The sequence below is a fragment of the Alosa alosa genome, chromosome 19 (genome assembly GCF_017589495.1).
Source record: "Alosa alosa isolate M-15738 ecotype Scorff River chromosome 19, AALO_Geno_1.1, whole genome shotgun sequence".
NCBI classification, from domain to species: domain Eukaryota; kingdom Metazoa; phylum Chordata; class Actinopteri; order Clupeiformes; family Clupeidae; genus Alosa; species Alosa alosa.
In genome coordinates this window covers 18619202-18690882 of record NC_063207.1, presented here as the reverse complement: position 1 = coordinate 18690882, position 71681 = coordinate 18619202, and the positions used below count along the sequence as shown (strand labels likewise).

Genomic DNA, 71681 nt, shown 5'->3' with positions numbered 1-71681 from the left:
GTGCCTGAGTGGACAGAAGAGGGGCATCGGATGAACGAACGCCACAGGAAGGGAGGTTGGCACAAAATAGATGGAATGATGGAATCAGAAATGATTGGAGGGAGAATAAGGAGACCGAGACAGAGGGAAGATAGAGAGAATATTATGAGAATGAGGAGAGGAGAGCAGAGAAAGGCTTGTTTCTACAAGATTGAGACTCGTTTGAAGTAACGTCTCTCATGTTGCTCATATTTCTAACAATCTGGAATTTCAGCCCACATACTTGATTCTGCTCAACAAAACGGAGAAAGAATAAGAGAGCCAGGGAGGAGGAAGAGTAAGAGAGAGAGGAGAAAAGCAAAGAGAGACCGAGAGAGAGAGAGAGAGAGAGAGAGAGGAGAAAAGCAAAGAGAGACCGAGAGAGAGAGAGAGAGAGAGAGAGAGAGAGAGAGGAGAGGAGAAAAGCAAAGAGAGACCGAGAGAGAGAGAGAGAGAGAGAGAGAGGAGAGAGGAAAAGCAAAGAGAGACCGAGAGAGAGAGAGAGAGAGAGAGGAGAAAAGCAAAGAGAGAGACCGAGAGAGAGAGAGAGAGAGAGAGGAGAGAGGAGAGGGGAGAGAGGAAAAGCAGAGACCGAGAGAGAGAGAGAGAGAGAGAGAGAGAGAGAGAGAGAGAGAGGGAGAGAGGAAAAAGCAAAGAGAGACCGAGAGAGAGAGAGAGAGAGAGAGAGAGAGAGGGAGAGAGGAAAAAGCAAAGAGAGACCGAGAGAGAGAGAGAGAGGAGAGAGAGAGAGAGAGAGGAGAAAAGCAAAGAGAGACCGAGAGAGAGAGAGAGAGGAGAGAGAGGAAAAGCAAAGAGACCGAGAGAGAGAGAGAAAGCAAAAGAGAGAGAGAGAGAGAGAGAGAGAGAGAGAGAGGAGAAAAGCAAAGAGAGACCGAGAGAGAGGGGGGGGGAGAAGGAAAGATCCTTCCCCCCTGTGAAAGAGATTACATGGAAAATTCATTTCATCTGGTGGCCTCTCAATGGCCAATGTTTGCTTTCAGAGGGAAAGGGAGAAGGAAGGAAAAGAGGTCTGACATAAGAAAACAAAAAGGGAAAGGAAAGTGAGGGAGAGATTTGAGGGAGAGGAGAGAGAGAGAGAGAGAGAGAGAGAGTAGAGAGAGAGAGAGAGAGTAGAAAACAGAGAGTAAAAGAAATGGATGAAACAATAGAAACAGAGAGAATGAGGCTGACATGGACCCAAATGGAGAGATGGGCGAAAGAAAGAAGAAGTAAAAGAGAGAGGGAGAAAGAGAGAGAGAGAGATTGGAATTCATAGAATCCATAATGGGAAAAGCAACACAACACCAAAATGGGAGAGCCAAGCAAAGCAGAGCAGAGGGGAGCTGAGCGGAGGAAAAAAAGAGGAGAAGAAAAGAGGGGAGGAAAAGAGGGGAGGAAAAGAGGGGAGGAAGCAACAGAAGAGAGGATCAGATATGCAGAGAAGGAAAAGAGAAAGAGGAGAGATAGGAAAGACAGAGTGAGTCAGGAGGGGGAGGAGGAGAAAGGGAGAAAGGGAGGGGGAGAGAGAGGGCTAGAAAGAGAGGGAGAGAGAGAGGGGGGCAGAAGAGTGCAGACAGAGAAAAGAAACAGACTCAGTCAAGCAGGCTGCCGAGTCGTCAGCGCATCCATGACCTAGATTCCTGCCTGCGCCCGAATCCCTCATGAATGTTTGATTGCGCCTTTCCACAATAGCTGTATTTATGCCAAACGCTGTTTTTACATTACAGCCGTCACCACTCACCACTGATGGGGGGGGGGGTCCAATTCTGATGAGGCTCCATCGAGGGTCTGAAATTGATTTAAGACTTCACAACTCCTGATGGGAATTAGAGGAGTTCTGTTTCTATCAAGGGAGGGAGGGAGAGAAGGGGAGACAGACAGGAAAGGAGAGAGAGAAATGGATGGTATGCTACATCTGTGAGAAAGAGTGGACAAATGAATGAGTGAAAGAATGAAAGAGAAACACTGAAAGCAAACAAAGCAGGATGCAGAACCAGAGAGCAAAGAGAAAAGAGAGGGCAGAAGTGAGAGAGAGAGAGAGAGAGAGAGAGAGGAAATGTTAAGTACCACATACGTGTCCCTGGAGCCTGCTGCTGCAACAACTGCAGGTCGACCTACTCGACTCTCTCTCTCTCTCTCTCTCTCTCTCAAACACACACTGTAAAACCAGGTCCCTTCCACATCCACCCTCACTCCCTCACTGAGACTGGAGATGCCTACTCCAGCTGGCCAACCTCTCCCCCTGGCCCTGCCAATCTGCCTCGGCCCTCCGCGCCACCCTCCCCCACCACCACCACCACCACCACTCCTGGAGATGTGCCCGCTCCAGCTCAGCCTGTGCTGGGCCAGCGGACCGACCTCTCTCCCCCCCGTCCTCCACACTCGCCGGTCCCGCCGCAGCAGGCAGATTAACACGTGCGGAGTGAGAGTCACACGATGGACTCCACTCCACTCCTCCAGTCCTCCACAGACCACGAGTGCACTCTTTCTTTTTTCAGTTCTCATTTAGCTCTAGGAAAAACTGATGCCGTGTCCGAAACGACAAAGAGCAGATGGTTCTGAGTGGGAGCCCTCTGAGCAGTGGAAATAGAATTGGATCGAAATACACACACACACACACACACACACACACACACACATACTATATAGGAGTGTTAGCCATTCACCTGACACAAGTTCTCTAGATAGATAGATAGATAGATACTTTATTGATCCCCAAGGGAAATTCAAGAAACACTGAGAATGGGAATTAAATGTGTGATTAGAAAGTGGAGGGGGTGGGGTGGATGAATTGTGGCAATAATGACAATAAATGAATGTTAATGATAATCTCTTGGCTTTCCTTACTCAACTCAGGCCGGTACAGATTGACAGGGCAGAGGGCAGTGCCACGATTGAGGTTAAACCCCAATGGTGACACACACACATACACACACACATACAGAGACACACACACACAGAGACAGAGAGAGAGAGAGAGAGAGAGAGTGAGAGAGAGAGAGAGAGAGAGAGAGAGGCACAAACACACTCACAGATTTAGCTGCTGCTGTGATGTTATGTGTGAGTTGCGTTTCTGTGAGACCAGCAAATTCCTGTCAGTGTCCCTTCCCTGGCTGCCCCTCACCCTACCCCCAACACACACACACACACACACACACACACACACACACACACACACACACACACACACACACACACACTCACACACAAACACACACAGATAAAGCCAAACCATGGCACGGCAGATCTTTGTGCATCAGCAGCCGTCGTCATGGGCGGGGATAAAGCCCTTTGGCTGGCGTTGCCATGGCGACGGGCTCCCCTCAGACAGGGGAGAGAAAATGGCGGCAGGATTACAAAGAACGAGGAGACGACTGCAGGCCATTCATCTAGTGGGGACAACAAAAGAGCCTCCACAAGCACAAACAAAGTGGCTCTCCTTCTTTCATTCTCTCTCTCTCTCTCTCTTTCTGACACACACACACACACACACACACACACACACACACAGCTGCTAATCCCATTCCAGTAACCAGAGTGAACTGGTTCCGAGTGGGTAATCTCCAAAAAGCCTGGCTTTTGGCGTCTGAAGGACAGCTGGCCCCCATGCAAAACGATTCCAGTGGCCAAAACACACGGAGAAGCACACGCAAACACTCACACACTCTCACACACACACACAAAGAAACACAAACACACACACACACACACAAACAGACACAAACAGACACAAACACACAAATCAGCAGCCCAGTGGGCATGCATACAACTCTTTACACAAGCAGCAGGAGAAGTGTGTCAGCACAGGCACCCACAGAGCCAGGGAGACCAAAGGGAGAGGAGAGGAGGATCGGAGGAGAGGAGAGAGTGAGGAGCCATCTTTAAAAAGATGAGTAGATGAGTGGTGGTACTCGGGAGGGGAGGGGTGTGGTTGGGTGGGGTTGGGTGGATGGGGAGGGGGCACACACGGCTCCTGGAGCTCTCCAGCCAGCGCTGGGCTAAGCTGCCTTTTGTGAGCCATAAGGCCTTTGTTGTCGCCAATCCTCCCAACTCACTGTCGCTTTCCACCGGCCCTACATGGCTCAGGCATTTTGGTTATGGCAATGGCGCTGGTTATCGTTTATTACTCTCCTCTCTTTTTCCTCCTCTTCTTCTTCTTCTCTTCCTCCATGCCACTTCTCTCATTCTCTCATTCTCTCTCTCTCCCACACCCACCCTTGGGGGTCTGACTCCCCAACACTCCATGGCTCGCTCAATAGACCAAATCATTCCGTCTACCCCCTGCCCCCCGGTTGCCAGGGTAACGGCCTGTGCCGAGCTGCTGGGGGATTGGTTGCTGGGGCGACACGCTTTCCAATCAAACCTGTTACCAGAGAAAACTGGGGAGCCCCCTCCCCACAAAATACACATGCGCGCACACATACATACACAGATGTGCAACCGTATACAGATCAAATACATACATGCACGCATGCACACACACACACACACACACACACACACACACACACACACATTCTCCCTCGATACAAACACACAAAAATACAGTGAAGGAGAGTGAAGGATATGACTAGAGTGATCAAGAGAGAGAGTGAAGGTGCAGGAGTGAATGAGTGATTTAGTGACTGAGTGACTGAGTGAGTGAGTGCTGTCTGGTTTGAGAGAGAGAGAAGAGATGAGGCTTAGCATGTTGGCAGTAAGAGCTGCCCTCCCTCTCTCTCTCCCTCCCTCTCTCTTTCCCTCCCTCCTCTCTCCCTCTCTCTCTCCCTCCCCCTCCCCCTCCCTCTCTCCAGGCAGGCAGAGACATGGAGCTGTAGCGCCACCTATGCTGACTACAGGGAAGTGTCGTGCGCACGGGGGCTTCTCTCTCCATGGCTCCACACTCCCAGACTGTGCTAATGAGCCCCACCATTAAAGTCCTCGTGCTGAAGCCCATTAGCCTGTCAGACACAAGCAGCACTTCACATGCAGCCCATCCCAGACCCCAAAGGGTTAATCTCAAGTGGGATACATCAGAATATATCCCTCTCTTGATTTCTCTCTCTATCCCCCCTTTCCTTCTCTTCCCCTAAATCTTCAGTTTTTCTCTTCTTCGATCTTGAACATAACAGTCTATCTATCTCTTTATATTTCTCATGTAGCATTTTTTAATTGGATATTCTCTCTATCCTATTTCACCTAGTCTCCACTTATCTTCCATCTCCTCTCTCTCTATCTCTCTCTCTCTCTGTCTATCTCCTCTATCTCTCTGCTCCTTCCTCCCTGTCTTGACAGAAGATCTGGTATTGGACGTGAGCCGAATATTAGTGGGATGGGGCCAAACTGTCTCTCACCTCCTCATGCCAAACACGACAGACACATAAACACACAAACGGAGCAGCACACAAAAATACCAACACACACACACAAGGACAAGCTTTAGGTCACTCATGTGCCCCGTCTGATGGAATAGACTACTTGGGCCTCTAAATTAATTCCTTATCGTATCAATCCCACAAGTCAGTGCAGGAAAACTGGAGTGGAAAACTCTTAAAGAATACGCTGTTCTTCCCTACACATGGAGTCAGGCAGAGGGCAAGCACTCCAAACCCCAACAGTCTCTCCACTGCTCCCAGCTACCCCTTAGTCCACACACAGACACCGACACACCGACACACACACACACACACACACACACACACACACACACACACACGCACGCACACGCACACGCACACACACACACACACACACACTTACACTGTCTCTGACCTCTCTGTCTGCTCCGTCTGCCAGTGAGAATAAAGAGTGCGTGTATGAGCCATCAGAGCCTGTTTAGCAACGATGGGATGAAGAATGAGAGAGGAGAGATGGAGGGGGGGGCAGTGAATAGGAATGGCTTTGTGCGCCCAGTGTCTGCTGGCTATCAGGCACCCCCAGGCAGTCCCATCTGCAACCACGAGAGCTACGGCAATGCCAGCACACCCAAAACTCCAGACGGACACATAGACAAACACAGGCAGACACACAGACACAAACAGAAATGCAGACAAAGTCCAGAGAATATAGCGTGATAAAAAAAACTGGCTGGATGTAGTTGAAGAGAGGAGAGTGCGGGGGGTGGGGGAGGGGAGATGTGAGTGTAGGGGATAGGAGAGATTTCTTTGGATGCTCCCAAACACTTCCATTACATACAATGGGGGGTCCTCCATTGGTGCTGTAGGGATTTGCAATGGGTAACTTGTATTGATAATGGCTAAAGAGCCTGGAGACAGGAGGATATAAAGACCTGAAGACATCGAAATGCTAAATGTGACCACAGTCTCGTCTGGAAAATTACTTCCAAACAGGGATAAGAAAACATTTTGTCCTTTAAACAGACGTTTTTGAAAGGTATCCATTACCATGCATATTTGCCTGCATATTTACTCTATTGTAGGATATGCACAAACAAACCAGACAGACAACTAAACACTGACTCCCACACTAACTCACTCACATACACAAACACACACACACAAACAATGCCATTGCCAATACACAGACACGTAAATCATCCTCCAAAGACCCCTCATGATATCTTTGAACATTCACATTATTACAGGGCGAGCTGGAAAAATTAAGCTTCACTAAGGCCAATCACATAGTGTATAAAGTCGGCACACTATGCAGTTTTTTTAGCTTAATATGCAAGTTTTTTAGCTTAATTTACCTTCATTTACCAGCTTCAGAGTCATTGGAATGGTTATATGACTTTTTTCGGGTTGAATGGTGGCCGTCTCGCTTCCCCCTAGCGCCTGTGAGCGGAAAAACCACCCTTGCAACTGTGGGCCGGCGGGCCGACGGCCTCAGCGTCAGGAAGTATAACGAGTGTAACAAATTGCTTTACTGCATTCAAATACACATACACGCCAGGCACCGGCTTGAAAAAGGTAGCGATGGAGTTTCTCAGCCATTCGTCATGACAGAGCAAGCGAAAAATAAGCAAAAACCGAAAAAAAAGTAAGGAAATTGCCAATACTGCATAGTTTACCTTTAACATAATGATTGATTGATACAGAGTTGCAATGGTTCAGTGTGAATTCCCTGCTACTTGAATACAAAGAAGATGGATGTTGCTGTTGGCAAACAGCGTGATACGAGTTAAGCTTTTTTTCAAGTTGCCAAAAGTTTGAACTAGCCAACTAGCTCCGCTGGTGGGAAACGCATGGGACTCATGAGTTGTAGTGCTATCCTATTGCGTGCAGAGGGAATTTGAAAGACAACCGATTATCCTGCCCCTCTGACTGAGCACTGCGAACGGTGAGTCCCCAGACCCTACATCTTGATGTGGGTCTGGCTCGTCAGGCTAGGAGACGGTTAAAGGACGACGCTTCTTGTTAAGGGGCTGGGGTGAAGCTGATGGGAGGGGTTCTCTGGAGGTGGTGGCTGTTGTTTGGGATCTGATTTGAGTGAGCCCTTCCAGTCTGTGCCATTCCTCTGAAATCTCTAGATGTCATGGGCCCACACACACACGCACACACTCATATCCATCCATCCTCATATCCATCCATCCATACACAAACACACACACACACACACACACACACACACACACACACACACATTTATGACATGAGGCTCTATCTCTCCAATATAAACTAACTAAGGCCTAATCCACACGTACCAAACCGATCTTTTTTTCCTCCGTCTTCCCTGGAACCGTATCAAGAATATTTGCATCCAAACGGATCCATCTCAACACAACTCTACATGTTACTTCACACCCCAGGCCTATAGGTGGCACTGTGTCTTTACAGAAATTCACCAAAACTTGCAAAACTTGCGCTTTAAAAACAGACAGAATAGCCTACGGCGAAATGGCTAGTGCAAGGAAACCAGAATTGTTTGTGTGGACTGATGGTGAACTGTCAACTGTAGCCAACTGTAAAACTAATAAACTTTATTTTACGGTTTGTGAAGGGTGCAGTCCGTCCTTTATTTGGCTAACATGAGGTAGGCCTACTAATCACCTTTTACTTTCTTTGGTTGTAGGATAGTCCGTGATTCACATTAGTTTTGGCTATCACCGCAATTCGGCTACTAAACGCAAGGCTTCCCCAAGTTCTAGGATATTCTGTCGCCACATTTATAATATTGCTATAAAACCTTCGTTAGTAACAGTCAATACTTTTGCCTGCATCAAATCGTGCATTCGCATTCAGTGTGCTACCATCGGCTTAACGTGAGTTCTAAGCATCTTTGTATGCTTATATCTGATTTTACTCGACTGTGAATGCATGTATATATGTTGTAAGACATGTAAAATAAATGAATGACACTGGCACTACGCACAAATTAATGTAGCCTAAACTTACACCGCACTTTCCTAATAACTTAAGTTCTCTCGCGTCACTGACAGTAGCTAGAATGCATAAAAAAACACCAGGAAAAACAGTGTTCAGTCCACCAAGTCATAAGCTATCGGCGCTGCACAGCATCAGTTGGGATATTTATCTTAACGGAGTGTAATCGTAGGTAATGTCATGTATGAAAACTAGTATTGTTAGGCAATTGTTAGGCAATACTAAGTGCAAGTCCAGGGCAGCTGAGGTGTGGCGATGACATCATCAATACGCAAGCAGGATGTGCGGTTTCGCTGTCTAAACGAATTCAAACTAGCTACGGTTTCAGATTTCTCCACTCTGGGACCAGGTTTCAGAAAAGTGCGGTTTCGGGCAGTGCGTTTACAGGATTCGTTTGGACGCTCGGCCAAGACGAAGCAAAACCTCTGCGTTTAACCTAAAAAGCGTCTCCGTGTGGACAGGCCCTAAATGCATCAGGGAGCAAGCCCCTCTCCCATTTCTCTCTCTCTCTCTCTCTCTCTCTCTTTCTCTCGAACTGGAGGTCACTTTGAACCTGTTCCACAGAGATTTCTTTAAAAAACATCCTCTTTCATCATGTGAATCCCAGCACAGTGCATGTGTGTGTGCCTGCAGACTCAGAAGAGCCACTGCCACATCCACGCTTGTTTCTTTTCTATCATTTCATTTCACTTGCATCTTCATTCCCCAAACTGCTGTTGCTGCCGCTGCATTGGGGAGAGGGAGACTCTGGGTGGACCACCGCCACGGCCGAGGACAGCTTGAATTCATCATATCAGTGTGAAGGCCATAAACATAACAATCACTCCTCTGGGTCAGGATCAGCCTCATCAGGGCCCTATGTCCACCCTCCTCCCTGATGACCCTAAAACACACAAGCGCGCCCCAAAATCCTGAGGCATGACTTCATCCACAGCGCTGTCTGTCTGCTGCCGCTGGCGGACTGGGCAGGGAGCTGCGTGGGCCCTGTTGCCTTGCTGAACATCTTTTTTTGATGGGGACCACTGCTGTGGTCGAATTCCTGACGCCTCACTGGTGATCCGCATGCACACACACACACACACACACACACACACACACACACACACACACACACACACACACACACACACACACACACACACACACACACACACACACACACAACACACACACACACACACACACACACAGACATGTATATACACACCCAGGGAACTTTGGTTTCTAAATCTCCATAAAACTCCAGACCTGTCAATGGTGCATTTTTTAAGAGACTTGAGACCAGGGGGAATGCTTCACCATGGTGTGAAGGACATATATGGATGTGGTGTGGGGTGTGTGAAAATATTGCATGTGGTCATGTGACACAGCTCTTCCCAAACTCACATTAGCAGCTGATTTTAGGTGATAACTGTGATAATTTTGTGATAATGTCTTGCCATCTACAGACTCATATTTAAATCTAATTTCCACAGGCTGAGAATATTGACTTTGTGTAAAAGTCTTGCATGACATGTCTGGATTATTTCAACAACAAATTGCTTTAGCCTCTGTTCTGTCAAGACCCTTTACTTCATTGGACTGTAAACAAAGAACAGAGCAAGAATAAAAACTAGGAATGGGTGTCCGATACTTCTGACTACTGGCCACCTCAGGGATGGCCTCATCTGTAAAGGCACTAACACAAACTCGGCATCGAGATTAGTCATTTCCAAAAACAGTGCCACCTACAGGAACGCCACAGCATGGCATGACACGTTCACCTCTGCACATCATATCCCAGCCCGATTCCACATTCCAGCGCAAGCTGATCCCCACAGACTCTGCGCATGGGTGGAGGGACCCCCAAAGCTCTGCCGCAGTAGCAACAGCCTCGTGTGTGTGTCTGTGTGTGTGTGTGTGTGTGTGTGTGTGTGTGTGTGTGTGTGTGTGTGTGTGTGTGTGTGTGTGACTGTGTATGTGTGTGTGTGTGTGTGTGTGTGTGTGACCATGTGTGTGTGTGCCCACACTGCTTGATCAGATGATCAATGACGGGGGTCGAGAGCAAAGACAAAGACATGGCGCATCGACTCCCCAGGCTTGGGGGATGAGTGCAAACTCCAGCTGCTGGAGCGAAGGATAGAGAGAGCAGAGGAGGATGAGAAGGTGGAGAAGGGGTGGTGGTGGTTGTGGTGGGGGGAAGGGAGGAGGGAACTTTGATGTACTTGAGAGGAGCGAGAGTCAAAGGGATCTTGGGCATAAATAGCTGAGACTGTCTTCTGCGCTGCTGCATTGAAGAGATGGGCGTGTGCACAGGCATGGCAGAGATGCGAAGAATGTGATCGAACTAACGCTAATCGCTAACGCTGGTATTGATGAAGTTGGAGTGGCACAAAAAGGCATGTTGACTTTAAGATGGGTCGATGCTGAAAAATGAGGCCATTAAGTGAACTTGGGATATGCTGAAATATGACCAAGGAACTGATGAAATGGAAAAGAACCACATCAGGAAGAAAGGGATGGATTTAAAGCAGGAGGGAAGGTACAGAGGGAAAGAGAGATGAAAGAGAGACAGAGAGGAAGAGAGAGAGACAGAGAGATGAAAGCAAGTATGACCTCGGCAACACTTTCTTTTGGCCACGGTCTTCCATAAAAGCATTTGCCAGTCCTGTCTGATCCTGTTCATGTCTATGAGCTTCTTCATCTCACATTAGTGTCTATGCTAACACCTTGTTGCTGCCCAGCATGAGGTTACCAGACAATCTCAAGGTGAGCAGCGGTCTGCTGTCTCTCACCCTCCCATCCAGGTGGAGACCACCACCGCCTGCTGTGTTGCCTGCACCTCACTCGCCACCTCCTCCTCCACCTCCTCTCTCCCCTCTGTTGCTGTCCATCTTCTCTCCGTCATGTTTGGCAAGCGGGGAGAGCAGATTGTCTGTTGCCATGGGCAACATGAGCCAGCAGCTGGGTGGAATAGGTGGCGCTCGGTTCGGCGCCTCGCCGCATGGCACGGTGGCTAATAATACCGACGCGCACGGCGGCTCGTCATAGCCATCACTCTCACTCGCGGCCCAGGGGAGACATGTTTTATTGGCCAGGCCGGCCCACGCCCATGGGAACGCATCTCACAACACACCCCTCTCAATGACCTCTCCGTCACTGTGCTTGAACCCACCCTCTCAGACACCTGTAATCACAAATAGACTCTTTCTCTCTCACTATTTCCTTCTCTCTCTCTCCCACTTTATTTCCATGTCTCTCTCCCTCTCTTTCTCTCTCTTTCTCTCTCTGTCTCTCTCTCTCTGCTGTGGAAGCAGAAACATTTCTTTGACAGTCGTCAGGGGTTGTCCCCTTGGAGCACCTCTTCTGGACCTCCTTCAGGGTCCGCTGCCCGTGCCATCATGCCATGCCCATGTCATGCAATGGCATGCCTGTCCAAAAGCATCCTTCTGGGCTGAGAGGAAGTGTGAGGGAGATAGGGAGGTAGAGAGAGGGGGGGAGAGAGAGAGAGAGAGAGAGGAATGAGAGTTAAGAGGCTGGGGTCATGAATAAAGGATATGGCAGTAAAAGTGTTCAGCTGTCAAGTCAGGAAAGGATGTCCTTCTGTGGGTCGTCCTGGGTACCACCTACCTCACACAGACACCTACACACACACACACACACACACAAAGAGACCCACATGCGCGCACACACAAACACACACACAGTGGCACACACACGGGGCACACACACAGGGGCACACACACAGGGGCAAACACACACACACACACACACACACACACACAGACACACACACACACACACACACACACACACACACACATATATATATACGTGCATGCACGCACGCACACACACACACACACACACACACACACATCACATTCCTCCTTCACATCATGCAACCTCTGCTGTCCTTCCAGCGGCACAGTCACGCATGCACAGGCCCAGGACAAGAGAAGAGAGCACCATCTCTCTGCGTAGGCAGCGGGTGAACCGTAGTCCCTTTCATGTGCAAGGTCAAGAGGAGTGCACTGAAGAGCAGCCTTTTGATGTAGCACACCCCACTGCACCCACAGCCCATGAAGGGGGCATGTAGCCAGCGAGATGTAACACATCACACAACACCCACAGCACATGAAGGGGGCATGGAGCCAGGGAGTTCAGGTGCTTCATCGGGACTGCACCAGGGGTTTCACCAAGCCGTCGGTACAGAAAGATCACTATCCACGCCGCATTTGATCTTTGAATAGGGCTCTTTGAAACAAGTGCCTGGAAGGTCGAGGCGAAACACACACATAAACACATTGTGAAATGGCATGGGGTAAGAGGCTTTCAGTAATCTTAACAAGATGCCAGCACAGAGAGATGAGATGGCCAGATGGCCCAGACAGCTGGGTAACACTTTATTTGACAGTATCAACATAAGAGTGACATGACACTGTCATGAACACATGACACTGTCATGACACATGAACCCTAACCTCTAACCCTAATCCTAACCCTAACCCTAACCCTAACTCTAACTCCAACCCTAACCCTAACTTGTTATGACAAAAACCGAATGACACTTAATGACACTTTCTGACTTGTTTATGACAAGTTCATGACGTGTCATGTCACTCTTATGTCGATACTGTCACGTAAAGTGTAACCGACAGCTGCCTTCCCTTTAGGTGTCACACATATATACACATTCATACTCATTAAAACAAACACATCTCTGTCCTCCTCTGTCTGAGGTAAAAAAAGAATAGACATTAGCACTGAGAAAGTAACTTTTTCCCCTCTTGTTTTGTTTTGTTTTGTTTTGTTGCCTCTTGTTGTTTGTACAGACATAGAAACAGTGGAACAGACAGGTGTGCAGACGATCATCAAATAAACACATACACACACACACACACACACACACACACACACACACGCACGTACTGTAGAGGCTCATCAGAGAGTATTAAATCAATGCGAGGAGAGCCAGTGAAAGGCTCATCACACTGATGGCAGGCAGACAGGGCGCTGTGTGGATGGAGCTGGACCACATGACTGATGTCTGAGGCCATCCATTCTCCTAACAAGCCTCTAAGAGACAGCCTACTCAATCACACAGGCAATCCATCATACACACACACAAGGAGAGAGAGAGACACACACTGACCCACACAGACACACACAAGGAGAGACACAAACACACACACATACATCTGCACACACACATACACACACACACACACACACACACACACACACACACACACACACACACACACACACACACACACACAGAACACACACAAACACACACACACACATACATGTAGAACCTGAGGTGGGCCTTGCTGAACCTCACTAGACCTCAACCCCCACACTTTGGGATTAAAACTACTTCATCATGAAAATGTATTTATTGTTTTTGTTACCCCCCAAAACACACACACATACACACACATTTCTTCCAACACTGTGCTCTAAGGCCTCCGATTCCTTTTAAGTTTAACAAAAGAAAACTTGCGAGTCTTTGATGTGAGCGTGTGCATCTGGCACCACGCTGAGTCACACTTCACCTAACAACGGAGAACAGCACACGCAGGGTTCCGTCCGCGAGAACCGCCGGCTTGTGCCTGGTTGGAACCGGGTGCTTCCTGAGGGATGACGGTGTCAATCCCAAATGGTAATTACGCTGAAGCTCACCACGCCTCTCTCCCCCATGCCATGCACTTCGACTGCCCTGACAAAATCCCCGGCAGCCGCAGTGGTAGCAGCCAGGCTTTGATAACCAATCTGAACAGGCACAGCCTCCCTGGGAGAGCACCAACAAAAGTCTCAGCTAAAAACTTTTTCCTTCTTTGAACAAAACTTTCCTGCTGCTGTTGCTGTCTTCCTCTTGTCTCGTTCAACTTCGAGAAAAAAATAAAGGGAGGGGAAAAGAGAGAGTATGTACAGGGGGAGGAAAGGAGGGGGGGGCATACACAAGCAACAGAAGTTTTTCATGGCCTGTTAGGGAAAACAAAATTACCCCGCAATCAAATTACTCCGACTAACAAAAGCCCGAAACGGGGAGATTATGGGTCGTTTTGTCATTGCTGTAAAGTCTGCGCAACAGCTGTCTGCAGCTTTAGCTAGGCCCTGAAAAGTGCTGTCTGAATGAGGATGAGAAGAGAGAGAGAGAGAGCAAGAGAGATGGAGAGAGAGGGAGAGAGAGAAAGAGGGATAGAGAGGGAAAGAGAGAGCGAGGGAGCGCAAGAGACATGGAGGGAGAAGGAGAGAGAGAGAGAGGGAGAGCAAAAGGGAGATCTCGGTTGCCGCACAGATGGTCAATCTTTTGGCAGCGGAGCAGCGCTGGAAATATAATCCATCGACCCACCCGATGTGCAATCGGGGGCTTTGTGTCTTTTTTTTCCCCCTTCAAGCCTGGACAGAAAACTCGGCCAAGTGGTGAGTGGCCCAAAGCGGGCCCAAGTGTCCAGCAGAGGAGATATCAGCAGGTGTGATCTGTGGGACTGCTGTCAGCATTTACAGCCCCCTCCCCTTCCCTGTGGACCTTGCGTAAGGGAGTGAGGGAGACACAGAAAAGAGAAGAAAGAGAGAGAGAAGGGTGGAGGAGTGAGGGAAGGGAAGAGAAGACCAGGCTTCCAAACAGCTTTGAGCTGTGTTTCAACAGCAATGTGTTTGGTAACATGGTGTAATTGTGGGCCTATTATCCGGCACTATACTTAATGAAATCATCATATGTTTCTTTGGAACACATTACTATGCAAGCGCATAGCCCTGTGTTCCCTACACACTAAACAGAGTGAGAGACAGAGAGAGAGGGAGAGAGAGAGAGGTAGGGAGAGAGAAAGAATGTGGAGGACAGAATCCAGGTCCTTTGCCATAGGGAGGAGGAGGAGATTAAATGATTAGGCTCATAATAATGCAGTCATCCATGTCACCTTCAATCCAATACACACACTCTTCCACCAGATGTGCAGCCCAGCTGCTCCCAAGACGACGAGTGTGTGAGTGTGAGTGTGAGTGTGTGTGTGTGTTTGTGTGTGTGTGACTGTGTGTGCATGTGAATGTGTGTGCGTGTGAATGTGTGTTCGTCTGTGTGTGTGTGTTTATCAGTGTGTGTGTGTGTGTGTGTGTGTGCAGGACTGCTGAATGCAGCTTTGTTTTTAGTTCGACCTACTTCCTCGTGAAAAACTTCCCTTTTTCACCCCCGGCGAACGCTGGCGAGTGCCAGGCTATTAGCTCCACATGGCGGGCATTAAATGTATGTCCCAGACGCTGGCAGGTTGGCACGGCTGCCACTCCCAGGGCTTCTCACGGCTGCCACAGAGAAGCCAGCAGTTAGTGGGTATCTGCTCCAAATGCTGCAAGCTCTTTCCAGCTCTTTCCACCGAAGCAGTCGTATCATAGCCTGTGGCACACACACAGGCAGCACAGACTATGCTTGGGGGACTTCACCCGCTGGCAAGGATCCTCCAGACGAGGAGAAGTGTGTGGTCTCTGGCTAAATTAATAAGCTCTTCTGGGTTTATTAAGACTGCCTTGGGCCTCCTAAAACTCCAGCACCAGCCTTGGGGTGCATCAACTTCCACCAACTTTGGGCTTGTGGTAGCTACTGGGGCTGCATGGAGGGACTAAATGCGGCCTAATTCCCAGTAGCTGCAACTAGTAATTGGTACTTAACGATTTCCAGGAGTCATGTTTGGAGGCTACCGCACAGAGCTAAGTCAGCCACTTGCGGTGAGGCACGTGGGGGCCGTGGAGGGACACACACCTGACTGGACAGACCGCTGGGATGTCCTCAGGCCCCCTGACATGTTTTGTTGTTCTGATCAGGTTTATTTGCAGTGGGCTGCTGCCATGTCACTTTGAAAGTTTACTCTGTCTAAAAAGCTCTCTCTCACACACACACATATGCACATATGACACACACACACACACACACACACACACACACACACACACACACACACACACACACACACACACACACACACACACACACACACACACACACACACACACACACACAATCCCTAGGTCCTCCCATAGTTTATTTTTCATGGCAGTCTGGATGTGCAGTGCTGTCAGTAGCAAAGCAGTCATTGGAAGGTGAACTACAGTAGACACACACACGCAAACAATGTGCGTTACACAACACCGAGTATCATTATCCCTTTCCAAATGACCTTGTAATCAACTAAACAGGGAATCTTGTGACTGATTATGCCGTGATTAGTTTGCTCAACTAGAGCAGAGCATACTTTAGCACGACCTCTTGTTTCTCACATGTGGGAATACTGGAGGAAATCTAGAGTATTTACTGTATCTTGTGACACAAAAAGATAAATGTTTGCAACTGTCGAAGAGGCAAAAAAAAAACTCTGGCAATGTAGATGAGTCTAATTTAATCTAGTACTTCTCGCTATTGTTTCAACTATTTCCGCTGGTTAACATAGCGGCACTTATTTGCGCCTTTACACCTCCAGGGAGAGCAGAGCATAACCTGTCCCCATTCATCAAAGAGACAGCTTGCTCATCTGGCTGTTATACTGTGACAGATTCACTCTGTTAATGCTGCACAGCCGACAGCCATAATGCATAATGGAACTCTTTACAGTTTCCTCGGTAATGATGCTAGTCTGAATATTATGCTGTTATATATCATAAGGCCATTAAAAAGGCAGTTACCTTCCCCAGTAGCCCAAATCAGAGAGGAATTATCATCCAGCTGATACTGTCCTTTACTGCACTGCTTTGCATTTCTCCTGTTTTGTCAGGCTTGGAGCTAATCTCTCTCTGGTCTAGTCTCTCTCTGGAGCTGGTCTCTCTGAACCAATAAGTTTAGATTGGAGTGCAGCTCTCAAAAATCTTTGCTCCTGCCTCTCTAGAATCTTTGCTCCTGCCTCTCCAGAATCTTTGCTCCTGCCTCTCTAGAATCTTTGCTCCTGAGGTGGTTGATGATGTCAGTGGTATAGGATAGACGTGGCAATAGATGGAGGTGGGAGAGAGGGGAGGTGGCTGATGAATGAGGTAACATTACAGGATGGAGATAACAGTAGATAGAGGTGGGGGAAAGGAGGGAGGTGGTGGAGGATGGAGGTAGGAGTAGATGGAGGAGGGAGGTGGTATAGAATGGAGGTAGGAGTAGATGGAGGAGGGAGGTGGGGGAGGATGGAGGTAGGAGTAGATGCAGGAGGGAGGTGGTATAGAATGGAGGTACAGTAGGAGTAAATGGAGGTGGGAGATGGTGGAGAATGGAGATAACAGTAAGTGCAGATGGTATAGGATGTATGTGGGAGAGGGGGTGGATGATGGTGGTGGTTGGCACACACACACACACACACACACACACACAAAACACACACACAGACACACACACACAGACAGAAGTACACGCTCACACGGAAATTCATTTGATTTGTGAACATCAATGGAGCTCCTGGAGCCGCAACACATACACTGTAGTTTAAAATAATTTCAGAAAAGTACTTCAACACACTCACACACACACTTACTTCAAGGAGATCCACAAGGGCAAAGCAACCCTGTATTCTCTCTCTCTCTCCAACACAGACAGAAACACCCCCCTCCCCCACACATTCACACAAACACACACACACACACACACGCACACACACACACACACACACACACACACACACACACACCTAATCCAGGAGCATCAAGAAAGTACACACACACACACACACACACAGACACACACCTCTGAAGCAGGAGCTCAAAGCTACAGTATTATCCCTCAATAGGATAGAGATAGGATCTCTGCATGCTCCCAAAGCCAGAAATGTTTCCACTCTTTTCCACTGCAACCCAGAGAGACAGAGAGAGAGAGAGAGATAGGGGCAGCAGCGCAGCCGACGCGCTACGCTGGCTCCCCTTCATGTGGAGGCCGGGCGCAGTGGGGACCAAAACTGCACCACATGAAGGCGGAGAAGAAGAAGAGGAGAAAGTGCGGTTCGCTTTTCCCACTCCAACATGAAGTATTGCAAATGTGACAAAGTGCTGGAGAGGTTTGGAGAGATAGATGGAGAGAGAAGGAGAGAGAGAAGAGAGGGGGAGAGAGAGAGAGAGAGGCCGGGGAGGGGGGAGAGCAAATGAATACCACATGGAGGAGGGGGGGAGGGATGCGGTCAGAGGGGGTAATGCGTCTTTACGAGCAGATCATTCCATCATTTTTAGGGCGAAAAAAATAGAGCCGCATTTTTCCGTCATTCCTCACGTGAGAGTGGCCTTGGGTGGCTGCGCTCCCAAAACTTTTCTGTTGGCCCAAAACCACTTCCATATGGATGTGTGTGTGTGTGTGTGTGTGTGTGTGTGTGTGTGTGTGTGTGTGTGCATACATGAAGGGAAAGAGGTATGAAACACCTCCAAACTGTACTTCGGCCCGGGGTCGCTCTCATCCGTTTGGACAATCACATGTGACAGCTGCAAGGCTTTAGCTCCATCACTTCATCACTGGGGGTGTGGAGGTCAGCAGAGAAAGAGAAAGAGAGAGAGAGAGAGAGAGAGAGAGAGAGAGAGAGAGAGAGAAATGGAGATTGACTTGGCGACTGACACAAACATCTGTGCCTGACACAGGAATCCCCTTTGCAGGCCAGCTTGAGGGGATGAGTGTGTGTGTGTGTGTGTGTGTGTGTGTGTGTGTGTGTGTGTGTGTGTATGTGTGTGTGTGTGTGTGTGTGTGTGAGGGAGGTGTTGACAGGAATGGAATATCTGTACCCTAAAGAATCTCTGGTCCTCCAACAGATCTGAGCTTTACACAGCTCTCCCCCCTGACCACTTCTGCACGGCCTATAAACTACAGCTGAGCCCGGTGTGATGGGATGGAGATCCACGGACTGAGAGGCAGGAGAGGGAGATGGGGGCTTGCAACAGCAGGAGAGAATAGTCTCCACCCTCCCAAGTCCCATGGCTGTCCAAGCACTTAGACAGGGATAAAGCCAGGGCCCAGGGGCTTGTTAGGTTGGGAGGAGAAGCAGATATACTGGCTCATGATTTGAGTGTGAAGCGTTCGCTCCATTGGCCACGGAGGGCCTGGAGAGCCCAGGAGGAACCCGCCGACCTCTGACCGCGAACAGGAGGTTTGGCGTTGGGCACGATGATGGGGCCCAGATGAGCCCTGATTATGGTTGATTTAAGATTTGTGAGATGATGGCGAATCATTTGAGGAATGCCCATGAAAAATGGCCTCCCAAGCTGAGGTCAGAGCGCCACATTCACACTGATGTGTGTGTGTGTGTGTGTGTGTGTGTGTGTGTGTGTGTGTGTGTGTGTGTATGTCTGTCTGATGTGTGAACTTGTCTCTCTGATGTGTGTATGTGTGTATTTGTTTTGGGGCGGCTAGAGAGACCTCTCATCATCAGAAAAGTGCTATGCTCGAAATTTCAAAAAGGCTTAATGCCATGTCATTGTTTAACCATAAGACTTCAAACTGTACAGTAATAAAATAATGTTGTGTGTGACCAATATGGCTGAAAAAAACACTTTTCTATGTAGCTGTAGCATAACTGGTGTGGACATGTTATACAATGGGATGTGAAACAAGGGGAGGATAGACTACCACTAAATCCTACCCTGCAGCCATAATTACCAGTGTGAGAAAGTAGAGGCCATAGGGAGGGAAAGTGAAAACCAGCGCCCCAAGTGGTTGCGTTCCTATCGAAGAGCAGCTCCAATGTTAAGTCCCATAGACCTATTTTTAAAAAAATATTGTGAAGCCAAATCAGCGATGTTATCCACCAAAAATATGTTTCAGTGTCTATACAGTAATAATCTTCTAACTGTGAAAATGTCAGACACTATTTTGCCTTATTTAAAAAAAATCGAAATTGCTCCTTTTGTTTCATAAACAAACTACAAAAGAAGTCACGTGACTTTACCCTTCCACGTTACTCATGGTAGCATGGTTTGTTTATTAGCCTGGTTAGCATTGACACTTAACACTTACAGCTAGCTCTTCATGTGAGTAGAAGCACAACACCAGTTATCCTGACATAAAGGTTATCACCACACGGTTTACATCACGTTCCGTTATTACAAAAATATGTTAAGCCAGTTAAGAAAATTGCGTATTGATCAGTTAAGCGCCCAAACATGTGACGTCACATGCAGCTGTAGTTCCTTATCACCGTGTTACGACAAAAACTCAAAACAATTCAACTGATCCTAAAAATAAGGTATGACCACTTGAAGCAATAGAGGTGACCCCAGTGCCTAACATATGGAAGGCATTAAATTAAGATCCCAATGTGCACCGAGATATATTTCCACTCCGCTAAACTCTAGGAACGCAACCACTAGATGGCGATGAGATTACTTTCCCTCCCTATTAGGAAGAATCTCTAAGGGATTATGGTTATTGTAGTCTATGTGGCCTGCTCCAAAATGTTTTGGTGTCTACAGTGATGTCCAGTGACTGTGACAGCCCTGAGGAGGCCTCTGTGCTTGTTTGAGTCCCAGGACTGCGGGGGGGAGCAGCAAGCATGTCTGCAGCCTAGTCCTTGGCCTGGAGGATGGAGGAGGATGGAGGACAGTGAGCAGGCTTGCTGGACAGAGGACCCCTCAACAGCCCCTCATCCCCCCACCGCCTTCTCTGCCAGCAACGCATTCTTCTCCCAGGGCCTCATCTGCCTCCACCTAAAACCGCAATATTTTAAAGAGTCCGGAGAGAGAGCCGAAGCAGAGAGAAAGCAAAAGAGAGAGAGAGAGAGAGAGAGAGAGAGAGAGAGGGAAAGAGAAACAGAGAGAGAGAGAGGGTCGGAGGAGAAGGAGAGAAACATACACGCGAAAATGTCTAGGCTGGAGAGGGGGAAAAAAAGCATTTCTGTCCGCCCCCGAGCCAAAAGTGCAGACAGTATGGCTGTGTGGACCCCAAGGGTCATCCCAGAGAATGTCTTTGGGTGTGGATCCCACAGCTTGGATAGATTAGTGCTGCCTTGAGGGAGTGGGGCTGGGGGTTGGGGGGGGAGGGGGATACAGCAGAAACAAAACAGAAATGCCAAACGCGGCGCACGGCCCACTCCCACCCAGCCCCAAGGAGGCCTGTCAGCCCACCATGATTTAGAAGTGATTTCATTAAAGGCACTTATTAGTCCAATAGGGAGGGAGGTCACATACTTGGCGGAGAAATGGAGAGGGATAGGAAGCGGGCGAGAGGATTCAGAGCACACATCTGTGAGTTCAAGAGTGGGTCCTCTCTCGTCCTCCACTCTCTCCCCCTCTTCTTACAGTCTTCCTATCTTCCCCATACTATCCCCCTCTTTTCCCCAGACATCTAATCTCTCCTCGTCCACAGCTATTGCACTGCTCTTCACCTCTCTCCATCCTCCACTCTATCCTCCTCTCCTCTTTTCACTCTGTGCCGTTCTCTCCGCTGCTCCTCTACTTCTGCCCTTCCCTCTCCTCTCCCCTGCACTCCTCATTACTCCTCTCTTCTCCCTCTCCTTCTCTCTGTCTAGTTATGGTTATGGGTATGGCTCTTGGCAGATGCTTTTGCATGACGTACAATAATAACAAAAATATTATCGTTAAAAACGAACAGCCTACATAAAAAAAATACGAACTCTCTAAATGGGATGTTGCTTCTTTTCCCGCAGGGGGAAATCATATCCAATGCTGTAGAGGGGGAGAGGGAGTGGCTGTCAGTCAGAGAGGTTAGGCTGGAGTGAAATGGGAAGAGACTGTGAAAATGCCTCACAGGAACATCCATCATGTTCACAGGTCTGGAGCCCGGACCAGCGCCAAGCCCAGCCCAGCCCAGCTCTGGGACCCAGCCCCTGGGATCAGCCCAGCCCATGTTTCTCCCGGAGGACGAGCGGAATAGAGGCGGGGGCTGGACATGGCTGTCTCCTAAAACACATCAACAACGGCGTGGGAGGGCATTTCTTTTCACCGCTCAAGGTCTCCACACCTGAACATTGAGCAGGCGGATGGGAGGAGTGTTGTGGTCACCTCTAAAGGTGTCCACAGTAAAGGTGGCCTGTCACAGCACTCTCTACGACACAACAGCTGAGTGGAAGGGGCACTGCGGTCACCTCTCAAGGTGTCTGGGATGAGTGTGGTCAGTCGTAAAACAAGTGTTTGTTTGCTGTCTGTTTCAGAGCCATGGAAGGGTGGAGCCTCCTCTGGCTTTCAGGGGCTGTGGCCTATCAGGAGAGGACGTCACAGTCAGAGAGGAGAGGATGACCTATCAGGAGAGGATGTCACACACAGAGAAGACCCACAGTGCTTCCATTAGTCATGCACTTTTATGAGAGATGAGGGAAGTGAGGGAGCATGTCAGAGTGCTACAAAAGACCAAAAAAAGCTCAAAATACGTCTGACAAAAAAGTCTCTCTCCCGCACCCACTACTTAATTCAGCAAAAAACAAAACACAGTGCATGTTGGGTTATCAAAAAGTTTTGTTGAAAACAATGATGTTGTCTAGAACTGTTAGCTTATGGGAATTTGTGTACGTGGTTTTGTGTGTGTGTGTGTGTGTGTGTGTGTTGTTTGTTTGTTTGCATCTACAGGAGTGTGTGTGTGTGTGTGTGTGTGTGTGTGTGTGTGTGTGTGTGTGTGCGTGCCCACAGACAAAGAGACCCTCAGGGCCAGTCGTGTTCACTCCTAATTATCAGAGAAATAAATCAGCAATTGGTGTGTTACCATGGCAGCCTGCGGCAGGTTGGTGTTTGTGTGTTGGGTTCCTGGGAGCTGGCAGCAGCCATTTCATTAACCTTTAGAGGGCTTGATATTTGTTTCTGTGGCAGGGCTATGAATATAAATTTGTCATTCTGAAAAGGGAAATGGTCAGGTAATAAAAAGTCTAAGACCTTGTTGACAACCTCCTTCCTCTCTCTCTTCCCTTCCTGCCTCCCTGCCTCCTTCGCTCCCTCCCTCCCTCCCTTCCTCTTTACCTCTCTTGCTCTCTCTCTCCTCACCTCTCCTCTGCGTATCAGATAAGAATAACTGTGTTGATATAATGGACATTGGATGTCACTCAGCCATTCCCCCTACTCACCTCTATCTGCTCCTCCATCTCTCATCTACCAGCCCTCTTGTGCTCTCTCTTTAAACACACACACACACTCACACACTCTCTCTGTTTCTCTGTCCACACACACACACACACACACACACACACACACACACACACACACACACACATATATACACATACACACACAAACATAAGCACACACAAACATAATCGCTCTCACTTCCTCACATACACACACATACACACATTCTTTCTCTCTCTCTCTCCTTCACAAACACACATACACACACACATACTCTCTCTCTCTCTCTCCCTCACATACATACACACACACACACACACACACACACAAACACCTCCACAGCAGCAGTTCTCCCCTTAAGCAGCCTCTCCTCTGTCTCTGGGGCTGTGAGGGTGAGTGATAAGGCACAGGAGGAGCATGGGGGGAGATAAGGAGGTAAAGCGATCCGGGGAATTAGGCTCCATAATGACTCTGTTTACATGCAGCCTCACGACTCGCCAGACAGGCCTGCCAAGCTCCAACGTCTCTCACGAACCAAGCTCGTGGCATTTCAATCGCACCATTTTGGCGCCATCAGATAATAATCTTTTGAACCTCGCTGAAAAGTTGGAGACATTGAAGATTGTTGTTGAAGGTGGCTGTTGTTTGCGGTCTAATTTGACTACGAAAAGGCTGGTTGCTTAACCCTCCGCGTTCGAATACTTGAAGTGGTTTAGATAATTGTACAGAACAAAACAATTCTTAATCATAGAGTTTGGGGGGACGGGAGAGAGTCGACCGCTTTCAACACATCACAATCTGGATGCCTGTAAAAGGAATGTGGAAAGCAGAAGTAGCAGTGATGGCAGGAGGGCTTTGACTGAGAGGGAACAAGGCAAACACAGAGAGAGCTTTACATGGGCTTAGCACCCTTTCGAACTGGCCGGAGCTAGAGAACCCTGACAGATGCCATTCTTTGGTGTGTTCTCGAGCGGAACGCTACGCGGAGAGACAACGGAGCAGAACCGACCAGACCCAATGGGCCTAAGAGAGAGTCCCCTGCTCACGCTGTCACTTTCTGTAAACCTGCGTGATCGTTCCGCTCCCCCTCCAGCTGTCCCCGGAGGCAGTCAGGGCCAAAGCCACAGCACTCTCCGTGCTTCCTCTGTACAGACAGGACACTCGGTATGAGATACAGGTCGTTCTACAGCGACCACCACAAATAATTCAATTACGCCGCGGATGAGTGTGAGCAAAGAAGAAATCGCAAACATGTTCCTCATCACGTACTGATTCATGAGCATACTGTATGCAGGTTGTTGGACACATACACATGGGGCACACACACACAAAACACACACACACACACACACACACAAACAAACAAGAACTAAATATGTTTTTGCATGCATACAAAAACGCAATTGACATTTTGCATATTCGTATGCATGCATGCCCAAAGACTCACTCAAGAACTGTTCTAGTGTCACACAAATACACTAAGACTCTCACATTCATACTCACACACAGACACAGACTAAATGCAGACACACACACACTCTCAAAGTGAGAGAGACAGAGAGAGCTGCAGGCTGTGTTTGCTGCTTTATTCCCATAGTCTCTGTGTGCAGAGCGGAGGGCTCTGAGGTTAAACTCAATCTTTGAGATGTTTTTAAAACATACACGTTGGGAAAATCTCACTGAGCCCCCACCAAAAACTCCCATATCCCATCAGCTCTGAGGGGAAAAGCTCTCCTTACACACACACACACACACACACAAACACACACACACACACACACACACACACAGAAACCCATATAGACTGAAATACACAACACATACAGCAAAAAATATGGAAATATCAGCAGCACACACATAAATCACATATATGAGATTCATACACCATGATGATTTACATACAAGAAAAGGAAGGAAACACACAAGGATATTCAAGACCACAAGCACACACACACACACTCACCAGATATCAGAGCAATGCAACAGCATAACAACACCAGCACACACTCACCCACACACACACACCTCACGCACACAGAAGGCCCAGCAGCAGCCGGATCTTGAGCTCCGGACCTGAGGAGCCTCTGGAGCAGGAGAGTGTGTGTGTGCTGGAGAAGGGGCTCTTTGTGCGCCGCTGTTGGCTGCTTTCAAAGCAACATTCCCTGGATTCTTGGGGGGTGAGCCGCCCCCTGTTTCCGCTGCTAATGTAATTGTGTTGCAGTGATTTCTTGGTGAATAAGGCACCGGGGGCACTTGGAGGCCCAGCGAAAGGCCTCCCTCCCTGGGCACCCAGGGGGTGGGGTGGTGGTGGATCTCATGAAGGGTATTGGGGGGTTGGGGTTAGGGCTAGGGATGGAGAGTGGGTGGCCGAGTGATCTGGAGAAAGTATTCAGAAGGTCATGCCATGGAGGCAGTGCACTTAACCTAGATTTAACCCGTATAAGTCAGTGTGTATGCCTTTGAAAGGGAAGTGGTGTGAATCGTTCCGAACACATAAAGCGTTGAAAAGAAACACGTTGTCCTCCTTTGTTGGCGGGTGTTTTCTGCTCCGGTTGCCCTGTGTAGGTCGATGGAAACATTGGTGCTTAGCGTGTTTCTGAGCACACAGAATCACACAGCATCTCTCTCCTACAAGGCTGCTTGTAGTTGTAGGAGATGGATGATGCTGGTATCTTCTTACAGTGAAAAAGACAACCTCTGACTGTGTCTCACTGGCTTGACCTCAGACTGACCCCTTGCCCCCTCTTTAAGGACATGGTCATACACCATGAAGATGCATAAACACGACCACTACTTGACCAATGTGCAATACAGAACAGGAGAGGACTTGGAAGCGTCTGACTTACCCAGTGATTCAGCAAACAGGTCATGCATATATGAGGACTGTCTGAGAGCCCAGCAGCTTATTGATAAACTGTCCAAATGAAGTTGAGGAGTTGTCTGGACAGCAGCCACAGCAGCTTGTAGTGTGAGTGACTACCGCATCAGATCCCTTCGAAACAAAAAGAACAAAATGTCTACTCACCCAGTTGCTTGACAACACAACACAATGTGTATCTGATAAAGTACATGTTTGGCAGCAGGGAATACTATTATGCATCAGCATGGAATGGTTATAACATCTTGGTCAACTGATTATTTTAGCAGTTGTCCTGTCCATTCTTATTTATCTTTTGGCTTTCGCAAAGTAGGATAGATTTTAGCAGCTGTGGATTTGGGACAGAGAACTATATTTTATATTTAGAAATGTCAATTGGGTAGTGAGTATAGCTGAGTCACAGTAAAATGAGGAGGAACAAATACACCCTACTGTCCCACACTATTTGTTATTTGGAACATGGTCATTTTCCTGAGCTCTTCTGAAACAAGGTGCCTCCGTGACAGTGAATAGGCCTTTATACTACAGGTTGCTATCACAGCTAGTGAGGTGAGCAATAGTGCTAAAAAAACATCACTGAAGTGGGTCAAGTGCCCCTCCAGCATGCCGTGGATAAAAAAGGCTAAGCAGACGAGCTGTCTCACAATCAGTTCCTGGAACATCCCAACTTCACCTGTCCCACTTCACCTGAAGCTGGGCTAACCAATCGGTCACTATCAATTAACCATACAACAAATCAGTGATGTGTCACTATCAGCAGAACTCACCATTAAGCTAGCAGTCAGTCAAACAGCAACAGAGATTTTACTTGCATGAGGTCCATGTATAGTGGCCATGTATATTTATATGCAGTGGGAAGCTGCTTCACCTGGAACTTGTGTGGGTCTGAAGCAATGATGTGGACGAAGGTGGGGGATCGTGGTGTGGGTGGCTTGAGGTTCTACCCTGCAGCTTGAGAGGAGTCCCAGCACTGCGCTGGAAGTGTTGACAGTGTGGTCATCCTGTGGTCATCATTAGTGCCAGGCTGCAGAAACGCCTTAACGAAGCCGTTGGCCCTTTGAGACGGAGGTGTGGGTAGCGCAGCCATATGTCAACCAAGGTGGCAGTAAGCATTGCTCTCTCTGCCTATGTCTCTCTCTCTCTGTCTCTGTCTCTCTCTCTCGTCCAGATGGGACCCCTTCGCACTCGGCCACTACAGCTCAGCTAATTTAGCAGTCGTCAGGGGAACATGAGTGTTGCCCAACAAGAGAGAAGGGAGGGGGAAAAGGTGCTGTTTCTATGGTTACCAATTTCATCTGAAGTGCTTGCTCGTAGCACAGAGTTGTTTTCTCTCTCTCTCTCTCTCTCTCTCTTCTCTGCCTTTCCAACTGCGTGTTTTCTGGGGCTACTGCTCATTGACCACCTACAGACTCACCCGGTGGCAGTAGAAAGCATCTGACGGCAAAGTGGAAAGGGGTGTCAGACATCTTAATGAACAACTCATCTCCCTTTGCTATCACTGTCCTTTTATCTTTCTCTTTTTCTATTTCTTCAACACACATACACACACACACACACACACACACACACAGACACACAACATCAAAGGATGCATGCAACAAAGGACTGCCTTTTTAGACAGAACTGGATTCTGAGACAAGACATGGAGGGGGGCTGGGAGTTAGGAAGCAAGAGATGGAAAAAGAGAAGAGCAAATGATGGGGGTATGAGCATGCAGGTAGGTATGACATATATTCCAGCGCCTGCCCTATATTTGGAGCTTAATCTACTGTAGCGCTGGATTTTTTCCCCCATCCAGGAGTCTACCCGTAATCTCATCACGGGGGAGCAGATGTCCTTCAGGCAGCCAGTCCCATCCTCTCATCTGGGGCAGAGTGGAGCTCAGCAGCCCCCCGATCTCAGCGCTCTTCTCTGGTGAGTGTGCAGGTACAGGAGTCTCTCACTGAGCACTCATACAGTGAGTCTCATACAGTAATCACACAGATACTTCACAAAGAGTACTTGGCTGAAGGCCTGTATTGGTGGACAAGGACAGAGGTTGAGTTGTTGCAGAGGTTGACCCAACAGACAAAACAATGATGTGGAGTGGAGATGTCCAGCAATGTAACTTGACCGCAAGGCACCTTTGTCCATATTAAAAATGGCATTTCATTTAGCGCTGCTCTAGTTCAACGCTGTCTGTGTGTGATGGTTATTTTTTATTAAAAACTGCAGATTCAGCCCTTGTGCATCATCAATTGCCTCAAGATGACGAATTCCAAAGCAAACAAAACAAATTGCAGCAAAAGGAATGCTCAATCTTTAACCTAACGAAAACCAAACCACAGGCATCTCCGACTCATCGCTTTCAGCAACACGGCCGATGCCAAGGTCAGTAACACAAATCCAAAAATGGAAAACTTAGCCTGGCCAGAACCCCCAGACGTGCCAGTCTCCTCGTGCCAACCATGGAGCCATGCAAAACTCGGAGGGGGCTGCCAATATTCCGGCAAACGGCAACTGTTGTTCCCTGTATCAGTCTTGCAGAGGTTGTGCCAAACCCCTGCAAAAGTAACCCACAAGTGAGTTCTCTTGGGTGATTTTGCTGCATAGGCCCCTGGCAAGAATAGAAACCAAAAACACACATACCACTGACACATAATGTTCTGCTACACACATACACACACAGTCACATGCAGGGTATGTGGTATGTGTGTGTTCACAGTAATGGGATCCTGCGTTAAAGCACTAATGAAATATGTCACTCACTCTCCGTCTCTACTGTTAAAACTGGCTAGGCGAAACGGATACTGCACTTACATTAATTTCTTTAGGCATCTATCAAATAGACTTATTCACAGGAGAAGTCATAATACATGCTGAACAATAAACGAAGTCCAGGCAACTAGCAATCTGGTGTCTTGCTCCCCCGTTGAACACAGGAGAACTTGGCAGAGCTTTGTCCACACAAGCATATTTAGAAACACACAAACAGGCTAAAAAAAAGATAGCACTGTAAGACCAAATGGTAGGCTACTCTCCTCTGTGTGTGTGTGTGTGTGTGTGTGTGAATGTGTGAGTGTGTGTGTGTGTGTGTGAGTGTGAGTGTGTGTGTGTGTGTGTGTGTGTGTGTGTGTGTGTGTTTTGTGCTAAGCACGTCCCCTCTCTGCACCATGGCCCTCTTACAGACGTCTGCTGTGCTGCAGGTCCCACGGCTCGGGCTGACTGTGTGGGAACCCTCTTAACCAGGCCCCGACCACAGGCACTTCCTCTCATGCAGCATCACTTCACATGCACAATACCAGCGGCAGCTCCCCACGTCTGAATGGCATGCTGGGAAAGGTAAGGGGTTTTGTTGGAGGACAAGCCAGAGGAGCTTAGAGAAGGACCCCCACCCTCCAAAACACAGTGCTGTGTTGAATGGGTTAGACAGTGCACCACTGTTAAGGGATGAGACACAAGGACCCCCCAATACCCCTACCTCCTGTTGGGATGTGAAGAGAAAACAACAGCCACTTATTATGAGGGGGTGTTGTATGGAGTCAGTGGAGGGTCTTTATTGGGGGTGACTTCATATACATTTAAAAAGGGAAACTACTTCAGAACATAAATAATTGACTTGAGGCTGGAGGCAGAGGCCCTGCATGCTCTCTGGAAGAGGAGCTCTTACCATCTTTTTCCCCTGCTTTCCATGTCTCTCTCTCATTCTTTCTTTCTCTGTTAGGGACCAATAACAGCCAATGAAGCAGACAGTGAATGTCACTCAACTGTCAGTCTTCTTCCCCCCACACAAACACACACATCTACACCTGCGGATATTTAGTGCACCAAGCCCCTTTTTGTCTTTGCAGCTAGCTCCCCCACCCCTTGCCCCACCACCTCTGCACATTCCACCGAGCAGAGGTGCAGCTTGAGCCCTCCCTATAGGCTCTCTCAGTAGGCTTGGAGCTGCGCACGAGCAGAGGTGCAGCTTGAGCCCTCCCTATAGGCTCTCTCAGTAGGCTTGGAGCTGCGCACGAGCAGAGGTGCAGCTTGAGCCCTCCCTATAGGCTCTCTCAGTAGGCTTGGAGCTGCGCACGAGCGATTGGGTTTCCCTCTCTTGGGCGCTGAAGAATGAACAGTCACTCCCACCATAAAGGCCACATCATGGGAGCACATGATGGGAGGAACGAAGAAATGGATTTATGCCTCACACTCAAAATGAAATAATGATGTGCATAAGAAAAACAAGAAGTGGAGTAGGTTTAGAATTAGCAATAATGCCACCTCCCTTTCTGCAGGTCATGATACAACAAAGACAACATTTTCAGATCTACTTTTTAAGTAAGGTGACCAGTAAAACGTGGGGCTTTAGTTTTTAAAAAGCATGCTATCCAAAAGGGTTGTCTTGTAGCAGCTACAGATTACCCAAAATAACTAAGTAACAGGAAATGAGGTATGAATCAGTTGGGGGTGGGGGTTGGCAGAACTGTCATTACTGAACTGAAGACATAAGGTGTGTTCGACTTGAGGCAGATCTGTGCAGATCTGACTTGATGTGATGCATGCTGGGTTGAACACAATGCATACTGGGATGGACGCAATGCATACTGGTTAGAAATTCTGTCTGACTTCTGTCAGCCGGGGAGGGACTTACCACCGTGACACCATGTCACATGACCTTAAAATATCACGGGAGTCTTAGCCTGCAGACAGATCTTGCAGTTGCCTTCCACGAAGCTGCACGAGATAAAACACGCCCTCATGACGCCAGTTCAAAAGGCGGATAGGGCCATTTGGGAGGAATGTCCTCATGACGATTTTGACGGAGTCTCATGCTGCTTCCTTATGTTGGAATATGCTAAAAATAAACAGAAATCGAAGGGATACCTTCTTATACGTGATTTCTGCAACAATGGTAGGCTAGCTACTGAAAACGTTTGGATATTCTGTTATTTCCTGCTGTTGGTTAAATAGATAGACACACATATAGGGAAAACACTTGATATTGAATTTATGTTCTACAATGCAGGCCTGTTAACTGCATGACAACAGTGGTTTATTTAAACTACATCATAAGAATTAATTTCGTCAGTCATCATGCTCATTTTAATGAGTAAGAATGAAAGTTCTGCTGTGTTTATTGCAAACAAAATTCGCGATATCTCCCCCGCGATGTCTCCCCATGAGTCGCGTCAGGCAGACTGTAGCCTGTCTGTCCGGGATGAGCTGCCCTCTGTTGTAGCTCCTCCCGGCTAGCCTCTGAAGATCACGTTTACGTAGAAAGCCAGACCAAGTCAGATCTGCCTCAAGTCGAACACGCCTAGACCTCTCCAGAATAAGTCCCGCCTCCGTAACTTCCGTATCCATCAAACTTCCGGGCGTCGATTGTCTATGGGAAATAACATGGCGTTTCGAAATATCATACCGGTAAAACATCTGTAGGTAGCGAAGTAGAAAAAGCTGGTGGGCAGATTGGCCTACACACTTCTGCCATCTAGTTTCCACTGGATTTTTTTTGATTGTCGGTATACTACTTAAACGGCACCGACAATCAAAAAATCCAGTGGAAACTAGATGGCAGAAGTGTGTAGGCCAATCTGCCCACCATCTTTTTCTACTTCGCTAGTCACTTAAAGTCACTTAATTGTTCTTAAAAGCCTTTCAAGCGTGTCAATGACGTCACTTATTAGCACAATGCTAGCGTGTTATGGGCAACAACGACCCAACCTGTAAGAAAACAAAAGGACATAAGTAATCGATCATTCAACTTTTGACCTAAAACCCATGTTGAAGTTATACAAACTACAATCAAATCTGAGATTTGTCAACGACAATCAGGTGAAAGAGACAAATTTAGCCGTCTAGCTCCATTGACTCCCATTCATTCTGCACTCATGACGATCGCCCCCAGTGGAAATCGGGTGGAACTGCTACCAATTCGGTACAATGGGACTTAAGTATAGAGTGGTCAGGCTCTCCGTAGACGGGCTCTAACATAGCTCATCATACTGATAAGTAGGCTCATCAAAATGACATGGCCTAGCACCTGCTTGTCATATGGTGGCACATGTTATTGTTAATTTTATGGGAGTGATGGTAGTTACGAGTTGAAGCTTATGATATAATTGTCGCAGTGTATTAGCATGTACAGAGTAGGGCCTAGCCGACGTAGCGTATGATATGTGACTCACTCCCTACAGCAGACAGTAGTGCTTTCATGTTGAGGGCATGATTAAAAAGCGGAAATGCCATGCTTTCTAAACCAGCAAGAGAGCGAGATCAAATGAACGAGGCCCCTAACAGTGACATGGTGACAGAAGAAAAAAAAACGCATTGCATTGCAGGTGTTCTCGTGGCCTACATTACACACACACGCACACTATACGAACAACCGCCAGACGGAGACCATACCTGTAGGCTACTTTCCCTGTGAAGGAAGGTAAAGGTGAAAAAAAAAAACTGTTTTCGTATCACCACTTTGTTACATTCAAGTACATGTATGTCTAGGGTGCGTGACTACCTTGAGGTGAAGAAAAGGAAAAGCCTCTACCTTTCCATCCACCCACCCATTGCGCTACACTCGTGTTTCAGGAATGGCATTTATCACCATTTATGTGCTCACACCGCCACCTACTGGCCATTATGCTTACATTTGCATTTTCTTTCTTTTTTTATCCCGCGAGAGCCTATACTATAGCGTCACTCAAATATATTAAGAATCATGATCAAAGTCCAAGATTAATATTGGCACTTTATGTAATTTCTCTCGTACCATCATTTTTCTTTTAGCTTGAGAAAACATCCTTTGGAGATTAGCCAGATGAGTCTGTAGTGCCTACCTATAGCAGTTTTTTCTGACTGGACTGGATGGAGTGCAAGAGGACTACTGTTCAATGGAAGCAAGTGCTGGAAAGCTTCTGGGCACAGAGTGGACCATATAGACACCTAGCCCGCCTGTTGCTGAATTGGAACAGGGAAGTGCCTTCTTCATACACAAGATTGTAAAAAGCAACAAAACCCATCTTTGTGATGTGAATCTTGAGACTTTGTGATGCACATATTTGTGCCACCATTGATCATATCATAGGGTAACCATGGTGCTGTTCATTCCAGCTGGCCCGAGCCATTATTCAATACTTTAGCTGGACATCATTATATGAATCTGGCATTTTTCATCAAATAAGATCTGGGTGTAGAGTGTCTAGATTGGGCTTTTCGAAAATGAGAACCCCATTAGAGATGGACATTTGGCTAAGATCTGGTACACACCTCTCATAAAAACCACCCTAGTATTATCTGACTCAACAATTCAAAGGGTTAAGGGGAAACTCCTTGACAATTATGAAACTATTACACGGTTAATCAAGCCATCACATGGTTAATCAAGCCATCGCATGATTAATCAAACTATCGCATGGTTAATCTAACTATCGCATGGTTAATCTAACTATGGCATGGTTAAGCCTTCACAGATGTCATGAGAAGAGGAGTGATATGAGAGGGCATGGGGACAGAGGGTCCCTCTTTAGACCTGGTGACTAATATCTACATTAATATTTGAACACAGACCAGCATATGTCATGAGATTTGTTTTAATGACACTAGTTTGAAAAATAGAACTGGAAATATAATCACTTAAAAAAATCAACAGCTTCCAACCGAGTATTGTTTAAAGTGCAAATATGTAAAAGAGAGAGAAGATAAATGTGTGTGTGTGGGTGTGTTTGTGTGTGTAGTTGATGCTAGAGAGAGAAAGCAAGAGAGAGAAAGAGAGACAGAGAATAAAGACATGCAACACATATTACATTATTAGAAATAAGTATTTCTAATTAAGTTAAATCTCCCAACACATGAGACAGTCAGTGGCCAAGCATGTTGACAGCAGCAGTACAACAGTCAGTAGAGGATGATGACTTCATCGGCATGCAATACCAAGCATGGAGTTGAGACAATCAACTTCTCAATTCACTTCAGATTAGTTTACCCATCCATATTGACTGCATTCCCTCAGTGGGAAGAGCCGTTGATTTTCTGTAAATTAAAACTGAATTGCTTTTTTTTTTGCTGTTTTAATTAATTTCTGTAATTAAAACTGAATTGCATTCACATTAGTGTCAAATCTGAAGAGAAATCCAAAACAATGGTGCATCTGGGACATAAAAGGACAAAAAAAGGAGCAAATAATATTTCCTTATCACTACATCCAGTGTAATCAGCTAGGGCTGAAGGAACCATTGTCACTTAAGCTCTGTGTCTAGGGGGTCTTGTGTGAATGGGACACAATTAGCAAAACCTTCAAACTTGCTTTCCAGAGCACAGCATATCCTCATCTGTGACTCTTTGTGGATCTGCTCCACATGATTTTCTTTTTCTTATTGCATCACAATAGATGTCAGAGAGAGAGAGAGAGAGAGAGAGCGCTGTAAGCCATCAGACAACAGCCATATCATCTGAGGAGAACATCGGACAACTGACAAGAGGGGGTGAAAAAAAAAGACATCAGACAGTAGACCAGATCTTGCATCATGTTGCAATCAATATTACAAATGTTACGCAGTTGTCATTTCCTCACCCAGTGAACAGGAGAACTTAGACATGAAGACATAATGTGAATGATGCAACAAGTACTGGCTGTGTTTAGTCAACTCATAATTTTTTTTTCTTTAGACAAAACACATTCTTTGTCTCCCAAGGCCGCCATGTTGCTGATTGGTGACTGTACTTTATAAACATTTCAGGACTTTCAATGTTCTGCCAGTCCATGAAGCCAAAGTCCTTTTTGCACTTTGACCTAGCATGAGACAGGAGGTTATTACCGGTAGTAATTCATATCATAGACAAAAGATAAACAGAGGAAAAACACTCCAGAACACCACTGGAAGAAAAGAAAAAAGAAAAGGTACATATATTCATATTTGAGCTTAAAGGAGCTTTTTTCTGCTATCTTCTGGAGGCAACAAGCAGCATTACAGTCAATGGCTATTAGAAAGCCTGAAGCCGGAACCCTTTCTTCTTGGGGTAGTGTTGGCATAACACACCTACTGTACATAAAATGGATTCTTTTTTATCATTATTATCATATTTATGCTTTGAAGGAGGACAGGAACTATGGCAACCACTCCGTTGTATGCCGGTATGACTCGCGCACTGGCTGATCCGTCTCTGCTCAAAAGTGTTAGTCAGATGTGGAAGCTACCAGCCCCAATGCTAAAGTAGGCTCTAAGGCTTACTACTACCCCATTACCCACAAACACACCCTTTAGAGAAGCAGTGGGCCACTAAAACACTGGCCGCACAAAATGGCCGCTGGGGCAATGCAAGATGGGAGCTGACCTTTATTGCGATGACAGGGCAGAGGAAGGGGGATGAAGGTGGCGAGTGATCCGTGTGAACGCACCTGTGTGTGTGTGTACACGCGCCCGTGTGTGTGTGTGTGTGTGTTTGTGTATATTTTTGTTTTGTGGAGTGGCACTGTATTTGCTGATGACAGTGGGCTGAGAAGGTCAGTAAGCATGTAGTCTGCAGCTGCAACTCGTCTCGATGGGGCAGGGTGGGACAATAAATCCTTGGTTGGTCAGTCTTCCAGTTTAGTCCCAATTTTCCCAGTCCTCGTCCTCCAACTGCCACAGACAGAGAGAGAGAGAGAGAGAGAGAGAGAGAGAGAGAGAGAGAGAGAGAGAGAGAGAGAGAGAGAGGGGAACAGCATTCAAGGAACTGGATGAGAGTGTGTGTGTGTGTGTGTGAGATGTGTACTTTTGGTTAAAATCATGCCTTTTGAAATATTTCCAAAAATATCACTCAGAAAAGATGAGACTTGAGTGTGAGTGTAGGGATAATGGTAAGCCAATGGGCGCTCACCTCTGCAGTGCCGTCCACCTTAGACAGGGCCATCTGCACCTCCTCCTCTGTCATGTCCAAGTCAAAGTCCTTTTCCCAGTCCTCACTGACATCTGTGCTGGAGCCTAATAGACACACACACACACACACACACACAAACACACACACACACACACACACACACACACAAATGCACACACTCTTCTGATCACAAACTAAACACTTCAATCTGTATTATTGCCACCGCATGTCTGTTAGCAAATACATAGGTAGGGTCAGTTTTAATTTTTGTAGACTCAGTTTATCGATGCTTGAACTGGAGTATTCTCAGAGACTCAGGAATGTACAAATGTGCCACAGCCCACAGCAATAGAAAAGTGATCATCTCTCTCACCTTTTTTGCCATTGTTGGAGGGTGTGGACTTGCCGCTGTCCGAGTTCAGTTCAAACACTCTCAGGTCCTGTGGTCCGTCCTCTCTGGTGGTCTCCGTCCTGGCCGTGGGCGCTGCCGGGGGCTGCTCCTCTGAGGGTGGCCCATCCCTGACCACCTCCAGCTGGGGAGCACTCTGCCGCTCTCCTCCTGTCTGCTGCTGCTGCTGCTGCTGCTCCTCTGGGCTCTCCTCCACCTCCTCCTCCACCTCCACCTCCTCCAGGCTGGCCTCGCTCAGCCTCAGACTCAGCTCCTGGGCCAGGGGCTGTGGAGGGGACGCGGTTGCGGGCATGGGCATGGGCATGGGCACGGGCACAGAGCTGGGCAGGGCCTCCAGCTGGGTGGGCAGGCTGACGCTGTCGCTGCTGAGCGAGGGCGTGACGTCCGAGGCGTGGCCTGGGGAGAAGGCACCCTGACTGGTTGAGGGCGACACGGAGATATGGGGGGCCGTCAGGGCCAGGGGGGTGGAGGAGACGGGGGACAGGGAGGTGCGGGTGGGGTCATCCAGGGGTGGGGTGAAGTCCAGACGAGATGTGGAGGTGGCCCCTAGAAAGTCATCTGAGGAGAAGGAGACAGGGGTAAGAGAGAGGGAGAGAGGGGGGGGTGAATGAGTGAGTGACAGAGGGTATGTAGAGAATGAGGGTAACAGAGCAGAGCACAAAAGAGCAAATCCCAGAAAAAAAGATGAGGGCCAAAGAGAAAAAAGCAATTCACTTCCCCGTATCCAGCAAGAATGTCTGCCTTTGTAACCTTTAGCTGTAACCTTTGTGGTGACTTGTTAAGTGCCACTGTAGTCCTTCCTCCCCCTTGACTCACCCTCTTCCTCCTCCTCCCAGCCCAGACTTTCTCGCTCAGAACGGTGAGCTGTCTGCTCCGCTCTCTGCTTCAGCGCCACTCTCCGGGCCTCCTCCTGCAACACACACACACACACACACACACGTTACTACAGAAAGCCAAAGCAAATGTGTAGAATGTCTATCTACTGTGGGTTTTTTTAAGCCATGATGAAGCATTCACAACTCATTCACTATTTGAAGAGCAGTGCTTTGAAGAGCTATTTGAAAAGCAGTGTTTTGTTGTAACACAGCCTAATCACCACTAGAGGGACTAAAAAGCACTTCATACTCACACTTGACACCAGGGGCTTATGACGCCGGGAGGACAGGAAAGTCACTTAACAATGGAACACAGGAGAGAGGGCTCAAAACAAAAGTGTCTCTAAGACTGACATGGAGGGGGCACGAGGGGTCAAGCCCTCAGACAGACAGGGTTACCTCTGTAAGGGTTCGCTACACTGTACAACAAAGCAGACATCAGGAGCAGTTCAACTAATCAAACAAAGCTAATCGAACTATGGACAATGGTTTCTCTGTCCATCTTCTGCTATGTTTGGCTGAATGATATGAGACACCAGGTAACCTACAAAACCATTACCTCTAGCCATTTCCCTGTGGCCTGCATGGTGGAAAGAATAATAAGGACTTGTGACTTGGAGAGCAGCTAAAGAGTCTACACAATCTAACCTTTTCATCTCAGGGAAATGTTAAAAGCAACACTATGTAAAACTAGATGTACCGCATAGCGGTACAAAATATGACCGCCGCTCAGTCCTGTACATCCGTTCCGCGAAAATAAATCACACTTCAATTTGTCTCCATATTTTACTCCATCCCCCACTCTTGAAACTTTTGTGTATGCTTGTTTGGCATGCATGAGTGTGTAAAAGCGGCTGCACAGAAAGTAGCCTACTGGTGCTGAAAAGGTGAATAGATTGTAGAATAGCCAAAGAAGATGTAGCATTGTTATAAAACCTTTAAAATCTCTAAACAATCACAAGTAGGGCAGTTCATCACAGTTCATCCATTGCAACTGGATTGATGAAAGGTCACTTACACCTGTAGGCTACATTGTATTTGGGAAAAGCAAAAGGTATCAGCATAATGTTATTTATTTATTTGTTTTTTTTATTTTTTATGTATTTATAAACAAAAACATCTCTGTCAGTTCCATGCCGTTTTCAACAGCTATCAAAAACAAAAGGTCATTTTGGATGGATGGATTTTTTTGTGAATGTTTCTTCTTCTACATAAGATTTGTGTCATCTTTAGTTCATGTAATACTTTATTGTCAATGCACAAATTAAGTAACAGTAGTCTGAAACGTTATTGTTAATGCACAAATTAAGTAACAGTAGTCTGAAACGAAATGCTGTTTTACATCTAACCAGTGGTGCAAATAACTGACATGTCCAAATGGGCCTTGATGAAATGCGTAAGCTAGACTGTTCATACACATTTTAACGGGCCAAAGTTGAAGAGCTTTTGTCCGTTATTGTTCGTGCAAATATAGGCTGATTCATGTTCCCTTGCATTGTTTAACTGAGGTCCATGGCTAGTCTGGCTTTCATCAGACCAAGCTCAATCTTTTAAGAAATCAAAAAAAAAAATAAATAGCGGGCAGATCAGGCTGGGTTCACGAGCCTAGTCCATAGGCACCCGATATTGTTTAATTTTCGATTGAGATATACACGCTCTGGCTATTCTAAATGCAAAATGCATCAGGGGAGTTATGACAAAACGGTAACTAACAAACTAGATCCTAATTGAAAGCTGTTAGCTTCCCTAAGCTACAGGTAGGATTATAAGGTAGGCCTATTTACAACATAAATTGTCAATAGGCTATGCTGGCGACACAAATAAAATCTCCTTTGAAACCAATGGCTTCGCCTTTACAGTATCGTTTAACTTAAACTGTCATATCGTGGCGAAAAGTTGTAATAACATTCCGCGAGCTCCATGAGTCAAGGAAAGCGAATGAAGTAGCCACTTCTAAATGGGACCCACTACACAGTAGCTTAAGGTGTTTTGCTAAAGCAGCCATAATGAAATGAAGGTGTCATTGTTTGGATACTTCACACACACGTGCTTTTTTAATTTTCACAGACTACAACTACCAAGCTGTAATCAAAGCACATCGATTCCCCTCTCACACCCTGCACGCACTTAAAACAAAATAAACAGGCGTCTCAGTCTCACGCATGTATAGGCAAAACTGTATCAGACCCGTGTAACGTTGGTAAATCTTCCATTGCACAGAATGATTTTGTAGCACGTGCAATAAATGACAGTCGAAAGATACAAACAGTGCTGCTATACATTTGCTTTGGTATAACCGCATTTATAGTTTTCTACAAATGCAATCAATCAAATGCCTCCATCACTCAACCAACATAACGGTAACATTACCTAGGTCCTTATTGATATTACAAGATTAACATTACCTGCAGTAAAAACCAAGCATGTCCGATAAACATCCTCAGATTTATTTCGCTTCAAGAAGAAATGGGAATTACACTTCATGTGAACATCGCCCTATCCTTATTAGATGTTAAGCTCGCGGTAAATTACAGTCCTTGTAGGAAGCGTCCATTGTTTTTCCAACCCACTTTTAACTTCCAACAAAATTACGCCTCACTGCAACGAGCGCCATCTAGTGGACAAACAACTACTTCTAAAAGCCAATACTGAAAATGCAGCCATGATGATGATGATGAATATTTATTTTGGCTTTCTTTTTTAATCCTATTGAATTTGTAATTATGTATCGGCCGTTCTAATACTGATAGTATATGGGTGCCTGTGTGTGTGCATGTGTATATGTGTGCACCGCCATTTACAGGCCAATGAGTGTACAGTCACTAAATGTACACATAACCTAATTTTTAGACCCCCATGGATGAAATTCTGAAACTTGGCATACCCCCAGAGAATGCCAGGTCAATCATACACATAAAATTTGGTGCAGTTCTGAACATCATAACTGAAGATAAGGCGATTAAAGCAGAATAATATTGCATTTTCATTTTTTACGGGGGGTGGGGGTGCAAATCACAAATGAGTGATTATGAGCCAGGTTGATGTGGGCCCTTGAGACCAACATACCATAAAAGATTCTTCATCCTCAGTGCCACGGTTCAGGTAGTTATTTAGGAAAAACTGTTTTTTTTTTTTTTTGCGGTTCAGGGGGCCCAGGGGGGGGGGGGGGCAGGGGGGGGGGGGGTGGTGGTGGTCCCCGGGGACGAAATGAAATTTTTCCGTAAAAGTCTAGTGGGGCTACATACCCACCAAATTTCATGTACCCCGGTGGTTCGGTGTCCCGGGTATCAATGACCAAAAATTCAGGGAGTAGATGGCGGGGGGAAAAATTCTTGAATTGTGTGCATGTGTGCGTGTACAAATTTATGTTTATGTGTGTGGGTGTGTGTGTGTGTGTGTATGTGCGTGCTTGTGTGTTTGCCTGCGTATGTGTGTTTGTGCATGTGCATGCATACGTACATATGTCTACTGTGTGAGTATGCGTCATACGTATGATTACTGTAAATGTATGTGTGTGCGTGTGTATCTGTTTATGCACATGTGTGCACATGGAATGGGTTAACATGACCCCTGGAGGCAAACATACGGAAAAAATTGGTCATCCTAGGCCCTACAGTTCTCAAGACATTCACAGAGAACTGTGTCTGCCCCTACCCTCCTTTCAGGGGGGTCCAGTCCAGCGGGGCTACAGATCAAAACAAAGAATGACGGTTCCATGCTATCCATGTGGGGGTACATGCCCACCAAGTTTTGTGTACCCGGTCTTTCAGTGTCCGGGAATCCTTGTTGGTGTGCGCCACTAAATGTACACATAAATTATTTTATTGTAAGGCCCCCATGAACGAAAGTACACAAAACTTGGCATGCATTCGGAGGGTGTCATAATGATCCTACACTTTTAATTTAAATTGCAGTTTTGACCTTGTCAGCCAGAGATATTGTGATGAAAACACCTAATTTTTTTTGCTTTTTAATTTTTAACTAGGTGGCGCTATACATGAAATAAGTGGTAATGGGATGGGTTGACATGCCCCTTAAGACCAACATACATAAAAAGGTGGACCTCCTAGGCCCCACGGTTCTCGAGATATTCACAGAAAACTGTCTCCCGCCACCTACAGGCCAGTTGGTGTATAGTAACATTAATTTATTTATTGTGTGGCCCCCCCATGAACGGAATTCCACAAAACTTGGCGTGCATACAGAGGGTGTCATAATGATCCTACACTTCCAATTTCGTGCAGTTTTGACTATGTTAAGTCACAGATACCTTCAATTACAACACCTCATTTTTACTTTTTTGTGTTTAACTAGGTGGCTTATACATGAAATGAGTGGTTATGGAATGGGTTGACATGGCCCCTTGAGATCAACATACAAAAAAAAAATGGTCCTCCTAAACCCTACGGTTTTCGAGATATTCACAGAAAACTGTATCTGTTTTCGGGGGGTCCAGTCCAGCGGGGGGGCTACAGATCAAAACGAAAAACGATGGTTCCATGCTATCCATGTGGGGTTACATGCCCACCAAGTTTTGTGCACCCGGTCTTTCAGTGTCCGGGAATCATTGGACGGAAATTTGGACAAAAAAAAAAAAAAAAAAAAAAGAAAAAAAAAAATCTGACTAAACCTATAGTGTTCTATCATAATGACAGAACTCAATCTGATGATACACTGACTTATAACAGGGAGAATGGCGGCAGTAATTGCCGCTGTGCACCCAGAAAACCATTTGTCAAGGTACCCCCTTAGCATCATTTCCCAAAAATAATGACACTAAGGGCATACCCTGTACATTGAGTTTGGCAAGAGGCAAATACCACCTCTTCTGTTATTTTAAAGCTTTAGATGTCTGACCGGTAAGAGTGCAGTACACAATCACTGAAGGGAACTCTCATATTGGACGAGACCATACCTGCTCGAGCTGAAAGACCTTGTAGAAGTACCGCTGCCAGAACTCTGCGTGGGCCACAGCCGCAGGTACCTGGACATGGACAGGGATCACAGGTTATTTCAAAACAACTTCCTGTGCTTCATCACTGCAGAGTGCTGCAACAGTTGCAGGCCCAAGTTTTGATACTAAGAGGGCAAGAGCAAAATGAAAAGCACAGCACCCATCTTCTTCACTCAAACCCAGGTTATGGGTGTTTGGTGGGATGACAAAAAGTCACAAACTGGAAACTGGTGCTAACAATGTAATAAAACCCTGCTTGGTTGACATAATATCAAAGCATGTTAGTGAAGATGTCATTCACTGTCATTTTTCATCAACATTTTCTAATGATTTGACAAATTTGTTCAAAACGGACTATAGGCCACAGAATGCTCTTCAGGCAGCTCATATATTTCCAGTGGAGCGTCAGTGTACGGGTAACTTCTGTTATATTCTGCTCCTTTTGTGTTCACGGACACTGAATATCTTGTTTATGCCCAACAGGCATAAATCCTTCAGCATCTTAACATGCTCATTTACTAAGTGCAACACCCAAACGTGTCCGTGTAAACAGGGACGCTAAAACAACGCTAAAAACCATCCAGGAAGTGCCTGGCATAGGGAACTGAAATTGTCCTAACAACTCTCAGAGTGCTATTAGTCAACCGTTACTAGGTCGTCATAATATCATACTGTCAACTGACAATTAAGCTTATCAATTATGATGGAATGACACTCTTATGCTATTGGACCCTGACTGCGTTAATCATTAAGAGAGATGTTTAAATAGCAAAAGATGACACATGTTGGAGTGTCATATCTCGTAGTGAAATAAGAATATTCATCAGAGTTTGTATAGATTACCCTCTTACCTAGGCCCTCATGGCAGAGAGCAATTTCAAGCTCTTTAATCTCAAATCTGCAGCTAGGTGAGTGTCATGTCATGCAGCATATGGGTGCTCTACAACCAATTATTTTTGTGAAACTTCGCGAATCTGTAATCTGTAGTAGCGCCCCATATATTGGCCATGTGCTGTCAATATGAACTAACTGGCTTGAATATTCTTATTTGTCCACTACTCTTCATATCCTGAAGAAAATGGACAGATTCTAAGATGGTAAGTTTCTACCAGTGGGCATATCTAAAAGTTGCTATTAATGCCAATGTTCATGAAAAGTGTTCATGAACGTTGGCATTAATAGCAACTATTAAAGCGAACAACCTATTTGGGGGTGAAACCACAAGAGCAAGGGGTGCGTTGAGTGTACCATTTTAGTGTAGAGGGCCCGGATAGATGGGCTGTTGACCAGGAGGTCAGAGATCTCTGCTTTCTTATCCTCCAGGCTGAAGCTGCAGAGCCAGGCATCAAACTGCTCTGGAGGGCCTACAGACACACAAGGACCAACGTTTCACTTCACACAGAAAATAACACCTTCTCTCAACACAAACTAAACATGTGCAAGTGTAGTATACAAATACTGAACGATATGCTGCACTAGGTATCAAGCCCAACCATCATAGAGTTACTTATTTTATAACTATTCTATTCAATCTATTCTATATAACGAAATCTATTCAATCACGAGTTGACGACTCGAAGAGGCAGCCTTAGAAAAAAATTCAGGTGAAACGCCTGCAGCTGCAGGCAGAGCACACAACAAAAATAGACATCACTGACACATACCAAACAAAACGGAGCTCAAGAGCACACTGTAAGCGAGGGCTCCAGGGCGAGCGTGTGAATCAGGGTTTGTAATGATGAAAGACGCTGCTGTGCTCCATGTGTATCTGCCTTAAGGGCCTCCAGGCTGTCCAATATCCAGCCACATGAGTACGTGTTAGCAAGAATGGCAAATATCCCTCTCTCCAACTTGCTAGCGGCCTTTTTGTCTTTGCAGTCATCTGCTGCTCATGACTGATTAAACATAGACTTTTATTTTAATACACGCCAATGTAAAACAGATAATTTAGTGCTATTCTGATCCACTGGCAATGAATGCCATTTGGCAAACTGTGGTTATGAGTACAATTTTAATAATGAGTGTTAAGAGTGTTCGCCATTACTTTAGTGAGACATACTAAAATGTTCACAATGAAAGCCTCTGTTGTTATATATATATATATATATATATATATATATATATATATATATATATATATATATATATATATATATATGTGTATGTGTGTGTGTGTGTGTGTACTTGGTGACCCTGGCCAGTCCAGGTAAACACTATAAAGATTTCACACTGCAGGGTAAAATGGGCAGCTTTCTTACCATCAGGCTCATTGCAGTATGTAGCCGGATCTGCCTGCAAACTGTAGAGACGTGCCTACAACAGAGAGATACATCATTTCTATACACTAGTACTATACACTTAATTTATATATCGTACAGAATATTTTACAAACACACACACACAGGGATTTGCATGGGGCAAACACTTTAAAACTTACATTAAAGAACAACATTTACATGAGCACACATAATAAAACACTCCAGTAGCCTAAGGCACTACAACATCACATGATCTACAGCTGGCTTCCTAACTAACTCCTAATTAAACAGACTAGCAAATATTCTCCTAAAAACGTTGTTTACACCAAACCAACTGGTCCTGCAACTTCATTTTGAAAAGATGGCTGGATAACCCCCACTCTCAGCAACTGCCACTTATCAGCCCCACAAATAACTCACCTTGGTGCTGTCATACACCTCTGTTGTGCCTGCAGGCGTAGCCACCAGTGTGATGACATCACAGTCAATGGTTTTGTCTGGTGGAGGTGCAAGGGTGTCAGTGATGACCCCCAGAATGTTGGACAGGCTCTTCTTCACTTTCTCTGAGGTATCTGCAGAGCCTTCCACCTGAGGAAAATTAGCCACCATAACATTATGTCAAGTTGCTGGTCAACAGACTAAGGTCAATTTATGTCCGAACGGGCACGCGAGTGGTAAAATATGACCCAAATCTTAAACGTTAAATCCTCTTCGTAATACCTACAGCTAGTTTGCTTCTGACGGCGTTGGCAGTGGCGACGATAGAGCAAGCAGTGTCATGTTGGACCACGTTGGAGAATTCGGCCAAATCTCGTTTGATAAACTCATATGCTTCAGAGGACTGTAGGAAGAAGCAAACTTGGCTTAGATGATTTGACAGATAGGCTAATGCTGTCAGTCAATCAAGGTTCCCAGACTACACAAATTACTCACAACACATTTGGTTGCAACACGAGGTTAATCTGATCAACGCATTAATGCTTACCTTGTCTTTAACGGCTTGGAAGCTTTGCTGGAGCCAGCCTCCCCACCAACTTCCTTCCCTGGAACCATAAGGCACGATGACGTGGGAGAAATTAACATCGGCTGTCTGTTTTAAACAGCTAGTTAACGCGCTGATGTTCACATTTTGATGGTGCCACATATCTAAATGCTTCTAATATTCTACTGTTTTAAACATTGCTCCTGAAGCTTGCAAACATGACTTGTTTGGCCTGTAGCTAAACAAATGTCGTCGGGTAGCTTCGTTAGCTGCTAGCGACAATGCTAACGTTACAGCGGCCAACTAGCTAGCGAGTTATCCTACTCGCTTGGTGGTTTTGATTTAACTCGTTGGAATCGTATGAACTAATGTCATTATTAATGTAAAAAAAAAAACATTTCAAATATAAATAAGATCATTACTGTTATAAACATGAATCGAGTAATTGAACGCAATATTTCACAATCAATCTGTCTGATCAGTAACGTTGCTGCAATATTTTTGTAAACAAACCAAGAGGCGACTTCCTACTCCCGACAACCAGACAAACGCAGTTTAATACCATGACACACATTTGCATGTTCCAAACAATTTAAGAGATACATATAAACACTACAAGATGCATAAACCTGTCTTGAATCATGGATAAGTCAAAAGGACACTTTTAAAAACAAAACAAGTATTTGACGACTTAAAACTCACCCTTCAGCCATCTTCAGAGCATGACATCATCAGCGTCTCCGACCCTTGACCCCGGCACATTACAACAAAACAATGTGACAAAAATAAAATGATAACATGTCGGACTTATACGTAATTAGTATAGAAACGTGTATAATTTATCTCGACGTGTTTAAGAATAAAAACTAAATTGTTTTCAACAAAAGAACTTTACCACGGACAGATTGGGTACGGTGTCCGAGAAGGATCAAGCGATGCGGTTTTGTCCGTCTCTTCAAGTCGGCCTAGTGCCTAGAATAGATCATAGGGTGCATGAGATCTTGTTGGAGAAATGAGATGTCAAGAGACGTCAATTACTGACGATACTGACTGTGCGCATCACCTCTTAGTCTAGAATAAACAGACACGCAAATTGCAGAGAATATGAATTTACCAAAGCCTACAAATATATGAACATGGATATTCCCACTAATTGACCCTGATAACTAGAATGTTTGATAGTTCTCGAGACATAAATGAATACGTATTATACAATGTGTGAACAAAACAGACATGAACATAAAAAAAAAAAAAAGTTTGCATGGTAGGCTAGTTTATGATAATTCCAGCAAAGATGCTGTCTTGGTCTATCGACTAATTATTATCGCTAATACTGTAAATCCTTACGAAATTTTCGGAAACCGAAAGTTGACAAACGTGGCAGGGAACTTTCCACCTTGACAGCTTGGACCAATGATCGCACAATTCCGACTGAAAACGCATCCTCACGCATCCTTGCGTTTCCTCGCATATCGGCCCTCTCTCCTCGTTCTCATCTCCTCTGGTTGCAATCAAAGAGTATAGAAGTTGAAATTATGGCAATTATATTTGATATTTTCACTGTGTCTCAGGTGCAGCCTTGATGCCTGCACGTAGGTACCCTGCCCCTTGGGGAGAGTATTTTTTTCCAGTTGCTCTGTTTCACACAATCAGTGATGATTTCTCACATAATGAAATTGACAAGAGGAGTTTATCAGGTAATTAGAATCCCAACTGCTCCATATGGATAAAGCCAAATTAATGTTCTCTGATATACCCAGCTGAGCATCCAAGCACACTATGTGCTTGTCTCTGCATGCGTGGGAGAGTGTTTGTGAGCTCTGACATCCACCTGAGCCCTCTTGTTATATCACAAATGTGTGTGTGTGTGCGTGTGCATGTGCATGCATGTGTGTGAGCGTGTGTTTGTGTGTGTGTGTTGACTACAAGCGGCCAGACCAGCTGGGTGTCACCCTAATCAGTATAGAGAGCAGAAAGCACACAGGGGTCAGAGCGCAGACTTCTGGAAAAAGCCTTCTCCCCTAATTGAACGTCTTCTGAATCCAGACGCTGCACAATATGTGCGTATGCTTGGCAATATGGCTACCCACCCTTAGACCCATCCCACCCTTCAATCCCACTAATTGGGTCTTTCAGTTCACTAATTAACTGCCCTGGCCAGCCCTTTGCTCACCAGTGCTGTGCATTCACGTGTTTTATTGATCAGAACCCTTTTCATTCAATTGGATGCATACATCTCCATTTTGAGCAAAGGAGGCAATCAGCTCATGTGCTGTCTAAAAAGACTGGTGGCTCTTGTATGGATATCCCTGCATGTTGCTTTTAGTGATTTCGCTGTCTTACTAAGCTTGTTAAAACTAGATGTACCGCATAGCGGTACAAAATATGACCGCCGCTCAGTCCTGTACATCCATTCCGCGAAAATAAATCACACTTCAATTTGTCTCCATCTTTTACTCCATCCCCCACTCTTGAAACTTTTGTGTATGCTTGTTTGGCATGCCTGAGTGTGTGTGTGAGGCTGCACAGAAAGTAGCCTACTTGTGCTGAAAAGGTGAATAGATTGTAGAATAGCCAAAGAAGATGTAGCATTGTTATAAAACCTTTAAAATCTCTAAACAATCACAAAGTAGGGCAGGTCATCACAGTTCATCCATTGCAACTGGATTGATGAAAGGTCACTTACACCTGTAGGCTACATTGTATTTGGGAAAAGCAAAAAGTATCAGCATAATGTTATTTATTTATTTATTTATTTTTTTATGTATTTATAAACAAAAACATCTCTGTCAGTTCCATGCCGTTTTCAACAGCTATCAAAAACAAAGGTCATTTTTGGATGGATGGATTTTTTGTGAATGTTTCTTCTTCTAGATAAGATTTTAGTCATCTTTAGTTCATGTAATACTTTATTGTCAATGCACAAATTAAGTAACAGTAGTCTGAAACGTTATTGTTAATGCACAAATTAAGTAACAATAGTCTGAAACGAAATGCTGTTTTACATCTAACCAGTGGTGCAAATAACTGACATGTCCAAATGGGCCTTGATGAAATGCGTCGCTAGACTGTTCATACACATTTTAACGGGCCAAAGTTGAAGAGCTTTTGTCCGTTATTGTTCGTGCAAATATAGGCTGATTCATGTTCCCTTGCATTGTGTATCTGAGGTCCATGGCTAGTCTGGCTTTCATCAGACCAAGCTCAATCTTTTAAGAAATCAAAAAATAAATAGCGGGCAGATCAGGCTGGGTTCACCCAGCCTAGTCCATAGGCACCCGATATTGTTTAATTTTCAGATTGAGATATACACGCTCTGGCTATTCTAAATGCAAAAATGCATTAGGGAGTTAAGACAAAACTGTAACTAACAAACTAGATCCTAATAGAAAGCTGTTAGCTTCCCTAAGCTACGGGTAGGATTATAAGGTAGGTCTATTTACAACATAAATTGTCAATAGGCTATACTGGCGACACAAATAAAATCTCCTTTGGAAACCAATGGCTTACGACTTACAGTATCAAGCGGACTTAAACTGCCATATCGTGGCGAAAAGTTGTAATAACATTCACGCAGTTCCATGAGTCAAGGAAAGCGCGAATGAAGTAGCCACTTCTAAATGGGACCCACTACACAGTAGCTTAAGGTGTGTTGCTAAAGCAGCCATAATGAAATGAAGGTGTCATTGTTTGGATACTTCACACACACGTGCTTTTTAATTTCACAGACTACAACTACCAAGCTGGAATCAAAGCACATCGATTCCCCTCTCACACCCTGCACGCACTTAAAACAAAATAAACAGGCTGCCTCAGTCTCACGCATGTATAGGCAAAACTGTATCAGACCCGGTTAACGTTGGTAAATCTTCCATTGCACAGAATGATTTTGTAGCACGTGCAATAAATGACAGTCGAAAGATACAAACAGTGCTGCTATCCATTTGCTTGGTATAACCGCATTTATAGTTTTCTACAAATGCAATCAATCAAATGGGCCTCCATCACTCAACCAACGCTAACGGTAACATTACCTAGGTCCTTATTGATATTACAAGATTAACGTACCTGCAGTAAAAACCAAGCATGTCCGATAAACATCCACACTTCATGTGAACATTGTCCTGTCCTTATTAGATGTTCGCTGCGGTAAATTACAGTCCTTGTAGGAAGTGTCCATTATTTTTTCAACCCACTTTTAACTTCCAAAAAAATTACGTCTCACTGCAACGATGCGCCATCTAGTGGACAAACGACTACTTATCGCCAAAACTGAAAATGCAGCCATGATGATGATGATGATGAATATTTTGGCTTTCTTTTGATCCTATTGAATTTGTAATTATGTATCGGCCGTTCTAATACCGATAGTATGTGGGTGCCTGTGTGTGTGCATGTTTATATGTGTGCACCGCCATTTACAGGCCAATGAGTGTACAGTCACTAAATGGACACATAACCTAATTTTTTTAGCCCCCCCCATGGATGAAATTCTACGAAACTTGGCATACCCCCAGACCCCCAGAGAATGCCAGGTCAATCATACACATAAAATTTGGTGCAGTTCTGAACATCTTAACTGAAGATAGGGGCGATTAAAGCAGAATAATATTGCATTTTCATTTTTTACCGGGGGGGGCAAATCACAAATGAGTGATTAAGAGCCAGGTTGATGTGGGCCCTTGAGACCAACATACCATAAAAGATTCACAGAGAACTGTGTCTGCCCTACCCTCCTTTCGGGGGGTCCAGTCCAGCGGGGGGGGCTGCAGATGAAAACAAAAAATGACGGTTCCATGCTATCCATGTGGGGGTACATGCCCACCAAGTTTTGTGTACCCGGTCTTTCAGTGTCCGGGAATCCTTGTTGGTGTATCGTCACTAAATGTACACATAAATTATTTTATTGTAAGGCCCCCATGAACGAAAGTACACAAAACTTGGCATGCATTCAGAGGGTGTCATAATGATCCTACACTTTTAATTTCGTGCAGTTTTGACCTTGTCAGCCAGAGATGTGGAGATGAAAACACCTAATTTTTTGCTTTTTAATTTTTAACTAGGTGGCGCTTTACATGAAATAAGTGGTAATGGGATGGGTTGACATGCCCCCTTAAGACCAACATACAATTAAAAGGTGGACCTCCTAGGCCCTACGGTTCTCGAGATATTCACAGAAAACTGTCTCCGGCCACCTACAGGCCAGTTGGTGTATAGTAACATAAATTAATTTATTGTGTGGCCCCCCATGAACAGAATTCCACAAAACTTGGCGTGCATACAGAGGGTGTCATAATGTTACTACACTTCCAATTTCGTGCAGTTTTGACTATGTTAGGTCACAGATACCTTCAATTACACCACCTCATTTTTACTTTTTTGTGTTTAACTAGGTGGGCTTATACATGAAATGAGTGGTTATGGAATGGGTTGACATGGCCCCTTGAGATCAACATACAAAAAAAAATGGTCCTCCTAAACCCTACGGTTTTCGAGATATTCACAGAAAACTGAAAAAAAAAAAAAAAAAAAAAAAAATCTGACTAAACCTATATGTCCGCCGGCCAGCTCCGGGCGGTCATAATAACTTAGATCAGTGACACTACACATAACAGTGATGTTTTCAGGATTGAGTCTTGACAACCTAAAAAATGGACACATAAAACCTGGAGCCTGAGAGAAAGTGGAATAGAGCATTATGTCCAATATTCCAATATGTGGTTTAATGTTCTGCATTTCTCACGAGTAGGTCAATCTGACATTAAAAGTGTGCTCCTACTATAAGTTGTGAGTTACCCTGTATGATATCTATACTGTTTTTCTAAACATAGATAATGTAAGGCGTCAGGGTTGATATCACTTCTTGTTGTCTGTTTTACGTTAAAAACCATTTGCATTAGGGTAGACTGGATGTCTCCTGACTTTGCCACTGTTACTGGTTATCTATCCTTTGCTTTTCCTTGTCTAGTTAGAGCAGCTGATGTATCTTTTGGTGAAGTCATGCTGTCTCTCCCTTGATGTGAATCATTGTAAATAAAATTCCTTTCCGGATTTTCCCTACCATTGGTCTGACTGGGTCTTCATTCATCTGTGGTATCAAAATTACCATCAAGCCTCCTGACCTCCTCCCTGCAATATATAGTTTGGCAAAACTGTGTCCTTGTTGTTCAAATCTTAGATGCATATCCATCACTCAAGGGCACAATCACACACTCACACAAAAAATGCATCCTCCCCACAGCCACCCCACCCAACCCCACCCCATTCCCAGCCCACAGTGCCCTTGCTGCGGGTTTCACGCCATCTGCTCCCAATCAGAAAACAGCAGCTTTGCACAAGTCACTGTCTCTAATTATCCACCAGAGAGCAGCGGCGGTGCAGCCCCCTGCTAATCCCCTCAATGTGTTCCGTTTCCCATTCCCACCTGTGCCTAAGAGGGAGAAGGGCCCTGGGCGGGCCTGGGTGTGGTGGTGGTGGTGGTGTTGGGGCTGCTCAGTGTCAGGGGACAGCAGGGACCAGGTGACCCAGGGAGGGAGCTCCCTTCTCTGGGCAGGCTGGCAGCTGCCTCCCCCCACTGGGGCCTTCCCCAGCTGACGGGGCTGGAGGCTTGACAGGGCGCTCTTTAGTGTGTCAATAGGCCCATAAATTAGCGGCTAAGCGCCTTTGTGCCCGGGCCGGGGAGTGTCAGCCTGGCCTGTCGGACGCGGCCTGCTGGCGGCTTGTTAGCGTGATGAAATGCCGGGTGAAGGGGGCATGTGTGTGAGACACAAGGGCCAGTCCACACACCCCCACCCTGCTCTTTGTGCTCCCCTGTGCTCCCTATTGTCCCCCGCCATTCAGGGAGAAGAGAGGAGCGTGGGGGCGAGGAGGTGAGGAGAAGCACCTCTTCATTTTCTCCTCTGATCTTTAGCATCATCACTCAGCAGATCTCTCAAGGACAAGTGTGAGCTTTACACGGCCCGACGAGACCAGGGATCAGGCCATCAAGTGCATGTGCTCTCATCGTACATCAGACTTTCAGAGCAAGTGTGCATAATGTTTGTGCATTAGGGCAATTCCATGGAAAATTACATTTTTTGTAACATCCATAACGCCAATACAATGTGATGGTATGGTATGATGTGAATGATTACATGAAATTTGAGCATTTGCTATTTTTTAAGAATGTAAATGAGAAAATATGAACAAAAAATGAATTTTATCATTCACATCATACAAATGCCAAGGCATTTCACTGGCGTTATGGATGTGACTAAAAAGTGGAATTGCCCATTATGTGCATGTACTTGTGATCTGAGTGTTCAAGCATGTGTTTTGAGTGTAAAACATGGCTTTAAATGGAGATTGCTTCTGCAATATGCAGCTTTTGTCTCTTTAGTTGCCTGATTATCTAGGTTTGCATTTATCAGTGTATTTATTAGGTTAGATACTTTCAAGACTATTTACTGTTTCTTACTGTTTCTATGTGGACTTAGCAGTCATCCGCCAGGTCCAGCACTTTTACATATTAGGTGTTGATTTACCGTAGCCTCTTTATGAGACACTCACGATTATGTTGCTTTACGCACACTTTTTAAACAAACCTCTCCAAACAAACCTTTGTCTTGTGCTGCAATGTCCCCGCTAGCCTTCCTGCGGAGCTGCAGGGCCAGATGAATGGAGTGGGAACAAAGCCGCCATGTCCCCCGCATCATTAATCACACGAGTTAAGGGCTAAGCATGTCCTGAGCTTTACAGGACGTTGATAAATCCTACGTCGGCCGCGTAAAAGGAGAGTCTGCATCCCCTGCGTGGGCAGCACAATGCTGACGCGCCAACCTGCCGGCAGCCGAGGCATAAACACACACACTCACACATACACACACATATGCACACACACACACTCACACATACACACATATGCACACAAACACACACAAACACACTCTCACACATGCATACACACACATGCACAAACGTGCGTAAAAACACATATCCACCCACTCACACACACATATATATTCATACATGTAAACTCAGATAAGACACACCAGGGAGCAAGAAAGTAATGGAAATATAAACTTTAGGGAAGCATAGAGTTGGAAGCCTCCTGTTCTAGAAAGGCCAAGAAATCACTGCAACCTTCTCCTCAAACATACTTTTATACATTATCCACATACACACATAAACTCCCTCACTACTCTCAAACACATGTGCACACACAGACACACACACACACACACACACACACACACACACACACACACACACACACACACACACAGGGCTAGTTAGCAGCTGACTCCCCTGTCTTCCTCTCCACCCTGCTGTTCTGTAGAGCGTCGCTGCTAAAGACTCAGTGTAGCCACAAGGCCTCCTGGAGCGTGCGTGTCAGACACATCTCTCTTTATCCACCGCCATGTGCTCCTCACGCACACCAACTGTGTGGAGCTGCTGACAATATGTATTCAAAGGAGGCAGATTTAGGCTTTTTTATTGTGAATGGGCTAAGGTCTTTCAAGATCTTAGAATATCTGATGAACTTTTAGGGCACAGGCTCAGAAACACCATCTATTTTCTCCCAGTTATTTGTTAGATTTAGCCAAAGGGTAATGAAAAGAAAGCTTTTTGTGTGTTTTAATTAAAACATAAATGAAACAGACAGAGAGAGAGAGAGAGTACTTTTTAGGAAGTGTTTAATTTAAGAAACTAGAATCTGAACAAGCACAACTTTTTTCCCTTTCACAACCATTCGCTTTTGAAATACAAACAACAAGATAAATTAATAGCAGCCACTCACTGTCTTGTGGGAAGTTAAAAACCAATTTGTGCTTTTCAGCTGTCCATTAAAGCCAACAGATCTTATTTTCCCAAATACTTACAAAACAATTCTTGTTCCATAGAAAAATAGCAGCGAAATATTTCACCAAAAAATTTATTTTTATGCTATACACATTATGTACAAGAGTTTGCCACCTCTCCACCAAAGATCTCCACAATCAGGCATTTCTTATGATGCACAAGTCTCTTCTCTCAGTTGGACTACAGTCACGCCCAGGCAGAGTTCACTTGCCCATGGTGAGGCTATGCAGACTGGCAGAGGAGACAGGCAGAGGCTGGCAGAGCGAGCAGGGGCAGGGCATGCCGGGGAAGTGCCTGTAGGAGGAGGCCAGGTGCAGCGGGTCCTTCAGCAGGCTGGGCAGGGCCGACGTGTGGAAACCCAGGTACCCGGCCGAGGGGGGCGAGTGTGGAGCCTGACCGGGTATGGCCGCGGGGTGATGGAGGTTGGAGGCGGTGGCGGCAGCAAGCGCAGCGGAGCTGCCCCCGAATGAGTGCAGCGACTGGGCCAGGGGCAGCAGTGAGAGCGGGGTGGACACCGGATGATGGGGTGGAGGTGGTGCAGCTGCTGTCTGTGCCTGGTGGGCAATTCGACGTGCAGCGTGGCCTTGAGCACCCCCACCACCATACACATCCCCCACCAGCTTCTTCATCTCCTCCAGGGAGCTGGACAGCATGAGGATGTAGTTCCTGGCCAGCATCAGTGTGGAGATCTTGGACAGCTTGCGGACGGAGGGGCCCTGGGCGTAAGGCATGACCTCCCGCAGCCCGTCCATGGCCGAGTTCAGGTCATGCATGCGCTTGCGCTCGCGGCTGTTCACCTTCAGCCGCAGATCCTGCAGGTCGTCCCCGGACAGGTTGGCCCGGGTGCGGCCCTTGGCCCCGGTGTTGTGCTCCTCCGTGGCCCCAGAGCTCCTCTCCATCCTGGGTTGGGAGTCGCGACTGCTCCCTTCCTTGCGGCAGTACTCCTGGAACATCTGGTTGGAGAAGAAACTGCCCATGGATGAGCCCACCACCAGCTCTGGTGAGGAGGAACGGCTGCCGATGGAACCACTGTCAGAATCCATCTCAGTAAAGGATGAAAAAAACTAAATTGACGAAGAAAGAGCAAGCTACAAAACTTTTTTCAGCAATCTGAAGAAATACCAAAAGAACACCCAAAAAATGCAGTATCAGCAAAGGGTCTCTGATGGAAAAAAAGCTAAATGAAGCTCTGGAAGCCAAAACAGTTCAAATCAGGATCCAGAGTGAGGAGAAGTTTCTAGAAGTCTTGAATGCTCTTCTCCACAAATGCAGAGATATACACACAGGCTCTCTCTCACACTCTCTCTGTCTTGTGATGTCTGCTGTGATGTGACGTCTGCTCGGCTGTCTGAGTGAAGTGTCCTGTCCCGAGCCTCCTGGGGGCCCTTTTATACCTCCGGGCCCCACAAAGGAACAATGAGACGCATAATGACACATTTAGAGATGCAGCCAATTGCAGAGGGGACACACTTTCCTTCCCCCAAAACAGACCTCCACCCCACCCCCCTCCCCTCAGCGCCAAACCCAGTAACACACCCCTGCTAATCCCCTGCCCCCCCACCCCTCGGATCAGCACACATTAACCAGCCCAGGCCTGTATTCACACACATGTGTAAAAGACCAAAGCTACACAGCAAACACTAATTAACCCATGCACAGAGCGGGAGTATCACGTGTGTGCGAAGACAGAAATCCAAAACAGACTGCGATGTGATCTACACAGTGTCAAATGGGTGTAGATTATTAGCTAATTAGCTTAGATGTTGCCACTGAGAAACGTCAAGAATTTGAGGATGATTATTGATATTAATAGCAGGGGGAGTTAATCATCGAAGTCTATAGTCATCGAAGCAAGTATTTTCATTTCATGTGCTGATTGTTGATTTGTGCGGTTTCACAGTTTACTGACAGTAGCACTTTGTGTGGTGAGGGTGTGACTGTTTATTGAAGCACATTATGCAGGGGGGCTTTCACAGTCATTTTTCACTGGTGCTTATGCAGTTTATCATAGACATTGTGTTTAAAACGTTGAGCGCTGAGTCTTTCACACACACAGTTTAATGTTTTCAGTTTAAAAATATATTGTTTGTGAATCATACTCAATACGTTAGGTTTGTGAGAAAACTCAAATTCACAAAAGGTATTTTAGTCAAAGGTTCATCTTCTTAAATCCTTGTATTCTTTAGAGGACTTTTCACACAATAAGCTTATTTTACAAATCTCAGATCCAAAAGGTTTTGATAGAAGTCCAGGTAGCTATTCTCCTCTTGAATGATCTCACTAAATGTTCTAGTTTGCCTGCTCACAGACATAAGCTTTCAAACATCTGACTATAGTATATACACTCTATATTAGTGAATAGCGTGAGCATCACAAATGAATGCAATCTGAGATGCTCCAACAGAACTCCACAGACCTTCACTCAACCTTAAACACTTGACATGCCACATTGACAGGGTACCTTGAAAACACCACTTTTCCTGAAAGAGTGAATGTGACGCACTCTCCCGTCTCCTGCTGGAGCTCTCCAGGTGCCGTTTCAACTCGCTTTTAATGGCAAACCAGCAGCCATTTAATCAGTGTTGGAGTCAGCTGGGGGCAAAGCCCATACCGGCCGGGTCCCACCGAGTCCGTGAGCTCTCCCCTACGGTGGCAGGCCAGGGGAGGGAGCGGGGAGGAGGGAGTTAAAGAGACACTAAAGAGCCACCGAGGGCTTTGTGGTCTTCCCTGTCGAGGCCGTAAAGAGCCTGTCCGCCTGCAACTTTCTCAGGTCGTCCTGGTTGGGTGCGCGGGTTGCCCGAGGCCTTCCAGTGCACCGCAGGGATTGTAAAGCTTCTTTATAAGACCTTTACATTACCATAAGTACAACACTTACTCTCTCTCTCTCTCTCTCTCTCTCTCTCTCTCTCTGTGTCTGTGTGTGGTTCATTCAGTCAAGTGCTGATCATTCACGTAAATGCACACACTCATGCACACAATTGCAGACTCTCTCTCTCTAACACATACACACACACACACACACACACACACCAGTGTCTCTCTGTCACTGTTCACTTTCTCACATACAAGCAGGCTCTTGGAAGGTCTTGGACAAGCCAGCTTACTCTCAAACTTTACTGTATTTAGGGATTCTTTTAAATTAGACCTTGTATTTCCAAAATGACACAGTAGCAAGTGATGTGTGTGTGCAACTGTGCATGTCTGCAGAAGCATGAAAGATGGAGAGTGAATGAGAGAAAGAGACTTAAATGCTGTGAAAGTTACAGTCTGCTGCTCATTCCCTTTAAGTGGCGTTCAAGTGGGATCATTGATATTTGAGTGGCACTTTGACAAAACCGCTTCACATGCTCCTTTTAAATCCACCCAGTATCCTTAAGACTCACAATCTTCTACCCTCTCTGTCCTCAGTCCTTCTCTCTTTCTCTGTGACACACACACACACGCACACACACACACACACACACACACACACACACACACACACACACACACACACACACACACACACACACACACACATGTATCCCATGCCAGAAGGTGAGAGGGGAAGCTGTGGAGGGGCTTCCCTAGCAGGTGAGCTCTTGAGTGGGGAGGGGGCTGCGCTGCTCACTGGTCTCCTCTGGACCTCTGGGCTCCTGCCTCTCTGTTTCCTCCATCCTGCTCGGCTCTTGACAACATATGGATTTTCCCATCGTTAGGCCAGCAGCCAACATGGCCTCCGCATTCACATTCAATCTGCCCTAATTGGGTCTCACTTTAATTAAGGGTGGCGGGACGCACAGCTTCCCGTAACACACTCCTTTTAGTCACGCAGATTAACTGAGCTGATGCGGCCGGCTCGCCAGCCATCATGGCCAGTTTGCTAACAGATGATGCCCAGGCCCTATGCATGGAGCCCAATTAATGATATTAATAAAAACACCTCTCTGAATTTTACAGACAAATAACTGCCATTAACAGGAACAGAGAGCGAGAGAGTGAGAGAGATAAACTTGAATGAAGTGGGCATGACTGGCTAATTTAGAAAGGTAATTTGACATTACTGAAACAAGACAATTATCTGATTGCCATTTAATCAAGTTGAGTCAAATTGTATGTTGAATAAATTATATTTTCACTTATATTTATTATTTTTACATTAGACATGACATATACTAGAAGTGATGTTTCAACTAGAAGTGATGCTTAAAAACTCTGAGTCTTCAACGTTTTTTACTGATGCACAAGATGTGCAGAATAGGCGTAAACAACTGTCTGGAACATTCTGTGCTACTTCTCTTTTTTTTGTTGTAAACTTGTTCTTTCTTGTTGTGCTTTCGAAGCTTCAATACCTAAAGTACACGTTCAAATAATGGTAAATATATGGAATATTCTTTCGGGATTTCTTGAGGAGAAGCACAGATATAATTAAATTATTTTCAAGATGTTGCATCCCTATGATGTATCTGACTTTGAGATGAGGCTCCATATTTAATATCCAAATAGGTTTAGGTTATGTGTGTGTGTGTGTGAGAGAGAGAGTCTGTGTGTGTGTGTGTGTGTGTGTGTGTGTGTGTGTTAATCTCACTGCCCTCACTAATGCATAAATGCGAGAAGCTGAGTTCTCTAAGACAACTGTTTCATTCTCATTCATGTGTTTGCGCAGGCTGTGGGGCCACACAGACTGAGAGAGACACACAGGAGGGAGCTTATCCACCCCTCTGTCCATCCTCATGGATGAAAGAGTATCCCTTTACTCCTCCGCACTCTCCGCTCTGTTAATCCCTCCATCTTTAACCCTCTGTTCAGATGTTTAACTCTCTCTCTCTCCTCCCTCTCTCTCTTGCCTCTGTCTTCTCTTGGTGAAGAGCCTCCTTGTTTATTCAGGACCACTTCTGGAGGTCTGCTCGGGGCATTAGGGAGCCCCTCAGCCTGTGCGGAGGGTGCGGGTGCCGTCAAAGTGCTCAGGTGACCAGAAAATGAGCGCATTATCACAGCCGTATGCTTGTAGCCTCAGAGGATCACTGGGGGATTAAAGGCTGGGAGGGGGCAGAGCTGGTGGGCAAACACACACACACACTCTCTCTCTCTCTCTCTCCCATTTGTCTCTAAGTTGTCATGCACACTACATCTGCAAATACATGGATGCACAATACAAACATCATACAGACTTTATAGAGATCATGTGAACATACTGTACTCACAACATTCATGGACCATGGACAGTCCATACACACACACACACACACACACACACACACACACACACACACACACACACACACACACACACACACACACACACACACGCACACACACAATGGCTTTCGTAGGATCAGAGGAAGATCCTCTTCAAAGCATCTCCAGTAACCCCAATGATCCGACACTAACAACAGTCTTACAGGCAGGTGAGGGCCCTAAGTAGGGCTGAGCAAACATCATCACTATGTAGAGCTGCTTTAAGAACCCTTCAAAAATTCATGTGTTTGGCTTTTTCTTAAGCCTCTCACTCCATACACTGACCACCAACTAAAAACACTTCTTAACCTCTGAACACAAACACTGACCACAGTGTAGAAGAAAATCCTAAAAGCGTTCCTGCACTCTTTTGCCACATTAGTAAAAATAATCTGATGGTAATCTAGTGTGATGTGGAACATTTTGAAGTGTGTGATACTGAACAGATATAAATATATAGGATAGCACTCAAAATAGCAATGCAGCTCTTTTGGCTTTTGCACACTAAAATCTTTAATTTGGTATGCGTTTTGTTTTTTTTATCTGTCAAAAACAAGTGCTGCAGTAGAAAAATGTATTCACTGACACTATAAAAACACAGAGAATCAAACCTGTTTTAAAAACATTTTTCAAATACATTTGATTGACACTACATGAGGTTGTACTTATTTTTGTATTGCAATTTTGTGTAATACAATACAACTCCAGTGTGGAAAGGGCTTTAGTCTCACCAATTCTTATCTCTATGAAAAGCCAAATAAGCATGTATTCTGCACTACTGGTCTGTTACACATTTATGCCCTCATTCTACATTTCCAATAAATGTCAGAAATGTCTATGAATTGCCTGCCAGAACTTTTTGTGTCCTCAGAGGGTTGAGCGAGCTTTGTAACAGTGGCAGGTGCCCCTGAAAGGACACCACTACACAAAAAGTTATCCCTGTTGTGTGAGAAAACAGTTAAGGCTCCTCAAGAGCAAGTCCTTTTATGTGAATATGTGTCTGTCTGTGTGTGTGTGTGTGTGTGTGTGTGTGTGTGTGTGTGTGTGTGTGTGTGCAGCACAATGAACCCCCCCACACACACACACACACATACACACTCCCCATAACACACTAAAACCCCCACCATGATTTATTAACTTTTACCGAGCTGCAACACAATGGCTTTATCTAAACAACAAAATAACAAGCCCTCTTAGGGATGCCCCTGGGCCCTTTATGACCGTCACTAAAGTTCAATAACTTTCTCTGAGCTGAGCCGCAGTCCCCCTCGCCTCTCACTGGGGCTGCTGGGGAGAGGAGAGAGAGGGCAGCCTCTGCCAGGAGAGAGAGGGAAAGAGAGAGAGAGGGAGGGAGGGAGGGAAGAGAGGGATAAAGAGAATAGGAAGGGAGGGGGGGAGCCGGTTAAAGTGGTGCTGAAAAGTGTGTCAGCAGGCCGTCTGTTATATGGGCCTGACTCATGCTGTCCTAACACCATAAATTACAGCTCAACTAGCAGCGAGGCACACACATTAACACACACACACACACACACACACACACACACACACACACACACACACACACACACACACACACACACACACACATACACACACACGTGCACACTCATATTTGCTCATATATTTAAAAAAAAAAACACAGTCTGTGAGACACATACAAACACACACGCTCACATATGCTGGCATACTGCTCTCACTCACAACTGCACATGATCGTGCAACAACACCCATACTAAAGCACCAAGCAGCAAGTCACGTGGAGCCCCATCTGTATTTACAGAGAGACCGGCAGAGACTGAGGGCAAGGGAGTGAGGGAGATGCAGAGGCCGGCCTTGGAAGTGAGGAGAGAGAGAGGGAAAAGATAAATAGATAGAGAGGGAGAGTCGGAGGGAGAGAGAGAGAAATGGAGGGAGTATGAGGGAGGAAGGGGAATAATATCAAGTGACCTTGGGTTTTATTGCCAGGCAAAATTTGAGATCTCGCCTTCCCAAGCAAACAAACCCATAAACGTTCATCACTCTCTCAGAATCATGGATGCAGACACTTACTCACACACAGACACAGACACACACACACACACACACACACACACACACACACACACACACACACACACACACACTTACAGCCATGCTCTTCTCTCTGAGTTACACACACTCTCCCTCTCTGTGCCATTGTGCGGGTCACACTTTTTGAGCAGTTGGCTGCTCGCTGGTGCGTGCTGATGGCTTTGTGTCCTCCTGTCCACACACTTCTGTCGCTCTCTGTACCCCTCCGCCGCCACCCCCCGCCCCTCCCTGGCCTTGTCTGATAACCAGCCGACCTGCCATCCAATAATAATCTCCCCGTCCATCGCCAAGGCACGACACACCGCTTTTCATTGGGGTCCATTGTTTACTGCCCTGTTGCCTCATGCTTGTGCTCCCCTACCATGGCACCCCCCCCCCCCCCCACATCCACCCCACCCGGCCCATCTGTGGAGGGGTTCGCCATGTGTCCGTCGGCCCGGTCGCTAGTGGCAACAGCCACTGTATCTACAGGCGCCGCAGGGCCCTGGCGGCTCGCTTTTGTTCGTCAGGACAGTGTGCTGGTGCCATCATCGTTGACCCTTGGGGTCGCGCAGAACAAAAGCCACAGCGTAGGTGGCCACTGTACTCCTCTCACTCGGCAATAATTAACGGGGAAATAGTGAGAGGGTGTGTGTGTGTGTGTTGGGAGGGGGCGGGGGTGAGCTACTGCCTCTTCACCCACACACAGACACACACACAAACACTCATACACACACTTACACAAAACACTCATACACAAGCGCTCGTGCGTGCTGTTCTGTGGAGTGGGGTCTGCTGTCAGCCATCAATGCATTGGTGGGATCAGATGTGTTAGTGCCACTCAATTGAGCCCATGGACTGGATGCCATGAAGGACTTTGGCTAATAAAAGGCCATTAACTTACGTGCAGATGAAGTGCCTTCTTCACCAAGTAGATGAGAGAGATATAATCCATTTTAAATGTAATTGATCTATTTTAAACATACTACATGAAGACAGCACTCTGCTCGCATGTCCTTACTACTCCTAGACAATGGGACTTAACCCACTGTGTCCATCTTCTCTCACTCCAAAACAGACTCTCACTGGAATCCCAACAGACCTCATAACAAGGCAAAGGCAATCATGGTGTGCGTGTGCGATTCAAGTGATGCATTGAATTGAATGTAAATGGGCTCAGGTCTTTCAAAATGAGTCACGTATGCATCCAGACAGGACTCAGGTGGGTCTGACTTCGGCCCATTATAGCTCTGGCCACACGAAAATGGGTTGAATCCTAATGAAGAGATCAGCGCTTGTGTCTTTTGTGTGCCGGTCTCCAAATGCACAAAGCAGACTGTCACAGTGTCCGGCAGCACAAGAATGTCACAGATGGCCATGGATGATGTGGGGACACACTTGGTTAAGGAGCGCTAAGTATTATTGTGTCGGCCCCGGCACTTTACATACACATCACACACACAGACACACACACACACACACACACAACAACATGGACACACACACACACACACACTCACAGGGAGAGTTCAGTTCACTGTGACAGTTTGACAATAGGAAGGGCCTGACCTCCTCTTTTCTTCTCCTCCTGTTGTTTAACTAGTGGAACTGGAGTTACAGGGAGAGGGAGGAGTTGGCCCTGTCCCACAGTCCCAGAGGCCAAGCGGGGGCCCCAAACTGGACTGGTCCAATCAGCAGCAGCCATCAGCCGAGTGGGTCAGCTGTCTATATGTGTGACCACAGTGCAATATCATACACACACACACACACACACACACACACACACACACACACACACACACACACGCATACACACACACACACACACACACACACACACACACACACACACACTTTCAATTTCATAACTGAGGTTGCTGTCTTATTGTCAATCTCTTAAATGTCGTAATCTTGGCCTACTCCTAACTATAAGCATCTTCTTCCTCATGACTCAAGGTTTTCTTTATTATGATCATCTTCATCTTCATTATATTATCATTGCAGTCCAAAAATATGTGAACTGAATAAGTGAACTGAATTTGGTCCCCTTACAAGCCAAATTACTCAGAGACGTTTGTATAAGTCCTAGAGTAGTATTAGTGTGTCTAATCTAAATGTGTGTGGATCACCCTTTTGTTGTTTTCACACACACACACACACACACACACACACACACACACACACACACACACACACACACACACACTTCTCTAGAGACTGAGGTAATTATCGCAGTGTTCAAATGAAATCAATATATCTGACATGCAATATGTTCAGCTCCACCCTAATGGCTTGCACATGTCAATTGTCTGCTAGTCGACCGATATGGTGATGCACTGACTTTGAAAAAGTCACTAAGGGATTTTTGTTGTGTGTGTGTGTGATTTTACAAAAAAAGTTCCAGAACTTTCTCCGCTCTGATCTTTATTTCCGAGAGAACACTGAGACCAGTTCCTGTGGTCCCATTGAGGCTGAGAGAACAGGCCCTGCTGAGGGCAGAGTTAAATATCAATACACATTTATGACGCCCTGTAAAACATGCTACACACTGACCTTACAGCCCATCTGGAGTATGAAGAGAAAGAGCAGGAAAGAGAAAGAACAAGAAAGAAAGACGAAAAGAGAGAGAGAGAGAGAGAGGGATGGAGGATGAGGGAGAGAGAGAGTTACTTGATCACATGCTGCATGGTGTTCCAAAAGAGAGATGAACAAATTATGTGTAAGGGGATGTGTCTAGTAAAGCTCTCCCATATGAGCCCATAACTCTGGATGTGATAATTGGATGAGCCTGATGAGAAGTGTGAAGCAGTGTGTAAAAGCCATGCCTTGTTTTATAGCATGTGTTGTCATAAGGGTAGCTTTATGAAACATGTTGCCATTGATAAGTTTTCAGACATATATGGAGCTGGTCTGTGTGCTGATTTTACAAGTGCATTCCCGGCTACATGAATTGTTTTAGTGCTTAATTGCCTTGACACCTTTAAATGAAAAATAAAGTCAAATAAAAACATTACAAAGCACTTTCTCAGTCCCTCACTCTCTTACTCAGCATATTTCTTTTCTCACATCGCATACATCCAGCCCTACATACTAAACACCACCACAGTGACAGCCAGCAGGCCCCTGTGGTGTGAGAAATGCCATCATATTATCTCAATGCAGCATCCAGCAGGCAGGCAGGACGGGGGGCTCTGCTGAGCTTCTGGCGTCCAAACCCCTCTGCCATGCGGGGGTCCGTAGGCCCGTCAGTGAGGGGGGCAGCGGCTGGTTAACCATTGCGCGGTCCTGCTGCCTACACATCATTGTCTAGTTATCCCCGACAGGATGCCTGCTTTGGCATCGCCTCGGTAACAAAAGTGTCCGACACCGGCCTGTAAAAGGGCCCAGTGGTGACGTACGGGAGCAGGCCTGGCAGGCACAGACCGTCGTTAAGCCCAAACAGGACAGATTGGGCAGCACAGTCCACCCCCAGACCCCCACTTTCACTTTTCATAGACATTTTACACACACACACACACACACACACACACACACACACACACACTCACTTGCTGTGCTGTGACACTGACAAACAGTTCATGTCTCTCAAAGGAGTGACAAACAGGCAGGCACTCATTTCCACAATGTGGGCGAGGGCTGGGACAAAGGCAAGGCAATCCAATTAGGGCCTGGACTCCATACTCCAGCGCCTGGGCCCGCTCCTAGCTCTGCCCCCCTCCCTCACACATAACACCCCCACTCCCAGTAACCCCCACCCCACCCCACCCCACCCACCCCTCACCACCAACACACACATTCACAACACGCCAAGAGGGGGCAAAAGGAGAGATGTCATAAAACAACTCTCCTTAATTGCTACCCCATAAAATTAGCATTTGCAAGCGCATTAGATTTCCTCTCCCATTGCCCAGCCATTGTCTGCGTGTTTGACCCCCTCCACTTCAGCAGTATACTTTCAATTTTGGTGTATCCCTCCTCTCTCGGGAGTTTTATGGGAAGAAGAAGGGAGAAATATAAAAAAAAGGGAAACTGTGGAGAAGTGCATTTCTATCCCCCCGGTGTGTGAGAGGGTTCAGCTGAGCCCCGAGGCCTGTTCCTGAGCAGGAAGAGATGCTGTTACCAACACAATCCACCTCACCAGGAAACTCAACGGACACACACAACAGGTGCAGATAAGGTGCAAGTGGGTTTGACAGATAAACTGTGCCATTTCTTTGCTGGCATTCTTGGTAATATTAGTATTCAGACCAGGGATTTAACGCATATTGTGTAAACACACAAGTACACACACACACACACACACACATACACACACACACACACACACACACACACACACACACACACAGAGACACACACACACACACACACACACACACACACACACACACACACACACACACACACACAGTGGCAGTAGATGAAAATGAAAGAGACTTTAAAGAGTCATTCATACCAAGAACTATAACAATAATATAACAATATAACAGTATCACTAATATGAATAACAACGTCCACACATAAATTCTGACGATTACATCATGAAGAATGTTTTCAGAGCGATTCTGAGAATTATAAAAAGCTGTCAGCCAATCAGAATCCATTACATTTTAGACAACACATTCATCAACATGCCGAGAGACTTTCGTTGTTGTTGGTAAGTGTGGATGCTCATATCGACACTATATGCTCATATAGTTACAGTTATCTTTAAAGTTATCGTTCCTAGTGTCCTTAAAGGAAGACTCCTCATTATCTCCTCAGTCCTCTCAAACACAGCATGACTCCACCAAAGTACAGAACTGAAACTATCATCCCTCTCACAGAGCAGGATTTTGAGAAAAGAAACACTTTCTTGAGGTTTTTTCAACCAACAGAAGCAAAAAACTTTTTCCCTCTGATGTCCGTCCGCACAGAGTTTTGAGCAAACTCCTTGTCATTTGAATAACAAGCCTGTCATCCTTCATGCCCATAATAAGTCTTAATCCGGCGTGGAGAATGATCATCATCCTTGAGGATGGACCCCTGTGGAGAATGAGAGGACTAAGACTGGAGGAGCCTATAAGAGGGACTCATTTAGTTAGTTAATGAACTTTTTTTTTCTCCATTGCATTTCTTTTCACTTTTCTATTTTTGCAAGTTTTTACTGCAACTATCATTAAATGTGTCCTCTATCAGAGACGTTTCTGGAGGGTGTAGGGGAGTATGCAAGAGGATAAAGGCTCTGGGTTTGATTAATAAATGCTAAATCACTTAAATGAAGAGAAGAGGTTAGAAAATAAGACAAGAGAAGAAAAGAGAAGACACAAAAGGAAAGTGATGAGGAGAGATACTGTAGATGAAATTCCTCTGAAGTGCCCCATGCACTGCAAATGCATGTAGTAAAAGCAATTTCACATCATTCATTTATCAAAGTGAAACTCATCATACTTGTGCTACCCTCATTAACAGCAAAAGCTTAATGACTTATACTAACTGAAGGGAAACAGGATAGATGGTGGGATAAGCTTGCAGTATAGGGGGAGGGGCAGGCTAAAGCGAGTGTCATTGATATTCGCATATTTTGGGAAAGTTTGGGGTTAAGGAGAGGGAAACGTGTTTTAAGCCTTTGTCATGCATCACTGACCCCCCCGCCTGGTCTCTTCTCCCCACTGCTCTTTGATGGTGCTGGGTTTAGGACGTCGCTGGGGTCTACATCAAAGGGGGAGGCCCTGGTACCTCCACTTTGGGGGACCCCAGGAGAGGGGGTACCGCTTTTGTCCCCAAAGAAAATGAACGTGGCACTAGGCGGGCCAGCGGCGAGAACGTGTGTGAGAGAGGGGACGGCGACCCAGGAGGGCCACTTGGAGATCAGAGAGAGGTCAGAACACGACGAGAAGGAACTGGCCAGGTGGGGCTCTGTTTGATCAGGGTCGAGTCTTACCTCCTGAGCTGGGCTGGATTGAGCTAAGCTTCACAGGCAGCAGGTCTCAACTGAACAGTGCATGAAGGTCAGGTATGACCTTCTATGGAGATTAAAGAAATAATGGAATATTTAACATACAGTATTCAGCATTCAGTCACTTATTTCAGTGAGCAGAAAGTGCACAGCAATTCTTGAGGATAACATGAGATTATAGTTGTTTCAGTTTGTCAGTGTTTCAGAATACTTTTTTCTGATACTGAATCCCTGTCTATGTTAATGTGGGAGACACTAGTAATACCATATTAGGAATACTAAATATTATTTTTTTTAAAACACACATACACTTTGACCTGCTATTCTGTGCAAAGGTCACCTCTTTACTTTACCTTACACTAGGTCACATTAGTCTTGGGGGAGATTTATGTTCACCATACTTACCAAAACTCATTGGCTGATATTTGAGCTGCCTTGAGCTTACAGTAGGCCCTATATGCCAGTGCATGAAGCAGATACCCCTTAAGGCTGGAATTAATATCTGCAACACTGCAGGTAGTGGAACTGGACAAACTTGTTGCTTTTATAAACACTTCTCTATGAGTTAATTTACCAAATGAGCCACAGGAACATATTTTAGCACCAGTTAGAACATTTCCATTGAACTTGGTTATTAATGGGTTTTGATATTATGACGATTTGTTATGTTAAAATGATTTAGTCTATTACTATTATTCATATTTGTATGTTGGTTACATGCCTTCTTTGAATTTTTCTGATAATGTTTATTGTTATGATTGTACTTTACTTTGGACAAAAGCATCTGCCAAGAACCATAACCATAACTTCCCTGTAAATTGATTTATCTTTGTTATTAGATTATGACATTTTCTGCATAGGAATATGTTGTGATGTGACTGTATGCAGTAGCAACTGCTGCTGACTACCTGGACGTAGTATACTGTATGTGCTATGTTAGATCTCCAGTCTGTCCATTCTCTACCACTTCCTGCTCCCTCTGTGTGTCCTGCCCTTTCTCAGACCTCCTCAGCTTTCCTGTTTTAACAGAGCATGCTCACTTTCCATTACTCTCTGCAGCCTTCACCATCACGTCTCATACACACTTCACTGTCAGAAAAGCTAACATCATCGCATGCCGACAGGCGGAAAGAACACGGTGGCGTCTCCAGGCTGCTGCCTCTCTCCCCGCTGGACGTCCTGTCAGTCTCCGCGGCCCTCCTCAGGGATCTGGACCACTGCTGCGGCTGCGGCTGCTGGTTCTGCTGCTGCTGTGTGTGTGTGTGTATGATATGCATAATGCAGGCCGGGTGCTGTAAGGGTCTGTGGGGAGCTGGCTGCTGAGGGCAGGGGCTGTTGTGTAACACGGGCAAAGAAGCAGGAGACGCCTGGCACAGGTGGGGACGTAAAGGGCAGCACACAGACTTGCACTCTATTTCAAGGCTCAGGAAACAGCTGGGAGGGAAAGGGGTAGGAGGGTAAAGTCTGGGTGTGTAGAACAGAGATGGAACTAAGGCCGAAGGATGAGGTGTGTGTGTGTGTGTGTGTGTGTGTGTGTGTGTGTGTGTGTGTGACTGGCGGGCTGTATAGCAGATCCATTGTCAGAATGCATACCCTCTCTTCTCCCTGTTTAAATATGTTCCCGTGTAATAGCTGCTATACCTGTGACATCCACCAGAGGGTACTCTTGACCACTTTGCTCCACAGCATTCTGTGGATGGCCTCTAAGGCAAGCCACATATTACTTCCATAAAGCGATGAATGGCATGGCATGGAAAACATCATCCTAGAATAATGAAATGATACAAAGATAGGAAAAAAGGAGAGTATGCCAGGGGAACTGGCAAATTCATGAATGCAGATTGTGTCCTTGTTTCTCACCAGCGATCAACTGATTAACTTTATTGACATCCATTCATTAGCCAAATGATCTTAATCAAGGATGCAATGTGTGCAATTACTCACAGCTGTATGTCAGCCTATTCCTGGTGTATGTATGTGTGTGTGTGTGTGTGTGTGTGTGTGTGTGTGTGTGTGTGTGTGTGTGTGTGTGTGTGTGTGTGAGAGAGTGTGAGAGAGAGAGAGAGAGCATTTCGTATTGGAACAAAAACACATTTTACATCTTTTTGTTTCCTCGGGCACATATGAAAATGGATCAGATTAAGAGCTAGTAAGATAAGTCTTACAAACTGCACACACAGACACACACACACACAAACACACACACACACACACACACACACACACACAAACGCACACACATACATACACACACACATACTGAGAGAGAGAGAAAGAGGAGAAAGGGTGAGAGAAGAAATAATCCATATGTGTAAAGCTGCCTTCCTTTGGAAAACGAGGTGTTGATGCTGCTGGATCCTCTTTGCCTTCTCCTCCCTCTCTCAGGGAAGTAATTGAATTCATCTCTGCATTTATCCGCTCTGTCAGAAATCAGGAGTAGACACAGAGTAGGCTTGGCAAGGAGGAGGAGGCAGAGCAGTCAGTGTGTGTGGAGGACGAGTGGGTCCCATAACTCTTTGCACACCGTGGACCAAGATGGAACAGAAGGAAGCATTCATGTCCCACTAATACATTTATACATTTAACAGCATCCATACTTTCATCTACAAGGTTCCTCATGAACTCCATGATATCATTGGCTTTTCACAACGAATGAATTCAGTTATTGTCCAATAAATCTGTTGTCATGGTGTTCTGGTGTGAGAAGATCTAACCATGATTGTCTGTGTTTGTGTGTGTGTGTGTGTGTGTGTGACCTCTGTGAGGTGGAAGAGAGACCTCCAGAAGCAGCCTGTGGAGCTCAACTTCACTATATAAGCAGAAAAAAGGTAAGCGGAAACTTAGTGGAAACTTATCCTGCATGTGGTTTATTACTGTCAATCTTTTTTCATTTCAACATGTCTTTTAGGATGCATATACACATATGGACTGTGAGTATGAACTCCCTTTTGCATCACACAACAATACATACATACACACACCTACAATCGCATACACACACACAATGGACACATTTAGCATAACACTGAGATGGAAAAGAATTAGGAAGTCTGGTTTGCTATGAAACCCTGTGAGTCATAGGGATCTCACCAAAGCCACAGAGTAATCCAGCACTGAGCCTTCACAACTGCTCTGGGGCCTGAGAAGGACTTCACAGAGAGGCAGAGGAGGCAGAAGAGTTCAAAGCCTGCCTTCCAGCTGTTCTCAGTCAGAGCATGCTCTCCTGTTGGACGTCAGCACTGGCCTTTGCCTAAAACTTTGTTTTGATTGCGTGCCCCCCCTTCTTTTTCACTCTCACCCCCCCCTTCAACATTTGTACTACAATATATTCCTTTTACAGTCATTTCAACATCTCTACTATATTCCTTTTACAGTCATTTCAGATGATGAATAATTTAATTCCTGTCCTTGTCCTCCTTGAGCAGCTCCTTGTCTCCAGCTGTAGTTGCAATAAAACTTACGTAAGCATTTGTGTGCTTGTGTGGATGTGTGTATATGCATGGGCGCCTTTATGCATATGTGTATATGTGTATATGCATGGGTGCCTTATATGTGTATGTAATATGTGTATGTGTATGTGTATGTGTATATGTATGTGTATGTGTATGTGTATGTGTATGTGTATGTGTGTATGTATGGGCGGCTTTATGTATTACTAAGTGTGTATATGCATGGGTGCCTTTATGTATGTGTGTATATGTGTACAGTATATGTGTGTGTGTATGTATAGGCGCCTTTATGCATGTGTGTGTGTGTGTGTGTGTGTGTGTATATGCATGGGTGCCTTTTTGCATATGTGTATATGTGTGTGTATACAGTATGCATGGGAGCCTTTTTGTATATGTGTATATGTGTGTGTATATGCATGGGCGGCTTTATGTATCACATAGGTGCACATAGCCGTAAGTTTGCGTGCATACACCACGGAATCCTGAAGTGAACCCCAAACTTTGCCAAACAGAGTGTGTGTCAGTGCCACTCCTCTTGGCCTTGCCTGTCAGCCCGGGTGTTGCATGGATGAAATAACTGCAACGAACCATCTTTTTTCCCCCTGAAGGTCTCCTCTGTCTGCCTGATCATGTATTTACCGTCTTTCCTGTGCGCGTCGGCTCCTCATCAATATTTACG

General features: G+C 45.9%; 2 protein-coding genes and 1 long non-coding RNA gene across 3 annotated transcripts in view; all 3 read right to left on the bottom strand.

Moving 5' to 3' along the window:
* Positions 1-33748: 33748 nt before the first annotated feature.
* On the bottom strand, positions 33749-46261 carry bsdc1 (BSD domain containing 1). Its single transcript, XM_048228445.1, has 11 exons — positions 46211-46261; positions 45512-45569; positions 45251-45367; positions 44947-45114; positions 44527-44581; positions 43517-43632; positions 42230-42298; positions 37256-37349; positions 36404-36997; positions 36031-36134; positions 33749-35792 (listed from the first exon to the last, which is right to left on the bottom strand). Exons 1-11 carry the CDS (start codon positions 46219-46221, stop codon positions 35760-35762), a joined length of 1419 nt encoding a protein of 472 aa, XP_048084402.1. The 5' UTR covers positions 46222-46261; the 3' UTR covers positions 33749-35759.
* A 7950-nt stretch (positions 46262-54211) lies between these two features.
* Positions 54212-55475, bottom strand: olig4 (oligodendrocyte transcription factor 4). The gene has a single exon (XM_048228411.1). The coding sequence runs from the start codon at positions 55390-55392 to the stop codon at positions 54553-54555; it is 840 nt and encodes a 279-aa protein (XP_048084368.1). The 5' UTR covers positions 55393-55475; the 3' UTR covers positions 54212-54552.
* A 14975-nt stretch (positions 55476-70450) lies between these two features.
* The window catches only part of LOC125284421, a 1882-nt gene continuing 651 nt past the window's right edge, over positions 70451-71681 (bottom strand). The window contains exons 2-3 of the long non-coding RNA XR_007191859.1: positions 71642-71681; positions 70451-70992 (exon numbers count right to left, since the gene is read on the bottom strand). The exon at positions 71642-71681 is cut by the window's right edge and continues 128 nt beyond it. This is a non-coding gene — a long non-coding RNA (uncharacterized LOC125284421). The remainder of the gene's footprint in view (positions 70993-71641) is intronic.

What these genes read in the sequence shown, in the direction of transcription:
- bsdc1 (XM_048228445.1), bottom strand. An exon ending in TCCAAGCCGTTAAAGACAAG is followed by an intron (nt 45,368 to 45,511) that starts GTAAGCATTAAT and finishes TTCTTCCTACAG; the next exon opens with TCCTCTGAAGCATATGAGTT. An exon ending in AGGTGTATGACAGCACCAAG is followed by an intron (nt 44,582 to 44,946) that starts GTGAGTTATTTG and finishes TCTCTGTTGTAG; the next exon opens with GCACGTCTCTACAGTTTGCA.
- olig4 (XM_048228411.1), bottom strand. Translation starts at nt 55,392, where the DNA reads ATGGATTCTGACAGTGGTTCCATCGGCAGCCGTTCCTCCTCACCAGAG.